Below are 72089 nucleotides of genomic sequence, written 5' to 3'. Positions count from 1 at the left end.
GAAAATGACAGTATTAGATTAGCTTTGCAAGTTCATTTGGTATGAAAGTTTCTTATGATGAAGATTTGATTTTTAATTTACATAGAACAAAAAATGTCTTATTTTGTTTATGCCTGTTGTATACAGTGGTTGAAGAAGACTAGAAGGAAGGCTCTGTTTGCTTCTTGGGAGAAAATTAAAGTAGGTGAACTTTTACTTTATTCAAGTACTTTTTTTTAGAGAGTTTATTCAAATACTTTAAGCACATGAAACACAATTTTTGAGTTTATTGAAACTGGTTTTGTTTCTTAATTTAGACAATTCTTTTTTGTTTTTAAATTGGGTGTGTGTGTAATGTTATGTTTCTAGTGTAAGAATTAAAACATCACACATAGTAATGAAATTAAGATATAGGTATTGATCTCTCTTTTTTTATATCTTTATTGTTGGCATAACGGGCACGATGGATATCTGAGATTTGTGTAACTCCTACATCAACAATACATTTCTAATAAATAATTAACACCTTGTAATTGGTTTTCATAATCATTTACAAACAAAACAAATAGAAACTGACATTCACTTGATATAGTATGGATTTAGAATCTTACATTTTATGTCTTTTCACTTGTACACATTTAATTTAATAAGGTTAGCTATAATATAATAATTGCATGAACTGCATGTCATGATATCTAGATCGTCATTTAACTTTTGGGTCACTTACTCAGTTTTAACATACAATTACTAAAAGAAATGGCATGTTATATATTTTATTAATTCAATCAATTTCCATACAGAATAAATATTTAATTATCATTAAAAATATATATAAATACATACAAAACATCACAACCACAGGTTTTACCAGATTTTTCAAAAAGAAATATAAAAGGCCATAACAAAATTTAATCTTAATCAATAACCTCAAAACAGTTAAAACTCACAATTTATATTTATACCTATTTAATTAATAATAAACAATGCACACTACTCATATACAAATACACTGCATATAAATCATCGTATGACATCACAACAATAAAATTTTGGATTGGGATTCTCTCAAGTTCGTTTTGAATTTGAGGGGTCATGTTTACTATTTACACCGTTCATTATAAAATGAACGGTGTAAATAAAAAAAGTACAATTTTAATTAAATTAATCTACACCGTTTATTTTGTAATGAAGAGTGTAGATCGTGATCATTACCCCCCTCAAGTTCAAATGAACTTAGAGCCAATCTTAAAATATCCTAACAAAAAATCACCATGCACACACAATCCCCCAACTGTCAAATGACATTATTACATTGATTCTTGTAATGTTGGCAAAAACAGATTTCAATGCATACATTACGATGATTATGAGGTGAGAATATCTTATAATTTTACTTACTTATTTAGAAGAATTCATTTTGGGTTTATTTCTTATCATTTTCCAACTTATTACAGCTAAAAAAGTTCCAAATTATTGGATAATGAAGATCATGTGTTGAAGGAGATCGACCTTTCAAACTACTATCATAAATTTTTAAAGATGACAAATACAACAACAATTTTTTTTTGTCGTCTTCAAATGGCAAAAAATAATAGCGCGAAGTATACACTCAGAACAAAATTAATGTTTTCGTCAACAAATAAACAAGAAGGATTGAAGCTACTTAAACAATCAACATCAACTGCAAATCTACAATCGCTATATACTGTTGGAATTTAATTGAATTTGAAAAATAAATGAAAAAGTGCCTTGTTAGTGAATATGATAATATGAAGAGTTTTGTGGTTGTCCCACATTGTTTAGGAGAACTGAAATTATTGAATTTATATACTTGTAATTCTCATATGGGTTTGGACCCCAAGGGGTACCCAATTTTGTGAACGGGGTAAGAGTTAAATCCTTCCCGATCTACCACGCGCGCCGTCTGTCCGACATGGCCTGGATTGGGTGGTTGGTTGGTTGGTTCGGTCAGCACTTTATTTTTTAGATACATAATTATTTACTTAATTACGTAACAGTTTTGTTTTCAAATAAAACATATCCCTTCACTTTCTCAAAACGTTTTGACTGTTGCAGTCTTTGGTTTATTAACAAAACGTTTCAGTATTTATTTTCTATTTATTTCCCTCCTAACAGCTCTTTTCTAATGCCTATAAATATTGTTTTTGTTTTGTTTGAAAAATACAGAAAATAAGAGCAATATAATAGAAAGTGTTTACGAAGCTATTATCGCAATGCAGCGGTAATAGTATTTTCCGGCTGTTTTATCATAGGGGCGCCGCGTAATCAGTCAGTTTTGCACCACCGAACTGTGCCGCGAAACGTCTAAAAGAGAGCGACCTAATCCGCGACTCAGCCTCATTAAAAATTCCAACAACTATTTCAACATATATTTATGCCATAGCCATGTCGCTTGGATCCTCATACAAAAGAGTCAACATATTCAAAATGATATTTGAGAATACTACAAAAAAAATCAAGCTTCCGAGACACTCTTCGTCAACTAATTAAGTATAAACAACTGCGCCATGTACGTTTAGCCATCAAATGCCAAAGCAGAGAAGATGGCCATTGGGATAAAAATTGCATGGCAGTAGACAGTGAAAAACAATTCGATTTAACATATATTTTATGTGCTTTAGATGTTGAAATTATGAAGCTGTAAACAGGAATAAAGTAAGATTTTGCATGTATCCCTTCGGTCCAAATAAAACAAATATAACAATATTCAACTTTAATTTGGGCTAAGATTTTAATTTGCATGGCAAAGCTAAAAAGTACTCTTTTACAAAAATTAAAGTGGTTAGTATAAAATAAATTTATAAAATAAGTAATGTGATTCTGTCAATCTTTTAATTCACCATTTTGTTACTTTTCAATGGTCAAGTGCAAAAAATTAATTAAATTCAAATGTTCATTAGTCCACCAATTTAACGTTTTGAGTGTAATGAAACACAAACAAAAAACAAATAAATTTGTTATAACAAATATTAAAAAAAGGCCAAAAATACTTTATCTACTATAAAATAATTACAATAATATAAACACATCAAATAATATTATAATTTTTTTAAAAAAAAAATTCAACCTGCGCAACGCGCGGACATCGACTTAATATTAATTAATTCTTATAAAATTTTATAATGATGTAGGCAATGGATAAATTTTTGATAAAAAAGACCACGATCCTCAATTTGGGAGTCTTCTGGTACTATAGTTGTAGATAATTTAAGAACAAGAGTAGAATTTAATGTCGATGATATCATTTACGACCCCGGTGAACATAAATCTATTTATTCATACGATCCTATATTAGAGATCAAGTTTGTATAGGGTATTTGTTAAAAGGTCCTTGTCAACTTAAGTGACATAATTTTCTTAAAAGACAATTTGGAGAAAAGAAAAGAAGCTTTAAGGAATATTGGTTCATTAATTGGTTGGAATACAGTGTATCCGAAGATAGTGCATATTGTTTGTGGTGTTATCTTTTCAAACGAAGTTATGAATCACAGTCAGGTGAAGAAGCTTTTGTATCAAATAGTTTCATCAATTGGAAAAATATTAAGGTTGTCTTCAAAACTCATATTGATGCTACTAATAGTTGTCATAATGTGGCTAGAAGAAAGTGCGAAGATTTGCAAACTCAACGTCAAAGTGTGTTATATTGGCTATCTAATCAAAAACTTGAATTTTCAGAATCTTATCGCATTAGATTGACTGTGACATTGATATGTGTCTGCTATCTTTCACGTCTAGGATTGGCTTTTCGTGGCAATGACGAGTCATTTGATTCAGAAAATAAAGATAATTTTCTTGAAACTGTTGATTTTGTTGCATCTTTAAATGAATAATTTGCAAAATATGTGGGATTTCAAGCTCCTGAAAACAATCAAATTACATCTTTGAATATACAAAAAGATATGGTAAATGCTTGTGCTTCATTAATAACAGATGCAATTATTAAAGATATTGGTGATTCTTTTTATGCTTTTTTAGTTGATGACTCTCGGGATAGTTCAATACAAAAACAAATGGTTGTGGTTCTACGATATGTAGGCAAAGATGGACTAGTTATCGAGCGATTTATAGGGATTAAACATGTGAGTGGCACTTGTGCTAAATCCTAGAAAGTGCTATCGATGAACTATTTTCTGAGCATAATTTATTCATATATAAATTGAGACAAGGATATGATGGGGCAACTAACATGAGCGGTTAGTTCAATGGATTAAAGCCTATAATTTTGGAAAAAAAAATCCATCAGCTTTTTTGTGCATTGCTTTGCTCACCAACTCCAGTTAGTTATTGTTGTTGTTTTGAAGAACAACCTATGAGTTAATTTTTTTAATTAAACATCTACTATTGCTAATATTATTGTAGCTTCTTACAAAAGATCTAATGCTCTTAAGTATCAACATCATCAAAGGACACTTCAGAGGTTAGAAAAGGGAGAGATTTGTACTGGAACAGGTCAAAATCAAGAAACTAGTCTCTGATGCCCGTGTGACACATGTTGGGGTTCATACCGCGGTACAATCATCCGACTCTTGGATATGTTTTTTGCGGTGTTAGATGTTCTTGAAACTATAAAAGTGGAAGGTAGTGATGGGGTACAAAGATGCATGGCTGGAAGTATGATATAAAAGATGGTGGAGTACGAGTTTGAGTTTACAATGCATTTGATGAAAAAGATTATGAGAATCATAAATGAGTCATCACAAGCCTTGCAAAAAATAGATCAAGACATTGCTATGGGTCTAGTTAGAGCAGTTAAACACCGACTGAATACTTTGAGAATGTATGAATGGGATGAGTTCTTGAATGAAATTGATATTTTTTGTGTGAGGTTTAACATAATTATGCCTAATATGGAAGATTTTATTCCTACGCGTACTCGTCTGAAATCAGGTGAGCTCCGAATGACATACCTTCATCATTTTCACTTTGACGTGTTTTGTGCAATAATGTATTTAGTTTCAAACGAAATGAATAGTCGTTTGCTGGAATCAAATTAAAAACTGCTTTTATGCATATCATGTCTAAATCCAAAGAACTCATTTAAGGCTTTTGACCATGTTAAGTTACTTAAACTTGCTTAACTATGTTCATCAGATTTTTCCACTGCTGATATTATCATTCTTGGAGATCAAATTCAAACTTATATTTTTGACGTTAAAAATGCAAGCGATTTTTACGATCTTCAGGATATTGATGGTCTTGCTAAAATAATGGTTAAGATCGGAAAAGATCGTTTATCCCTTTGGTTTATCTACTTATTCGGTTGGCATTGACATTGTCGGTTGCGACTGCAACAGTCGAGATGGTATTTTTAACTATGAATATCATCAAAACAGATTTGTGGAATAAGATGGCAAATCAATTCATGAATGATTGTTTGATATGTTATACATAAAAAAAATCTTTAAGAGTACTGACGATGAAAATATCTTACAACGGTTTCAGAAGATGAAGACTCGTAGATACAATTGCCTCTTATTAAAAAGCGACGATTTCGTAATGTTTTTTTTACTATCGATGATTTCGTAATATTTGTGGTAAGATTTTTAATTTTATCACATTAAATTATGCTTTGCCTTAATTTAAGGTATGGCTTCATCACTAACGTTAGGTACCAAATTAAGCAGTTTAGTTTTGTTCATAATGCATGCACGTGTGAAGTTTACGTTGGGAAGCACAAGAACAAGTTCCACGCTGCATGCCTGTTTAAGTGGTTCTAGTTGTTTTTTAAGATGGTGTAGTGTAGAAAAGTGTTAGGCATCATAATTTAATTAAAACAACAAGCTCTTACTCTGTTTTTGTACAAACAAGAACAAGAATCTTTCTTTGATGAAACAATGAGATTTGATGATTTTCTTTATAACAAGAAAACGAAGACGATGATAGGATTTCATTTTAGTTCTATCAAGATGGTAACCATGGTGTTGCAGCAGTTGGGTATGAAAGAAGTGACTATGGATTGTGAAAATTTTATAGAGTTTTTTGAGAGAGAAATATGGCTTTAAAGAGAGATAAAAAAGAAAATTTTAATAAAGTAAAAAATATAAAATTTAAGCTTTGTCAGCATGTGTTTAATACAACCATTTGAGTTTCGTTTTTTTTAGCTTCACGACTGATTAGGAAAATCTATTTTAAACAAATTAGGTTAAAGACATGAAGATTTAGAGTTGGAAAAGCAGACAATCTCTTTTAAACCAATTTTTATATATGATGGTTCTGCGAATGGTAGGATCTTCTCTTGTCAACCTGAGATCACGAACACAGGTTAGAATGAGTCGGACGTTTGTGTCCGACCACACTCCGATGCCTAAGTCAGATACCTTGCAAGGTTCAAAGATAAATGACGCAGTTTAAAGAGAATGAATTAGGGTTTACCTTTGGTCTTCGGTCTATTTATATAGAATCCTCTCTTAGTAATCGACTCAAGGTCATCTTCTTGTGATTGTGTTTAATTCGGACTCATGCTGGAAAATAGGGATTAGGTCAATCCCAATCTTTCCGGATTCCAAAGATCATATCAGTTAGGATCTGCGTCTACTGACTAATGACAGCTGTTTGGTATCTGCTGTCTACCGTACTTATTTGACTATATGTACTGGGGTCAACTGCGTATCCATCATTAGCCCCTCCCCTCTCTATTCCGTAGCGCAATCATTTATGGTTGTTTGAAACACTACCCGGATAACTTAAATGCAGGGTAACCTTAGTTATGAAGTAGTTATCCTATTTTCATGCCGCGTGGCCCACTATTTGAAATTTCAAAAATTTGAAAATCAAAATCAAATAATACCCGTCCTTTCCGTTTCTTACGCTCTCTCCCTTCTCCACGTGTTCTTTCTTACCTTCCCTTATAACTGCTTCTCTTTCTTCTTTCTCCCATTACTTCTTTCATTCTAGCAAGTTTCTGTTTTCTCCCTTCTTTCTTGCAAATTTCTACTTTCTTCTTTCTTTCTTGGCGATCGTCCCCTCCATTTTTACCAGGTATTTTCTTTCTCCTTTTTATTTTTATTTTCCTCGCATCATGACTCGCACCCGTTCTAGTGTTGCCACTCCTTCTTCTGGGACCACTGTAGATTACCGTAGGGATTTAGTTGAGTTTACCTCTAAGATTGATGACGGTATGCTTCCTGGTATACGCGAGACATACGACATTCCTTTTGATTACACTTTGCATTCCTGTGATCCATCCTTTAGTGCTAACTATCACCCTGACGCCCATCGTATTGTCGTTTACAAAGAACAGTTTCGAGGTGGTCTTCGTTTTCCTCTCACTCCTTTCCTTCATGATTTCTTTCTTACCCACAAAATACCTCTAGGACAAATTCATCCAAATGCTATCCGGTTGTTGTGTGCGTTTGCTGAACTGGTTCATCATAAAGATCTTATTCCCACCTTAGGTTTAGTGGCCGAAGTGTTCAATGTTTCCCGGTGAGCCAACGAGTTTTACCTTTATCTTCCTTTTGTTCGTGGCAAGCGTCTGCTTGCTGGTCTTCCTAAACTCAATAAGGGTTGGCAAAACTTGTTCTTCTGTGTTGGTCATGAAAATGCATTTGCTTCCTTTCCCCTTGTTTGGTTGGACAAACCTTTAAAAATTTCTGTTACTAAACCTCCGAAGAAGGATCTGCTTCTTCTGGAACAGCTTATTGGTGCTGCGCGCATCAAATGTTTCAATGCTCCTGACCTTGTTAACAATTACTTGGCCCGCTTGTTTCCTGAGTACGCTCCCCTTGTGGATGATTCTGGTGGATCCCCAGATCCTAGTGCGGGTAGCCAATCTCTTTCTCACGAACCTACCGAATCTGCGTCACTTATGGATCTAAGTTCTTCTGAAAAGGGTATGCTAATCTCTCATTTTTTGTAATTTTTGTTATATGTATTGATCTGCTTTTGCTGTGTTTCCAGAAATGAACTATCTAGATGACATCAAGATTGTTGTGGAGGAGTTGCCTGGTGTAACGCCTTCTGCGTCTGCTCTTGCTTCTTCTACTCCCACTGCGTCTGGGGGCTCTCAAACAATGGCTGCGTCGCGGTCTGCGCTGAACAAACCTCCTATGAAGAAAGGGGATTCTTTCTCCAGAAAGGTGCCTGAGCCCTCTACTCGGTTGAAACAGGCGTCTGCAAAACGCCGGAAGCTTGACCTGGATTTGTGTCCTGATCCTCGCGCCTGGATTGAAGAGCACCTTGGTTCTGCGTCCATTCATGACGCGGATGTGTCTGGTCTGTACTCCCAGTTCCTTCAGTTGAATGGAGATATGGATACGTGGAGGCAGGTACCCGTTGATGACATTTTTGATAAGTTTGATGCTTCCTTCCTGCATGTAAGTATTTCTTTCGTTAATTTCTTATTCTTCTTCTTACTTTGCTTGTTCTGCTATCGTGACTTATCTATTATTTATTTAGGTGGTTCAAGGTGTCTCCCTTCTGCGTCAGCAGAAGGATCACTTGGTGGAAAAGTATGAACAAGAGCTTGCATCTCTGCGAAAGTCTACGCAGGCGGAGACGCAGAAGCTGAAAAACTCTCTCCAAGCGGCTGTTGACAAAGGCAAGATCTTGGAGCGAAAAGTTGATGATCGTGACGCTTCTCTTTTGGAGGTGCAACAGGTTCGCGATAGGTTGCTGTCTGAGCAAAAAGAGAATAGAAAAGATGTGAATGCCTATATTTCTGGCTGTTTAACCGACTTCTGTGCTACTGCTGTCGGGGTGGTTCGTCAAGACTATCCTGACTACGACATTGGGAAGTTCTTAGCTATTGATCTCCGTGCCTTGGGCCAGCGCGTCATGGCGAAGACAGCTGCTAAGAAGAAGCTGTCTGTAGATGCTTCTACGGAGAAAAGGGTTGCTTCTGCGCCTCTAACACCGCGTTCAGCGTCTGGGGCTACATCGACTTCTGATGATGGATTGGCGTTTGACAAGCCTCCACTTTCTGAGACTGCGGCCCTTAAGAGCGCAGATGATGTTGAAAAGGAGGTTACCGAAGAGCTTCCTACAGCTAATTCTTCTATTCTGGTTGAGCGTCCTTCTGATACTATTTCTGAAGATACCCTTGGCGAGGATGCTGTTCCAGAGAAAGTGCTGTCTGCTGGAGAGGAAGATGTTCCTGTTACAGAGACTGCGCCTTCTGCGGAGGAAGTGGTGTAGGCTGTGAAGCCCTTCTTTTATATACTTATTCTTTTAAGCTAGCTTTCTTTTGTAATTGCCTTTTGGACAAAAACTTCTTAGTTCTTTCTTTTGTTTGGGGTACTTACGTTTTATTTGAACTGGCCCACTATTTTTAGAACTGTTATTCTTCGTAATTACTGATGCAATTTAAGTTTAAAGGGAAAATAACAGATGCCATGCTTTATTAAAATTTTAGAATGATAGCAAATACATCTACTGGAAATACTTCTTCATGTCATTAATATTCCATGTTCGGGGGAGAATCTGCCCTTCTAGGTGAGCGATTTTGTAAGCCCCTTTTCCTACTACCTCTACGACTCGAAATGGTCCATCCCAATTGGCTCCTAGTTTGCCAACTCCTGCTGCTCCTTTACCAATTTCTGCCTTCCGGCAAATCTCCTACTATGAAGCTTCTTCCTTTTACCTTGGCGTTGTGGTATTTATCCATCTGCCTCCGGTACGCTACAGCTTTTACAGCTGTCTGGTGTCTTCTTTCTTCCAAAAGATCCAGACATAATCGCATGGATTCTTCATTCTTTTCTTCGTCAAAAACTTGAACTCTTAGTGAAGGCATGCCGATTTCTACTGGTAATATAGCTTCTGTGCCATACACCAGACTGAAGGGAGTTTCTCCGGTGGCCTTTCTAGGTGTGGTGCGGTACGCCCAGATGACTTTGTACAGTTCATCAATCCATCTCCCCTTCAGATCATCGAGTCTCTTCTTTATTCCTGTGAGGATAGTTCTGTTGGTGACTTCTGTAAGTCCATTCGTCTGCGGGTGGGCTACTGAGGTGAACTTCAGCTTTATGTTCAACCCTTCACAGTATGCTCTGAACTTGCGGCAATCGAATTGCTTTCCGTTGTCAGTGACTAAGGAATGTGGTATGCCAAACCTGTCTATTTATATTAGCAACAAGCCAAATTTATACAAGTATATGATAAAAAATATAAAATGTTTTACCTTCCCATGACTTCTCTTGATAGCCAAGTTTGGATCTTCTCAGTAGTGATCGTCTTCATTGGCTCTACCTCCACCCATTTGGTGAAGTGATCTACGGCTACCACGATGAACTTTACTTGTCCCCGCGCTGGGGGGAAGGGTCCCAGTATATCTACGCCCCAAGTCATGAATGGCCATCGACTACCGATGGGGTGTTGCTCAGATGCGGGTGTTCGTATCACTGCGCCGAACTTCGGACACTTATCACATTTAAGTACTAGGTCTTCTGCATCCTTCTTCATTGATAACCAGTAGAATCCTTGTAAAGATGCTTTCCTAACCAGGGCTGCTGACGCCTCATGGGCTCCGCAGATCCCCTCATGGATTTCCTGCAGAACGTATAGACCCTCCGTCTTGGTCAGGCATCGAGACCATGGGTGCGTAGCTGATGCCCTGTAGAGTACTTGTAATACCCCAAAATAATTAATTATCTAATTGGACCACGTGTCCAGTTTAGACTCGCCAGAGTGGCGATATCAGAAAAATTTCAGGGAAATTAAAATAAATGAAATTTTAAGTAGGTCGGTTTTGGGAAATTAATTATGCGGAAATCAAGGTTATATTTCAATTCTAAAGTTAGAATTGGAATTAAAAGGAAAAGTGACGAGAAAAGCGCAAAATAAGTACAGGGACCAAAGTGGTAATTTAGCCACTTTGTGTCGAAAATGGAAATTTGTAGGTTTTGACGAAAAAGTTTTAATATCGAGTTTCACATTATTTATTGGATATAGATAATACGTGTACGAAAGAAAAGTTTAAACGATTTAGTTATGGACTAAATCGTACGAAAGAAAAGTTTAAAGGATAATAAATAACAAATGAAGAAATTAAGGGTTAAAGTAATAATTTAACCAAATCATATATATTAAAAGAATTATGAAAGAAGAGTAATCAAAGGAAGGAAGAAAGCTCCAGAAGCAAAAAAACGAGCGATACCGTCGTTTCTTCGCCGTTTCGCCGTTCGGCGTCCGTTTCGGACGATTTTTGCGGAAAACTCTTCGGAATTGAAAGCTCTATCAATCCTAACCTCTATTTCAAGGTAATATTTCAATATTTGATGTTAAATTCGAAGGATAGAGGGCTGTTTTGCATAGAAAATTTCGTTCGAATCGTACGGTTAGGAATCGAGTTGTTTTTGACTTTTTGGGTTGTAAAATGATAGGATAAGTTGTTAAATGAAGTGGGTATGTATTGGTGTGAGATTAGGGAGTTTTAGAGCCCCGGAAATGGTCCGGAAGCGCTGGAAAAACGCTGCACACGTCGGTGCACGACGTGCTGCACTTCAGCACGTCGTGCTGGTGCGCGACGTGCGCCATTAGGGTGCACGACGTGCACCACAGGGGTGCACGACGTGCACCAGTGAAGGGCACGTCGTGCCCTTCATGAAAAATGAAGGGCACGATGTGCCAAGTTGGCACAACGTGCCCCACTTCGACGCCGACCTCCGTGGGACTTCCGGGAGCAAAAATGAGCCTCCGATAGCTTGATTTAAGTGTGAAACTCAGTTAAGTGTGTGGAAATGGATGTAAAACATTATAGAAATGAATGTTAATGTGATAAGTAAGAATTCAGTTAAGAAAGTTATATAATTCCCGAGTACAAGGAATAGTACTCGATAAGTCGTAAGTACGACTAAGGATCATCGAGTTTTCAAGCAAACTAGAAGTGGAATCCAATCAACTTAAACTTAGAACTTAAAAGTATTATAAATATAAACATGAAATCCACGTCTAACTATTAGATGTTTTATCAGACACCTCAGCGAACAGTGGGGTCAGCAGAAGTGGATTAGTACGAGCATATCATCATATCGACTTCATTATAGAGTGGATAGCGGTTTCTGTGAGTTGCACTTTACTTTCGTGTATTATATATATAAAGTCATTTTATATAGATATGTATACTGTTTTTACGCATCGCATGTTAGATGATTTGATTAAATATTATATGTTTCTATCAAATGTATATACGAGAACTAGTATGCGATCCGAAGAAACTAGCTACCTATTGGGTGTCAATAGGCTGTGTGATCACCAGTATTGAGTCAGTCTAGTGTGTTTGCATTTGAGAAATGATTGGATATGTATGATATGATATGAATTTGATACGAGAGTGAACTCGGCTACGGTGTAGCCTGGAAGTCCCCGTATCTAGTGGGCTGGGCCCACCAGTGAGTTGGACTCACAACTTGAGATTTATGATTGGGTTGAACGATATATGATTATTCGAGAGATGTGTCGCATGCTAGGATATTAGTTTCGTACGGATCAAATACCTGTTTATATGTTTTATATTATTATTTTATTGAGATGCGATGCTATGTTTTTATAATAATACCGTTAGTAAATGCAAACTCACTCAGTATTTTCCCAAATATTGACCCCTCACCTTTGATGTTTTCAGGTACTTAGTATGTGGACCTAGCTAGAGGCCAATTTTAAAGTCCAGAAGTCAGCTGTGTATGTGTAGTATCTGACTTCTGTGAATGCTGTAGTAGTGGTCCCGCGTTGATAGAGTCGTAGCCTAGACACCAGTACACATTGAGTGTACATATTACTTGCTGTCCAGTTTCTATGTTTTTTTAGGCTACGTGTTTTATATGTTGTGCACGGCACTAGGTGCCAGTGATATGTTGGATACACTAACTGATGTATATAGTACCGCGAGGCCAGTTCGTACGAGGTACGGTAACTAGAGCCCGCGAGGATAATAGAACAGTTAGTGTAAATGTTTGTGTATACATGTTATGTATACTTGCTTCTGTTGCTTTATGTTATTTGTTTATTATTTGCGAAAAATTAATAGTGATTTAAGGCTTGCTACGGGTTTCGGAGCTACCACTCCCGTTTCCTAGCGCCGGTTGCGGCTCAATATTTTGGGTCGTGACAATGTTGGTATCAGAGCAGTTGGTCCAGTTACCACTGCAAGTTTATTTCAATGTTTGTTTGAGAGCAGTTTGGTCTAGTTACCACTGCTAGTTTGTTTTGGATGTCTGTCTGAATTGTGAAACTCTGTCAGTAAGTAAACCTAGGAACTACTGCAGCAAGAGAGTCAAACCTTAGTTGTTTGCATTTGATTGATATGTGCATTATTAGTAAGTTCCATAAAGCGCGCGAACCGAGATGGTTAAATGAAGAAGTGATGAATATCTGTGTATATGAGCGGATAAGGCAACTAAGTGTTTATTACTTGTGTAAGGGGTATTCAGTGATTACGTGTTTGCGAATTACGTACAGATTGATTGAATGTTAAATGTTTATAGCACTTTATAAGTTGATATGGAAGTTAAGAGAGGAAAAAGGGGCTCAGATGGTCAGTGACGGGTTTTTGACATTTTTGTGTCTCATAGTATGGCTGCCAATCGATCGGAGTATGGCTGCCAATCGATCTGCCAAAGTACAATATAGAAGTTAGTTTTTATGAAATATAACTTTTGAAACTGAAATTAAATTTTTAAAAATTCACTCACATCTGAATAGCGCATCTCATCAAGTGCTAATCTCATGGCCGCCAAGTTTTGTCTAGGAACGTCCTGAAAATTGAGGTGACCTGCCCATCTGCGTAAGTCAAATATTTTAAATTGTTAGTAGTTACAACAGTTAACATGTGTAATAAACTTAACTGAAATAATTTTTTTTAATAATAATTATATACCTGTCCCCCAACGGTAAGTGCTGCTGGATGAGACCGCCTCTCAACCTCGGCCTCAACGGCCTGAGTCGCTCGAATGCCCACAGCTACAGTAGCCAAATGGCCCCCCCAATGTTCTTTCTGTGCTCTGAAATCAAAGTGGACAAGCACATCTCGTGATATAGATGTGCGAGAGTCGCCGATCCCCAGCTGTAGGTCCGCACTCTAGTCAAGTCTTCCAGTAACGGGAGGATCCTCAGTCCAATCTTACCGCTGTTCAAATCCGGGAAACACAAGGACCATATGACAATCAAAAGATAGGCTCTAACGGCCCAGTCGACCTGCTCCTGTCCACCTGGTGCGAGCACATTTTCAAAATTTTGAAATTCCGTTTTTAACCAGGACACTTTCACCTGTCCGGCATTATCCGTACGGGTCGGCTTGTACCGTCTCCCAAGAAGGGGGATGGTGATACTGTTCCAGTCAGACACTGTAGGACCGGTGATATGTCTTCCATATTCAGCAGCAATGAGTATGTCTTCCATATTCTCCACTTCGGTCTCGTAGTGATCGTGTTCTCCTTCTTCCTCACTGTCCCTCTTCGACTCACTAGAAGCAGATATATGCAGTTGATCAATAGAAATATCTTCAACAACCGCCTTGCGGTACTCCACGTACAACTCTAAAAATCTTAGTGCTGGCATGCGACATGCCTCGGTCTGAATAGCACATACATGTGGGTCGCCCTGGACATCCATCAAGGAATAGGAATATATTTGTTCCCCTTGAAAATGAGGAACCCGAAAATATATCTTACTGATCTCCACCGGGCCCACAGCACTGGTTATTGCCGATCCACAAATATCAATCAACTGTTGGAAATTTATTCTTCCAGTCAACGGCACTTGCACATAACTACCCCCAAAATATTCTACTCCGCGGGGAGAGTTTACAATACTACCGTCAAACCGTATCACAAACGACAAATCGATTGTCGTCATTGCTACAAGCATTTGTCATGAATAAATGTTACTCTTATTTCTAAAATTAATTTCTAATATTCACAGGTTACTCATTAAAAATTATAAAGACTATTCTATCTTATTTTTTTAAAAAATAAAAATTAATTTCTAATAAATGTTACTCTGATTTTTAAAATAAAATTCTAATATTCACAGGCTACTCATCAAAAAATTAATAACTACATTATATACTAACAATTATGTCATATTTTTCTTAACAATTAATAACTTTATAAAAAACTTACTCTAAATTTCAAAACACAAATTCTAGACAAATTGTATACGACATTGCTATGATATATTTTCAAATACTAATTTCTAATTTCTACACTATATTAAAAATTATATCAATTTCTAAAATATAATACTTAACAAGATTCCTATGAATTTTTTTAAACTAAATAAATATTTAAAATAATGTAAATTTTTAAAATTTCTATAACTTCTAACAATTACTAAACTATAATATTTTTTTTAAAATATATTTAATCTAATTCTAACATTTTCTAATCTATAATAAACTCTAACATTTTTTAATTTCAATATTTTCAAAAATAAAGTAAAACTAAATGAATTAAAAATAAATTACGGACTAACCTCTTGTAGACCTCGTAAAATAGCAGACCGAAAAATAATATGTAGCTCCAGAAAAATATCCGATAAGCTCCACAAAATAAACTCCGTCGCTTCAACCAATTCCGGAAAAATCACTCCGTCAAACTCTACTAAAATTTACTAATTTTTTTTTAACGAGATAACCACTAAAATTTAATTACAATTCTAAATTTGTTTTTCTCTATCTTCTAACTTATTTTTTTTCCTCTCTACAATTTTTTCTCTCTTTGTTTGAATAGGTGAGTGCTGAAGCACTCACCTATTTAAAGCAAAGCAGCCCGCCATATGAGATGGCGGGCTGCTTTGCCCACGTGATTCCCTGCAACAGCAGGGAATCGTTTGACTGACCAGCTGGTCGGTCAAATGATTCCCTGCTGTTGCAGGGAATCAGTCACCAGCCCGCCATATGAGATGGCGGGCTGGTGCTAATTACGGTGATTAAGATAATCACCGCAATTAGCTACCAGCCCGCCATCTCATATGGCGGACTGGTGCTAAAAAAACAGCAGCCCGCTATCTCAGATAGCGGGCTGGGGGTAGGAGGCACAAAATCAGAATTTTTGTGTCTATGAGACACAAAAATGTCAAAAATCCCATTAGGAATTGTTTCTTTTTAGCATGTCTGGGCAAAATGGAGCTCAACTACATGCTGTAGAGAAAGAGGAGGAAGCGCCTCCTATATATCAGAATGGATTTCATAACGAAGTAGGCGGACCATTTGAAGTCCACCAGAATGGATTCCACATAGACATTGGGAGATCATCTGAGATATATCATAATGGTTTCATGTCAGTATCAGAAATTGGTAGTTCTTCTAGGGTTAGAGGTAGAACTCACTTGCTTGAAATGGAGTACAGTGAAGAAAGTGAGGAGAATCCTGAGGAGGACTTAGAAGAAGAAGAATTGTTAGACGGGTCAGACGTTGAGGAGTACCGAAGTGAACATTTCTGGTCCAATGTGCGGAGGTACCGCAATTTGAGAGAAGATGGAGGGCTAGTATATGGCCAGGCACAAGTGGTTTTGAATCAGGTTAGGAAGCAAATGCGCTCCTTTTCTAGAGGAATACTACCAGTGGGACTATAATCCTCTGACTTTCTGCGCATAGATGAAAGAGTTCCAGACCTTAATGAAGATAATAGGACAATTAACCGTAGATACGTTAGGGGTTTGGGACTCGAGTTTGATGAGCTATATGAGTATGTTCACGAGCACTTTGGGACGCTCACTATGATGGCCCGTAAGATCGAGGCTGACCACGAGTGGGATGGCAATCCTGTTCGACCCTACTTTTTCAGACGTGCGTTCTATCCAGATTATACTAGTCGATCCTCTGGTATTAGGACTAACCCCCACTCCGTGCATAGAGGCGGAGGCAACTCCAGTAGAAGAGTTAAGGGTCGACACACTGGTATAGTTATTAGGGAACCTAGCGTTCCACATCAGGCACCCACATGTATAAATGATTAGTATGCTTTGAGTATTTGTGTTTATATGTTGCATTGTTGTGTATATGTTTACTGCATGGCATGACAGAGCATAGCAATTAAGGATGTACCTATAGGATAATACCTCAGATAGGTAGGGCCTATAGGAAGCGATATTGACAAACACGTGCTTAAGAAATGAATATATAAACATAATTTACAAAAACAATAATATAATAAACGATAAATAATACATTTATCGCGAATGTAATTCCTGTATTACGTTCTAGAAGTTGTGAAGAAAGAGATGGGTTACCAACAGGGAATCGATGTGAAACATCGGTACCTGCGTTTGTATAGGACATGGTACAGAGTGTTAAAGAAGTGGTTGTGGTGATTACAGCAGTAGAAAATGTTGAATTAAATTAAGTTATCGGAGATATGGAGAAAGAATTGATGTGATAGGAGAATAGTCAGGAAAATGACAGAAGGTGACAGCAATACAAAAATTTAAAATATACCCAATAAGTATAAAGAAAGCTGTTGATAGTCGCAGAGTGTACAATCTAGAGTAACTTACGATTTTATGAAAAAATTTAAGATTTTTCAAAATACAATTGTGCTCAGACATCGCATATGACATTGCATAATCATGATAAGAATGCATAAGAAAATAATTTTCGAAATGTAGATCATGCATCATATCTTTATAATAATACAGAAAAATGCGATTTTGAGCAACTCTTTGGTGATGAGAGGTGTCATCACTCTGAGCTACAATTGTACTAATGATTTCAAACGATTTTATGAAAAGTGATTTAAAAGAGCTGGCCAGCCAAAGAATGTTTTGAAATCTTTTGTTCGATAAGTGAACTCAGATGTGAAACTCTGCGACGAATAATAAAAGATTCTTAATAAATAAGAATAAAATTGTAAAAGAAACTCCAATAATAGAACAAAGCCATGTTAACGATTAATTGCAACAAAGCTAGTAAAGCTAAAGGAGAATGTGAATAAAGAGTTATCGCCAGAGAGCATACGCAGTTAAGATGCGATGCGCTGACAATATTTAAGGATACAATATTTATCCTTATGATGGAATAAAGGATGAAATAACAGAAAGTCATGTTAGATGAAAGAAACGTACGAGTACGCAAGGATGAAGAATATAATGAATATCATTATGTTGAGATAATTAGTACTGCGATCGAGTCATATCGGAAGAGAGAAATTAAAAGTATAAAAGACGATAATATGAATGATGAACATCAAGTGATATTTTAAGGATATATAACCTTATCAATATCAGTGTTTGAAGATACAGAAGTAGAAGGAGAAGGAATACGAAACGACGAAGAAGATAATCTTGTAAGACATGAAAGTTTGAAATTAGATAGGCCAAAAGATAAGTGATGCTAATTGACTAATATTAAGTGAAGTCACTAATATCAGCATTAAAAGTTACAAGTTGTGTTAACAAAAAGGAGAAGAGTTAAGTTATGAAACTCTAGTATAAGGAGAAAAGCACACGTATAGGTATACGTGTCAGTAAATGTAAGAATGGTGGATAATACGAAAGAACGTATAATGAGGAAAAACTTATACACCCTTGAATTTGGTAAGATGATTAGAGAAATGAAAAGTTCTAGAGATATGTCAGAAGGATTATTAGAATAGAACAGCAATAGCAGAGCTATTATAAACGGAGGAAAGACGTAATGAATATAACAAGTAAAAGACAAGACGAAAGTCGGTATTAGTATAAAGAGATTAAGTTATTTAAAAGACAATTAGAACCATGTTATAAGTGCTAAAGAAACATAAGGAGTATAGGACAACAAAATCAAAGTTATTCCCTAAATTTGGGAGTTATAAATAAGATAATACTAGGAAGAGTGAGAATAAGGTCGTGGAATCACTCGAAAATAATAAGCAGAAGTGTAAGATGAAAGAGAAAGTTGTTTTTACAATGAGAAGGAATGACGATAAAGAAAGAAGATAAGATATCAAAGATTTATTGAATCAGCTAAAGCCTAAAGGTAAGAATGAAGTTAAACGAAAGCTAGTCAGTGACAAAGATTCTTAAGGAAGTTAAATGTTAAAGGAACATATAAGATTTTTATGAGATTACCAGGAATAAGGAATTGTGACGTAAAGGAAAGACATTTTTGACTGATAAGTCAATAAGGGACTCGAGATGATCTTCAAGGATCATATAAAGAAAGATAAAGGAGATAATAATACAGATAGTATTGGTTAACGAAGGTAGCTGTACAAGTTACATGATTCGGGTTAATGTGAAGTGGAGCATTTATAGTAATGGTGAACGGATGAAGGATCATGACTAACAAAACGACACGAGACTCACGATAGCTAAAAAGAGCAAAGGAAAGAGAAATTAAAGATAGTAAAAAGATGTATCAGACTCAACTGCGTTGAGAAACGGTGAATATCAGAGACAAAGTATAACCCCAAAAGGAATTGACTGACACAGGAACTAAGTGTCAGAAATGACAAAAAGGAAAGCAAGAAATGAAAACAATAGTTTAAGAAAGGAAAGTATAGATGGTGGATCACAGCAAGAACTATAACAATAGATTTGGGATTATAAAGATAAATTCTCATCGAAGTATGAATAAAGTGAATACGCCACCAAGAATGAGAATCACATATCGCTGACTGTTTACGCATAAAAGAGGCGAACAACAATACGATGAATAATACAGAGGAGATGATGGATCGAGAAGAAATTAATTAAATACTTAATACTGACAACAAAAAGGAAAAATCCCGACCAGATAGTAATGATGCAAGAATTACGACATCAAGGATGCGTCTAAAGCTACACTACCTTAGAAAGACAATGGGCGGAATAAAAGTAACAATGAGAAGATTTTCAACTACGCAGCAGCGAGAAGCTACTATGAGTAAGATAGTCAATCGATTAACAATAAGTATGAAGGCACCGCTGTAAATGAAGAGTTAAGAATTAAGGTAAAAGAAAAAGATACGACTAACGCGTAGTAATGAACGTCAAGGAAGGTATAAGAACAATTGTAAGGTCCCAACAACTTTTATGAAAATTCGAGGACGAATTTTTATAAGGGGGGAAGAATGTAATACCCCAAAATAATTAATTATCTAATTGGACCACGTGTCCAGTTTAGACTCGCCAGAGTGGCGATATCAGAAAAATTTCAGGGAAATTAAAATAAATGAAATTTTAAGTAGGTCGGTTTTGGGAAATTAATTATGCGGAAATCAAGGTTATATTTCAATTCTAAAGTTAGAATTGGAATTAAAAGGAAAAGTGACGAGAAAAGCGCAAAATAAGTACAGGGACCAAAGTGGTAATTTAGCCACTTTGTGTCGAAAATGGAAATTTGTAGGTTTTGACGAAAAAGTTTTAATATCGAGTTTCGTATTATTTATTGGATATAGATAATACGTGTACGTTAAAATTAAAGTGTTAAACGATTTAGCTATGGACTAAATCGTACGAAAGAAAAGTTTAAAGGATAATAAATAACAAATGAAAAAATTAAGGGTTAAAGTAATAATTTAACCAAATCATATATATTAAAAGAATTATGAATGAAGAGTAATCAAAGGAAGGAAGAAAGCTCCAGAAGCAAAAAAACGAGTGATACCGTCGTTTCTTCGCCGTTTCGCCGTTCGGCGTCCGTTTCGGACGATTTTTGCGGCAAACTCTTCGGAATTGAAAGCTCTATCAATCCTAACCTCTATTTCAAGGTAATATTTCAAGATTTGATGTTAAATTCGAAGGATAGAGGGCTGTTTTGTATAGAAAATTTCGTTCGAATCGTACGGTTAGGAATCGAGTTGTTTTGACGTTTTTGGGTTGTAAAATGATAGGATAAATTGTTAAATGAAGTGGGTATGTATTGGTGTGAGTTTAGGGAGTTTTAGAGCCCCGGAAATGGTCCGGAAGCGCTGGAAAAACGCTGCACACGTCGGTGCACGACGTGCTGCACTTCAGCACGTCGTGCTGGTGCGCGACGTGCGCCATTAGGGTGCACGACGTGCACCAGTGAAGGGCACGTCGTGCCCTTCATGAAAAATGAAGGGCACGATGTGCCAAGCTGGCACAACGTGCCCCACTTCGACGCCGACCTCCGTGGGACTTCCGGGAGCGAAAATGAGCCTCCGATAGCTTGATTTAAGTGTGAAACTCAGTTAAGTGTCTGGAAATGGATGTAAAACATTATAGAAATGAATGTTAATATGATAAGTAAGAATTCAGTTAAGAAAGTTATATAATTCCCGAGTACAAGGAATAGTACTCGATAAGTCGTAAGTACGACTGAGGATCATCGAGTTTTCAAGCAAACTAGAAGTGGAATCCAATCAACTTAAACTTAGAACTTAAAAGTATTATAAATATAAACATGAAATCCACGTCTAACTATTAGATGTTTTATCAGACACCTCAGCGAACAGTGGGGTCAGCAGAAGTGGATTAGTACGAGCATATCATCATATCGACTTCATTATAGAGTGGATAGCGGTTTCTGTGAGTTGCACTTTACTTTCGTGTATTATATATATAAAGTCATTTTATATAGATATGTATACTGTTTTTACGCATCGCATGTTAGATGATTTGATTAAATATTATATGTTTCTATCAAATGTATATACGAGAACTAGTATGCGATCCGAAGAAACTAGCTACCTATTGGGTGTCAATAGGCTGTGTGATCACCAGTATTGAGTCAGTCTAGTGTGTTTGCATTTGAGAAATGATTGGATATGTATGATATGATATGAATTTGATACGAGAGTGAACTCGGCTACGGTGTAGCCTGGAAGTCCCCGTATCTAGTGGGCTGGGCCCACCAGTGAGTTGGACTCACAACTTGAGATTTATGATTGGGTTGAACGATATATGATTATTCGAGAGATGTGTCGCATGCTAGGATATTAGTTTCGTACGGATCAAATACCTGTTTATATGTTTTATATTATTATTTTATTGAGATGCGATGCTATGTTTTTATAATAATACCGTTAGTAAATGCAAACTCACTCAGTATTTTCCCAAATACTGACCCCTCACCTTTGATGTTTTCAGGTACTTAGTATGTGGACCTAGCTAGAGACCAATTTTGAAGTCCAGAAGTCAGTTGTGTATGTGTAGTATCTGACTTCTGTGAATGCTGTAGTAGTGGTCCCGCGTTGACAGAGTCGTAGCCTAGACAACAGTACACATTGAGTGTACATATTACTTGCTGTCCAGTTTCTATGTTTTTGTAGGCTACGTGTTTTATATGTTGTGCACGGCACTAGGTGCCAGTGATATGTTGGATACACTAACTGATGTATATAGTACCGCGAGGCCAGTTCGTACGAGGTACGGTAACTAGAGCCCGCGAGGATAATAGAACAGTTAGTGTAAATGTTTGTGTATACATGTTATGTATACTTGCTTCTGTTGCTTTATGTTATTTGTTTATTATTTGCGAAAAATTAATAGTGATTTAAGGATTGCTACGGGTTCCGGAGCTACCACTCCCGTTCCCTAGCGCCGGTTGCGGCTCAATATTTTGGGTCGTGACAGTACTCCTTCTAGGACTGAGTACGACGCTGACTGTCGAACTACCTTTGCGGCTTCAGCTGTTTGCTCTGGTAGAATGCCTTCTGTTAGGTATGCCAGTAGTTTCTGCATCCAGGTGTCTACCTCTTCTATAGGTAACACTTCCTTCTCCGTATCTACGGAAGAAGTCGAACGCGCCTCTGTCATTTTCATCTCCATGAAACGCTGGTTCTTTACGGCTGCTGCTTTGGCGATTGCATCCGCGGCTGCGTTCTCTTCTCTGGGTATGGGGCAGATTTCCCATTCTCCTCCAAATCTCTCTATGTCATTCAAGAGTTCTTTTGCTTTTTCCATATATTTTGCCATCTTTGCCTCTTTTGCTTGGAACTGTCCTCCTATTTGTCCTGTGACTAACTGGGAATCGCTATGGACTCGTAGGACTTCGGTTTTCATTGCTTTCGCAATTGACAGTCCTGTTATGAGAGCTTCGTATTCTGCAGTACTATTAGTTTATTGCGATAAATGGTATGTATATTTAAATGATAGATTGATATCATACCTGCCATGTTATTGGTTGCTTTAAACGTCAAGTGTACTGCATACTCGATTGTTATTCCCATTGGTCCTTCCAAGACAACACCTGCTCCCGCTCCGAGGTCATTGGATGCTCCATCTACGTAGAGATTCCAAGTAACTGCTTCTCTGGGTTCTTCAGTGTCTGGTTTCTCCGTCATCTCTACCACAAAGTCTGCGAGTGCTTGCGCCTTCAATGTTTTCCTCGGCTCATATCGTATATCATGTTCCCCCAACTGGACGGACCAGCTAACCATCCTTCCCGACGTTTCTGGCCTCTGCAATGCCTTCCTCAGAGGTTGGTTAGTGTGTATGATGACCGTATGCCCTTGAAAATATGGTCTTAACTTCTTCGCTGCTACTACCACCATTAATGCCAACTTGTCAATTGTCGGGTAATTTAACTCTGCGCCTTTCAACGTTCTGCTGGAGTAGTAAATGGGCAGCTGCTCTTCTTCTTCCTCTCTTACTAGTACCGACGCGATCGTTTCTTTACCTGCTGATAGGTACAAGTACAGAATTTCTCCTGCCTTTGGGCGACTGAGTAACGGTGGGCTGGTCAAAAAGACTTTTAATTCTTCGAAAGCTTTCTGACATTCCTCATTCCATTCAAACTTTTTCATGTTGCGCAGTTGCTTGAAAAAGGGGAGACATCTCTTTGCAGACGAAGAAGCAAATCGCCCCAACGCTGTCACCCTTCCGTTTAGTTTTTGGACTTCTCTGATGCTTCGCGGTGCTACCATGTCTAGGATGGCTTGAATCTTTTCTGGGTTTGCCTCTATGCCTCTCTGACTCACTAAGTACCCCAGGAACTTCCCGGCTTTAATGCCGAACGCGCACTTCTCCGGATTTAGCTTCATGTTAAATTTGTTCAGTACCGCAAAGGTTTCTTCCAGGTCCTTGGCGTGCTCTTCAGGTGTACTGCTTTTTATGTTCAAGTCGTCCACATAGACCTCTATGTTCCTTCCCAGTTGATCCTTAAACATGAAGTTCACCAGTCGTTGGTACGTTGCTCCAGCGTTTTTCAGCCCAAATGGCATGACGTTGTAACAATACGTTCCCAAGTCGGTAGTGAAAGCTGTCTTCACCTGATCTTCTTCGTTCATTGGTATCTGATGATAACCCTGTTTAGGGTCTGCGAGACTATACAGCTGGTAGCAAGCTGTTGAATCTACCAGCTGATCGATATTCGGCAGCGGATAGCTGTCCTTTGGGCATGCTTTGTTTAAATCCGTGAAATCTACGCACATGCGATATCCTCCATTTGCTTTTTTCACCAAGACGACGTTAGCAACCCATTCCGGGTACATCACCTCCCTTATGAACTTGGCTGCCTCCAACTTCCTGACCTCTTCCTCTATGACCTTCCTACGATCTTCTGCGAACCGTCTCTTTTTCTGTACTACTGGTTTGGCGTCTTTATAAACAGTCAACTTATGGGATGCTATCGGTGGGTCTATTCCCACTACTTCTGAGGCATCTGCGACAAAGGTGTCTCCATTCTTCTGCAATACACTTTTGATCTCTACAGCCACAGCCTCTGGTATTTCTGTCCCGATCATCACTACTTTCTTCTGGGTGATCTGGAATTCCATCATGTTGCCTACTGGGGCATTCCTATCTCCTTCTTCTTCTTCTGGATCCTCAGGGAATGCCTCAATGTTCAGACTTTTGCCTTTTTCTTCAGTGATCAAGTTGCATTATCGTGCGGCTAACTGGCTCCCTTCTACGGTTACTATCCCTTCTTCGTCCGGAATTTTAAGTGTCAGCCATCTGATGCTGGTCACTGCGCCACACTGGTACAGGAAAGGCCTTCCCAAAATGGCGTTGTATGCCAAAGGGATATCCACTACATTAAAAACTGCTGTCATGGTCTTCAGTGGCCCTTCTTCTGCTTCTCCCAGAATTATCTCCAGCTCTACCATCCCTTCCGGTCTGATAGGCTTTCCTCCTAAGCCAACCAACGGCACGGAAACCTGTCTGAGATCCGTTACCGATCCCCTTATCCCCCTAAAGACTTGCAAGGTAAGGAGGTTAATTGCGCTTCCTTCGTTCACCAGGATCCTCATTACTCTAAAATTGTTAATCAATGCTTTGATTACTAGCGCGTCGTTGTGCGGTTCCTGCACATGCCTCCCATCTTCTGGTCCAAAGGTGACTAACGGCAGCTCCTCTGCGGATGCTCTAGTGCTTATCGAGTACACGCCCTTACGTATCTTCTTCTTCTGTGCCTTTGAATATGGTTCCCCCCCTTCTATCATGTTGATCACGCCCATGGGTTCTTTGAATCTTTTGTTTGCCTCTTCTTTTTCCACATGTTCTGGTTTCCTTTTTTCTGCACTTCCTTCTGTGCGTACAAACTTCTTCAATACTCCTGACTGGATCAGCTGTTCTATCTCCCGTTTCAAGTCCCAGCATCTATCTGTGTCGTGGCCATATCCTTCATGGAATCTGCAATACTTGGTCTTGTCTCTCTCTTTGTCTGGGTGTAGCTTTCTGGGTGCATTGTACATGACTCTATTGTTCTTCATCCAGCTGAATATTTCCACTGGTGCTCTATTCAAAGGTGTGAAGTCAAATGGCTTGTTTCCTCTTCCGAATCTCTGCGTTCTGTCGTCTCCTCCTCTACTGCGGTATCTCTCTGGTTTGTCTTCCTCATATTATTTTGTCAGCGTTCTTCTTGCCTCATCCAGTTCTACGTACTTATGTGCTATTGCCATCAATTCTTGGAAAGTAGAAAGTTTTTTCATTAAGATCTTATCTCTCAGTCGTTCGAACCTTGTTCCCATCTTCATGGCGTCTATGGCTGTATCATGGTTTAGGTGCTCTATCTGGACTGCTTCTTTATTGAATCTCTCCACGAAGTTCTTCAACGTCTCGCCTTCACCCTGTCGGCACTTCCGTAGATCACTTGAGTTCTTCTGCAGCGAGATGTTTGTGCGGAAATGCCCTTTGAATGCCGTTGCCAGTTCTGCAAACGTTCCGATGGTATTGGACTTCAGTCCGAGGTACCATTTCTGCGCTGATCCCTTGAGGGTGGCCGGGAATACTCTGCACAGCATCGGATCTGAAACATCTTGAAGCAACATTATCGTTTTGAATTTTGAGATATGGCTTTTTGGGTCTCCGGTCCCATCAAAGGGCTCAAACGTTGGTAGTTTGAAACGAGAAGAGAATTTCACGTCTAATACCTCCCTTTTCAGTGGTGAAAAATCGTCTCCTCCTTCATCGTCTTCGTAGCTATCCTTCTGGTACTTTCTCATTGCATGCTTAATCTTCTCATCCAGAGTGTTCTTTTCTCCAACGGCTTTTCTTCTGTTTGAAGAGTGGCTTTCTGCGTCTCGTTCCTTCCGTCTACCTCCTCCTTCTTCCTTCTCCAGGTCTACGTATTCTCTCTACTTCTTCGCGACTTCTTCATCCCTTGCTTTTTCGCCTTGCTGTGCGTCGTCCCCTCCTTTTTCCTTTCCCACGTCTCCTGGGAGTGGTGCAGTGAGAACACGTCGGGGGGCCGTTTCTTTATCTTTCCGTGCGTCTTTGTCTCGCCCTCTTGGGATTGGTTCCGACTGTTGCCTTCTCTGAGCTGGTGCTTTATCTGCCTCTACAGTCTTCTCCTTCGCGATTCCAATCAGCCTATCTTGGAAGTCGTTAAAGCTCTTCATCACCGCCTTATGGTAGAGCAGTGGTAGCTGGGCTCCTGGTGGTACATATGGTGGAATGTATCCAGCTGTTGCCGCTGTGACGGTTCCTTCTACGTCTAGGGACGGAAAAGGAATTGGTGCGGTGGGTCTTTGATATCCCTGGTGATACCGGCTACCCCATGGGGTATACGTCTGCGGCCAACTTGCCGCGTTTTGATTATACAGGGGCGATGGATAATACATGTTCTGCGGTGTATAATAATTCCAAGGAGGAAATACCTGATTAGTTCCGGGTAGTTGCGCTCCTCTGCCCATCAATCCTGCTGTTGATCCGGGTATGAAACCGGTGGTGTGATGCCCGCACTTGCGGCTCCAGTCCCCCCTGGGATTCCTGAGCTTGTCCTCAAAGGACCCGTCGTTCCCGCAGTTCCCGCCGGAGGTGGGAGAAGGGGAAAGACTATTCCGTCTGTTCTTGATAGTAGAGTTGGATTGCGGCCTCCGGCCATCTCTCTATCTCTGACTCCGACTCCAGGTGGTGGTGGTTCATCATGGTTGTCCATGAGTTTGTTTCAGTTCGTAGAACCAAAATTGATTGATTTTTAGGAAAGAACAATCGTTTCCCATAGACGGCGCCAAATGATGGTTCTGCGAATGGTATGATCTTCTCTTGTCAACCTGAGATCACGAACACAGGTTAGAATGAGTCGGACGTTTGTGTCCGACCACACTCCGATGCCTAAGTCAGATACCTTGCAAGGTTCAAAGATAAATGACGTAGTTTAAAGAGAATGAATTAGGGTTTACCTTTGGTCTTCGGTCTATTTATATAGAATCCTCTCTTAGTAATCGACTCAAGGTCATCTTCTTGTGATTGTGTTTAATTCGGACTCATGCTGGAAAATAGGGATTAGGTCAATCCCAATCTTTCCGGATTCCAAAGATCATATCAGTTAGGATCTGCGTCTACTGACTAATGACAGCTGTTTGGTATCTGCTGTCTACCGTACTTATTTGACTATATGTACTGGGGTCAACTGCGTATCCATTAATATAATTGAAGGGTTCTTTAATTCTTTTCAATTTTTCCAAACTCTTAAATCCACATCATTTATATTTAATTTAATTTGTGTCTATGTATCAGTTCATAAATCCACTTAAACAACCTTTCTTATGGCCAAAGGAATAAAACCGGTTAAAAGCACCGATTTATAATTCTTTAACAATTTCACATACCGGTTTGATATAAATTTTAATTTAAACACTATATTATTATTTTTAAAAAAGTTCAAACACCAAAAGTATATTAATCCCAATCAACTTCACACCTCTGGGTGGCCACCAGCCATTAACCCATACCTATTAATCCCGCCAAAATAAACCCCCTAACGCCCAAGCAAACAGAATTTTCATTACTAAGCAATCAAATCATTTGTTTTCTCGGAAAATAATTTCCTCTGCTTGTGTCACTGAGCTCTGTTTGGCAAACCAGAAAATTAAAAATGAAAGAGAAGAACAAAACAATTATCGAAGACGAAGCAGAAATTTACGAAGGCGTTAGAGCTCAATTCCCTTTCACTTTTGGCAAACAATCCAAATCCCAAACCCCTCTCGAACTCCTCCACAATTCCACCCGCCGTCCCACCACCGCCTCCGCCTCCGCCGCAAACCCCGAAAACAAATCTAATTCCTTCCCTTCTCTCTCCTCTTCTTCTAAATCCTGGATTGATTCTGTCCGCACTTCCAAAAACCCTAACCCTAATTCTTCAATTTCCAGCTCAAACGTCATTATTGGACCTCCTCGTCCCCCGCGTGCTATTTCCGATGATGATGATGATGATGATGACGATGATGAGGGTGAGGTTATGGTTGGGCCTCCGCCGCCGCCTCCTCCTTCTACTTCATCCGCCGCTGTTGATGATGATAATGACGATGACGGTGCTATGATTGGGCCGCCGCGTCCGCCGCCGAATCAAGATTCTGATGAGGAGGAGGATGAAGTTGAAGAGGCGAATCAGTTTCGGATTCCTATAAGTAATGAGATTGTGCTTAAGGGACATACTAAGGTATAATTTTTTAAATTTTTTTTTTCAAATTATTGAGTTTTATTTAAGTAGTGGTGATGGTATTGTGTATTAATTTTCAGATTATATCAACTATCGCTGTTGATCACACTGGGTCTAGAGTTCTTTCGGGTAGTTATGACTATACAGTGCGAATGTATGATTTTCAAGGCATGAGTTCCCGTCTCCAGTCGTTTAGACAGATTGAACCATCTGAAGGTCATCAAGTTCGTAGTTTAAGTTGGAGCCCAACTGCTGACAGGTTTTTGTGCGTCACCGGTTCTGCCCAAGCTAAAGTATGTTTTCTCTCCTTCTTGATGATGAATGATTTGCTTGGAAGTAAATAAAAAAAGCTCACTTTTTGTATTTTCAGATATATGACCGTGATGGACTCACATTAGGTGAATTTGTGAAAGGGGACATGTACATTCGTGATTTGAAGAATACTAAAGGTCATATTTCTGGGTTGACTTGTGGAGAGTGGCATCCTAGGACTAAGGAGACTGTATTAACATCATCAGAGGATGGATCGTTGCGTATATGGGATGTAAATGATTTCAAAAGTCAAAAGCAGGTCCTTTTTAATCACTTACCATTTTTTATGTGAATTAAATTTGTGCCTCTGTGGTGGATTGATGCCCTTCTTTGTCTGGAAATGAAGTGCATAAATGCATCTACTGTCCTTACAGAATTTGATGAAACTAATTCAGTTGCTGACTGTTGAGTGTTCATAACTTTCTGAAAGTAATTAGGAAAGGGAATAAAGAATATTAAATTTGGTGTTTCATCTCAAAAGATGGGTTTTTAAAATGGCTTATTTTTCCACGCGCATGTACTGATAACTCAGATTCAACAAGAGAAGTAACTTTCCGTTAGGTAAGGGGATACACTGTACATCTGGCCCTCCTCAAAGCCTATAATGTAGTAAGCATGATGTATTCCTTTGCTTAGATTATAGATAGCAGGATATATCTGTATGTTTAAACCAATCTTGATGCATCTGGAAGTGTTATTTTACTGAGAAATAGGGACCTGTAAGCTAAGTGTTTTGTATTTGTTGTCTATGTAGGTCATTAAGCCAAAGCTTGCTAGGCCTGGAAGAATTCCAGTTACCACATGTGCTTGGGATCGTGATGGAAAATGCATAGCTGGTGGCATTGGAGATGGTTCTATACAGGTTCATGCTTCTATTATCTTGAAAGCTTTGGACTGCTTATTATTAAAAACTAGGACAGAATCATTAATGTTTTCTCCTAGTCGATGGAATTTTGCATCAATCTGGCAGATTGCTATCGTTTCTGCACAGAAACTTCTTGCACCATGCTTATTGATTGCTTTTTATTTAATGTTTATTCCTAACTTTTACTTAATATATCTTCACAGATATGGAACCTTAAGCCAGGATGGGGAAGCAGGCCAGATGTGCAAGTTGAGAAAGCTCATTCTGAAGAAATCACTGGTCTAAAATTTTCTAGTGATGGACATACGCTACTTTCGAGAAGCTTTGATGGCTCACTGAAGGTACTGATGAAACACATTTTGGAGCCTTTTATAGTTAATCTTCGTAAATAAATATTATATTTGTTCTGTATTATTGTATTTCTTCTCTTTTAACATAAATTTAATGTGTTAGGTTTGGGATTTGCGAAAAATGAAGGACCCTCTTCAGGCTTTTGGGGACCTTCCTAATAATTATGCTCAAACAAATGTTTCCTTCAGTCCTGATGAGCAGCTTTTCTTGACGGGAACGTCTATTGAACGAGACAGCACGACCGGAGGTTTGTTGTGCTTTTATGATCGGGTAAAACTCGAACTTGTTTCCAGAGTTGGTATCTCCCCGACTGGTAGTGTTGTGCAGTGCGCTTGGCATCCAAAATTGAATCAGGTAAGAGATCTTTCTGTATTGAATCTAACATCTATTGGTGGTTTTGTGGTACACTAGAACAATGTAATGTTAGACTATTCCTGTGAGCACTTTTTATTTGTGTATGAGCTAATTTATTCACCTGTATTTCTTTGATTTTGCACATATGAGAGGCATATGCTATTTTACTTTATTTAGATATCTGTTTTCTAACGAAAGAAATAAGGTGTAACAACTAAATCTGTTTTTTTTGTTCTATTTTTTTGCAATAAGATCTTTGCAACAACTGGAGATAAAAGTCAAGGTGGAACACACATATTATACGATCCATCTATTAGTGAGAAGGGAGCTCTTGTCTGTGTTGCACGCGCGCCCCGTAAAAAATCTGTGGATGATTTTGAGGTGCAGCCTGTCATTCATAATCCTCATGCACTACCCTTATTTAGAGATCAGCCAAGCCGTAAGCGTCAGCGGGAGAAAATGTTGAATGATCCTTTCAAGTCCCACAAGCCTGAACTTCCAATGACGGGACCAGGTTTTGGCGGAAGAGTTGGTGTAAGTAAAGGAAGCTTGTTGACCCAGTATCTACTCAAGGTAATGTTTTTGGTATTTTTGTTCTCTTCGTCTTTATGCATTTTACTCTTAAATTGGATATTTTTCCGGTATAGAACACTCATGTCTAAAAAACGATTTGGACCCCCAATCCTATCTAGTAAAATGGAAGAATTGTAAATCTCATATTGTAAAAGCTTGTTGAAGAAACTTATACGTGCTCTGTTTCATTACAACAGCAAGGCGGAATGATTAAGGAGACATGGATGGACGAAGACCCAAGAGAAGCCATATTGAAGTTTGCTGATGTTGCAGCAAAAGATCCCAAGTACATTGCTCCAGCATATGCACAAACGCAGCCTGAAACGATTTTAGCAGATTCAGATTCAGAGGATGAAGAGAAATGATGTATTTGCGATAATGTGTTTATTTGCTGCCTGCTTCCTGGTAATGAATCATATGGCGGTTTTGCAGCGGGTGAGCTTAAATCTCTTTTTTAGTTATAAATTAGTGAAAATATACTGAGACTTCTGTTGTTTATGCTGCTTCATTATCAAGCAATCGCTATTAGCTCAATTTTCCTTTGCACGATATATTGTAGGTGACTCCACACTCCAGATCTTTGTTGTATATCACGCTGAATTAAGTTCAGGGCCAGTAGAAAGCATTGAAAAACTGAGCTGAAGGCGTCGTCATAGTACATTTCGGATAATTTCTTTGGCTTTTCTCCAAGTTCGAATGTCGGTGACAAATGTTGGCATGCATGTCAAAATTTTACATGGGACGACGGTTATAGTCATCTAATTTAAGTATGTTATTGCTACTGGCTGCTAATTGAACTCACTATAGGTTGTAATTTAAAGCTGTATATCATGCCATTCTGACTGATAGTTGCTTCGTCATGCATATGAGTGCCGGTTGTTTCGTCATGCTCTTTTTGTTATAACTAAGCGTATGTTTGGTTCATATAATAAAACGTGCTATTCTCTCTCTTTTGTTTAGAGAAATACTTGCTTCATTCAACCATAGAATATTAATTTCATTTAGTTACTATTTCATAAACTAAAATAAGAAAAAAATATTTTATATGAAATAGCTATTATATTTTTGATTTATTTTATGAATCATACAGTCTAAATGTCTTGGACAAAATTTTATTAAAATTGTTGGTTTAATTCCACTTACAAGCCAAAAAATGAATTTGAAAGAATTCTGATTTTTATATAGAGTTTTTCTTTAAATAACGTATAAAAATAACTCTAAAAGTTTATCCAAAATTTCACTTGTTTCTTTTTTATATTTTTTAGGTTTATTCCTTTAATAAAAACAAGCAAATAAATTAACGGGAACATCCATTTCTGTTAACTTATCTGATGTGGAATTTTTTTCCCGCTACAAGACTCCAACGTGGCAATGTATGCTACTAAAAAGGTACAAAAAGAACCCTAGTGACTAGTGTAATCCTAGTCTCATTTTGACCTTAATGTTTTTCGATTAAAAAGGTACAAAAATGATCCTAGTGACTAGTGTAATCCTAGTTTCATTTTGACATTAATGTTTTTCGAGTTAGATATCTTCGTTAACAAATATAAAGTGTCATCAATTTAAGGACTTATGTACATACAAAATTTTGATTTAGTAAAAAATAATAATATAATAATTTTTTTATACTACTGTATTTTTACTAAATCGTGATTTTATTTTATGTACACAAATAAATAACTAAAAATCAACTCGACCAACTCTTTAATTTAAATAAACTTATAATTCACTCGTTAAAATAAAAAACTTATTTTATGTACATTAGAGTTTTTTTTTACCTTTTCATTAAAATACATTGCCACGTTGGAATCTTGCAGCAGGAAAAATGTGTTAGGTTAATATCCTTCATGTTTATTGTAAACTTTGGCTTTATTGGTTATTTAATCTATCTCTGTTAAAAAAAAATTGTTCAATTCCAAAAATATTGATGGAGTCTGCCTTCTAATCCTGTAATTAGACCTGCAAAATAGGGTAGAAGCTAACCGGACGGTGGTTGTCCGATTAACTTTCCGATGCTAAAGTCAGTTTAGAGCTTTGAGTAGCGTTTTGAGTATATGAATGTAATTATGTGTTTAGGCATACCTCATGCTCTTTTTATAATAGATGATTGCATACCTAGTAGAGTTGTAGTAAGAAAGTGAATCCTACTTAGTAGGGTTTGACCCTGATTATGAGTAATATTTCGTATTCAGACATGAGTCCTATTAAGGAACGTCTTCCTAAATAGTCTCGTCTTCTTAAGTTAGAGTTTATCTTTTTAAATTGGACTTTGTATCCAAATAGGTAAGATACTCGAGAATATTTAGTAGATCTGGTAATCCGTCCGCATCACAGGGTCGGCGCACTTTGTCTAGGTCCTCGGGGATTTGTCATTATTCCTGTCGGATAGGTCGTGGTGGATACTATGAATTCAGCCACTTTTTTCGTGTTTGGCCCTTCGGGCAGAACTCCAGTATCATTTGAAAATGGATCTACTATGACTCGACTCTATTATAGTTAAAATAGGATTCAACATTCATCATATATATATCCCAAAAAACAACTTTTAAAGTTGTTCAGGTGGTTAAAAAAGAAGATTATGTACCATTATTTTTTTTAAAGAAAAGAAATATACGAGTCCAAATTGAGATTGGAAAAATATAAAAGAGGAAAATTAGATTTTAGGTCAACATTAGGGTTCTTTTGTACAATGTTTTAAAACCGGACCGGACCGTCCGATCGGACCGGTTAAACCGCAAGTTTGCCAATGTTCCAGTCTAAAATTATGAAAAACCGGTTGTTTTAGTTGGACCGTATTGGACCGGTTGAACCGGATTAAACCGCTAAAAAACCGGATGTTGAATCGAATTGGACCGGTAAAAATCAATGAAACGAATTTTTTTTAAATTTTTTTAAATTTATTAAACCGATTGAACCGATTATTAAACCAGTACAACCAGTTGAACCAATCATTAAACCAGTACAGCCGGTTGAACCGGAAACCGATGGCCTCACCGGTCGGCCACCGGTTCGGTTTTTAAAACACTGCTTTTGTACCTATTTCTTTCCTTTATATAAGAATTAAAAATCAAAATAACACAAACAGTTCGATTCCTCATGTCCAAATAAAAATTACAAGTATATAGTCTTCTTCTTCCCCTTTCACTTCAATTTTAGGTTTTACAAAGATTTATACTTTGCTATTATTCTCCATTGCCACACTTCAATTGCAGTTATATTTGCGACTGGAACTTCCCGGGGTTCTGATATTCTCAGCGGAGACGGCCAAGAAAACCCTAAATTCCAAACCCTAACTTCAGAGCTGATCATACGAGAGTAACAAAGTTTCCGTTAATTCAAACATGGAGGACGACGACTATGAGGAATACGTCCCAGTGGCAAAACGTCGGGCATTAGAGGCGCAAAAGATTCTTCAAAGAAAGGGAAAAGCCTCTACTTTAGAAGATGAACTCGATAAATCAAATCTCGCCGAAGCAAAACCTAGCCTCCTCGTCAAGGCTTCCCAACTCAAGCGCGACCAACCTGAGATTACCCCGACCGAGCAAATTGTGCAGCAAGAGAAGGAGATGATCGAGCATTTATCAGACAAGAAAACCCTAATGTCAGTTCGTGAACTAGCTAAGGGAATCACGTACTCCGAACCGCTATTGACCGGGTGGAAGCCGCCTCTTATGATTAGACGAATGTCGAAAAAGCAGTGTGATGCAATTCGGAAACAGTGGCATATCATAGTTGATGGGGATGAAGTTCCTCCACCGATTAAGAATTTTAAGGATATGAGGTTTCCTGAGCCTATTTTGAAGATGCTTAAAGCGAAAGGGATTGTGCAGCCTACTCCTATTCAAGTGCAGGGTCTTCCTGCTATCTTAACAGGACGTGATATGATTGGTATTGCTTTTACGGGTTCTGGGAAGACGCTTGTTTTTGTGCTTCCTATGATTATGACTGCTTTACAGGAGGAAATGATGATGCCCATTGCGCCTGGAGAAGGTCCCTTTGCGTTGATTATTTGCCCGTCTAGAGAACTTGCTAGACAGACTTATGAAGTGGTGGAGGAGTTTTTGGGTCCTATGAAAGAAGCTGGCTATCCGGAGTTGAGGCCATTGCTTTGCATTGGTGGAGTCGATATGAGGTCGCAGTTGGAGATTGTGAAGAAGGGTGTCCATATTGTTGTTGCTACGCCCGGGAGGTTGAAGGACATGCTAGCAAAGAAGAAAATGAATCTCGATAACTGCAGGTAACTACTATTACTTTATATCATTATCAATTAATACTATGCTTGTGGATAAGCTCTTTTGATTGCCATGATTCTGTTTTTGTGTTCTCTTAGTGAAACATACTTAAGATGCTGCATCTGTTTTTTCAGCATTGAATTTTATATTCTAATCAAGTTTCGTGTCATTTATACAATTTTGAGTTTCTGGTCTCTTGTTCACATGTCCAATGGCCAGTCCTTGTCTTAGATATGTGATGGGAATATGGGATGATAAACATGTTGGAATAAACTATTTAACAAAAAATGTTGGAATAAACTAGTAATCTACTTTAGCCAGTGGTGGGCAGCAACAGTTTGTTATTCATTGATGGATGTAAATTTTCATGACCCTTTTATTCATAAATAAGGGAGGGAAAGTCTCAATTACCTACTGGACTATGAATTTATCTAGTCGGTTGTGATTTTTTTGCCAGATAACTTCTTCAGTATTACAGGCTTACATATATCCCCGTAATTTTACTTTATATAGTTAATATTTTGAATTTATCATAGCAGTATTGTAATTTCCTGTTCTTTGATATAAATGCAAATTGATATGATATTGAAAGGTTCTGCATGAGTTGTTTGATTGTTTGCATCAGAAATATCTGTTGTTTCCTTCAATGATATTTTCATATTTGTTTTGCATTTAGTTTTGTGATACTGTTACTGGCTTACTGCTATGGTCTCATCAAATTCCAATGCTTTGTTCCCATTCTTGACACACACTTCTCTACCTTTTTACTCTTAGAAGTCGTCTCATTTTATGCCATTGCACCAGAGGACAAGAAAAGTTATTGATGTTGTTGTTCTTTCTCTTCTTCAGGTATTTGACATTGGATGAGGCAGATAGACTGGTAGATTTAGGGTTTGAGGATGACATAAGGGAAGTCTTTGATCACTTCAAATCTCAAAGGCAAACACTTCTATTCTCTGCTACTATGCCCACAAAAATACAGAACTTTGCCAGAAGTGCTCTGGTAAAGCCTGTCACTGTTAACGTTGGAAGAGCAGGAGCTGCAAACCTCGATGTCATTCAGGAGGTTGAGTATGTAAAACAGGAAGCTAAAATAGTTTATCTCCTGGAGTGCCTACAGAAGACACCACCTCCTGTTCTGATTTTTTGTGAGAACAAGGCTGATGTGGATGACATTCATGAATATCTCCTCCTAAAGGGAGTTGAGGCTGTGGCTATTCATGGAGGCAAAGATCAAGAAGAGAGAGAATATGCAATATCGTCCTTCAAAGCAAGCAAGAAAGATGTTCTGGTTGCCACTGATGTTGCCTCAAAGGGTCTGGATTTTCCTGACATTCAACATGTGATAAACTATGATATGCCCGCAGAAATTGAAAACTATGTTCACAGGATTGGAAGAACCGGAAGGTGTGGTAAGACAGGAATTGCAACAACCTTCATTAACAAAAACCAAACGGAGACCACACTCCTTGATTTGAAGCATCTACTGCAAGAAGCAAAACAGAGGATACCTCCTGTTTTGGCGGAGCTAGATGATCCAATGGAAGATGGAGACACGATAACTAATGCAAGTGGAGTTAAGGGCTGTGCCTATTGTGGTGGGCTTGGTCATCGCATCCGTGATTGCCCCAAGTTGGAGCATCAGAGATCGCAGCAACTTGCTAACTCTAGAAGGGATTATTTTGGTTCTGGAGGATATAGGGGAGAAATCTGATATAGTTACAGCTTCTTCAGCTGATCTGGTTTGCAGGATTTTATTTTTGTTTTCTGTCAAACATCTTTAATGGCATTGTCAAATGAAAAATGCCGATATTATTGTATAGCAGAATGACAAAGTAATCTTGGTTTACATCTATTGGAAAATCAGTTTTTGCGAATAGTTTCCTTTCAATCAAGCAATTGTTTCTTTTCATTAGCATATCTGCCTTTCATGTAGAGCTTCAATTACGAGCAGTAAGAAAATCAGACATGCCCTGTTTCTGGTTGGTAAGAAATATTACTAGGTCTGATAATGATCGTTAATGAAATGATCATAAGGAACTCAAAAAGGTCAAGTTCTAGCTAATTTTGAATCGTTATGATTAATTTTTTTCTTTTTGTTTACTTCATCAACGTTTCATTACATCAGGTAAATTATACGGAAAATGCTATTTAACCCACCATTTTGTACCTCCTTCATTGTCCCTCTTTAAGTGGCAGCATTTAATTCGTCTAATTCCCTTCCAAAAGTGCATTTCTCAAAAAACAACTTTTAATGCATCCACTAGTTTGTTGTCACGTCAGGTGGATTAAAGAAGGTGGGTTAAAAAGAAGGGTTATATAGCATTATTCAAATTATATATGGAAAATGAACAGAAATTGAGTGTATACAATATTATATTTATGCATGGTGACATAAAAGATTTCATGTTAGTTGTTAGAAGTTCAATCATTATAGTATTAGTTTATTGCATGTTTTTAAGGAGCAAACTTCCCAGACCTAAACACAGCTTTAATAAATTTATCCCTAAGCATAGTTGTCAAGTCGAGACTCATATCGAAAAATCTAAATGTTTGATTAGTGAATTGAAAAATCGGGAATTGAATCGAATTCTAAGATTCAGTTTATATGTTTAATAGTATTTATAAAGATGTATACTCACATAATTTTTTTATGAAATTTCAAATATTGCTAAAACGTGCATTATATGACTATTTAACATAACAAAAAGTCTTAACGGAAAATTAGAGTATTGTTAGTAGAAGTGCTTAACAAATTAACTATTGTTTAGCTTAAAATAAAATTATTAAATTGAAAATAACATTAAAAGATCTAAAATAATAGTCTAGGTAATAGTAAGTTTCTGCTCTGCAGAATAGTCCCCCCTCTGTGATAGAGAATTCCGATGGATTTGGCTTCTCTTTGTCAATCACTATCTCTATCTGATGATGAAGATATCGTGGCTTGTGACCTAGGAGAGAAGGCGAGAAGTGCTGGTGAAAGCAAGATTGCCCATTCATTGATTGGGAAGGTGCTATCAACAAAGAAAATTAATAGAGAAGGCTTTATCTCTAGGATTAATTTTCTGTGGAAGACGAAGACACCAAATGGCAGTAGAAAATGTTGGTGTTAATTTGTTTATCTTTCATTTTGGGTCGATTGAGGATAGACAGCGGGTGCTTTGTGGAGGCCCTTGGAGACATCAGGAACATCTCATTGTGCTGGAAATTCCTACAGGACTTGGAGATTACACCAGCATGAAATTTGATACTAGTTCCTTTTGGGTTCAGATACATAACCTCCCATTAATGTGTCTGAACAGAGAAGCAGGCTTGTCGTTAGGGAGTAAAATAGGCCAGGTAGAGGAGGTAGACCCAGGGGCAACTGGTGATTGCCTGGGAAAGTACATTCGGGTGAAGGTGAAGATTGATATCACCAAACCTTTGAAAAGAGGGTTGAAAGTCAAGGTTGATGAGATGGGAACTGTTATAATAGCCTTGTTAAGGTACGAAAGACTTCCTGAGTTATGCCTTAATTGTGGGATCATTGGTCATCCGTTGGTCGAGTGTGCAGTCAAGAGAGGAGTGGATTGCACTACCTACAAATACAATGATCTTATTAGAGCTGGGCAAGTGCAAGGAGTGGGGAGTAGGGGGAAACGTATGCGGGGCCATTCGGAGAGTAAGGATACTGCGGTGGCCAAGCAGTATGACAAACAACCGCCATGGAAGGAAGCGCAGAAGGAAGAAGGTGGTGACGGTTATGGAAAGGGAGATATCAGTGGCGAGATTCAGGGGAAATCAAATATTTCCCTACATTTATCGATGGATAAGGAAAATGCGTTGAAAAAAATTCAAAAATTTCAAATAAAAGATTCTAGTGGAGGAAATCAGGGGGGAATGGAGTTGACTGAGGTGGATGTGAATGAGGAAACAGATAGCAAAGATATTAGTGGGCTAAGGATTGCCAAAGGAGTCAAGAAAGGCGATTATGGGCTGTCTGGGCCCAAACTGAAAAAAAAGATTGGGATTAATAAGCCCACGTTGAAGGCCTCTTCTTCTTTTTCAAGGAAAAGCCAGCTGAAGGGGAAGAGGCAAACTTTACCTTTACTTGACATTTCTAATTTGGTTGAGTTTGGGTGTGGCAATCTGAAGGGCAATGAAGCAAATGTAGTGGGAGGGTCTATTCAAATTGATGCATTATCTCTTCAACGGGACTATGCTTCTGGTGAGAATGAGGCTGTTGATTATCCGGCGGAACCTGTGGATCAGGTTCGCCGATCACAATGAGTATCTTATGCTGGAATGTTCAGGGGTTGGGCTCCCCCCGAACATTCAAAAACCTTATTGATCATGTCAATAAGTTTAAGCCTAGCATTGTTTTCTTGATGGAGACGAGGATGACGGCTAAAGAGATAGAGAAAGTTAGAAGGAAATTTAATATGGAGGGGTGTTTTGGGGTTGATTGTGAAGGGAGGAGTGGAGGTCTAGGGTTGTTATGGAGTGACCCAGGTTCTATTTCTGTTCTTAGTTCTTCAATTCATCATATTGATTGTTCGGTGGATGGAGGGAATAATGCGAGATGGCGTTTTACTGGTTTCTATGGAAACCCAGTGCAATCGTTACGAATTCATTCATGGACTCTACTGAGAAGGCTTAGTACGATGTGGATGGGGCCGTGGATTTGCGGAGGGGATTTCAACGAAATTCTTGTGAACGAAGAGAAGAGTGGTGGTGGTATGAGGCCTGATTTCTTGATGAGAAACTTTAGGGAAGCCTTGGAGGATTGTGGTCTAGCTGATGTTGAAAGGAAGGTTCATGAGTTTACGTGGTGGGGAAATAGAGTGAATGGCGTTATTCGTGAAAGATTGGACCGTTTTGTTGTTAATGAAGATTGGCAAAGGAACTTCCCCAATTCTGTGGTCCAGAAGCTTGACCTGAGTGGTTCGGATCATAGACCTATTGTGTTATGTTATGATAAGCATAATATGGTATGGGGCAGTAGGAGAGGACAGAACTCGAGATTTCATTTCGAAGAAGCGTGGACAGTAAACGGAGATTTCAATGGGGTGGTATCTGATGCTTGGCATGGGAATGGAGTGTCGAGTGAGATGGGTAATGTACCGGCGAAATTAAAGAGCTGTGCGAAAGTGTTCCAATCCTGGGGGAAAATGCATGGGAGATTCTTGAAGCATGATATTGATAGAAAGAAAAAGGAACTCATGGTGCTGCTCAAGGATCCAAATCCTAATGTCTCCATGGATGTTGTTAGAAGAATAGAGAAGCAGCTTGAGGAATTACAGCTGCAGGAAGAGTTAAGATGGAAGTAGAGATCTAGAGTGGAGTGGCTTGCTTCAGGGGACAGTAACACGCGGTTTTTCCATATGAAAGCCTCTAAAAGAAGAGCCAGAAACAGGATTAGAGGGTTAAAAAATGATGCAGGTATGTTAAGGGAGAACCCTGTGGAAGTGGAAGCTATTATCCAAGAGTACTTCAGTACTATTTTCAAATCCTCTAGTCCTTCTGAGGAGGATGTTGAAAAGGTTACAAGACATGTTACCTCTTCCTTAAATGCAGAGGATAACGATATGTTGTGCAAAAAGTTCACTGGAAGGGAGGTGCTGGAAGCTTTGAAAGAGATGCCTGCCACTAAAGCTCCGGGGAAGGATGGGTACCCAGCGCTTTTTTTCCAAAAATACTGGAATATAGTAGGTAGAGAGGTTACTGAGGTATGTTTAAGATTCTTGAATGATAATATCCCTATTAACTGTATCAATGAGACCATCATTGCGTTGATACCGAAAGTTAAGGTTGCTGATTGTATGAATCATTTTCGACCCATTAGCCTTTGTAATGTGTTGTATAAGATTGTGTCTAAGTGTTTAGCTAATAGACTTAGAGGTGTGTTGGATAAGGTGATTGATAGTGCGCAGAGTGCGTTTGTCCCGGGTAGATTAATAACGGATAATGCATTAATTGGCTTTGAATGTATCCATGTTATTAAACAATCTACAAAGAAGAATTTTGGTCCCCTAGCGCTAAAGTTAGATATGTCTAAAGCCTACGATCGAGTAGAATGGGGTTTTGTTGAGAAAATGATGAGAAAGATGGGTTTTGCTGAAACTTGGATTGCTAAAATTTCGAACTGCATTTCTTCTACCACTTTTTCTTTCATTCTGAATGGTGGTGTTAAAGGAAATATAGTTCCAGGAAGAGGTCTCAGACAAGGAGACCCCTTGTCCCCCTATTTGTTTCTGATTTGTGGACAGGGTCTTTCTAGTCTTATTAATGATGCTGTGGCTACTAATAAAATTCATGGGATTGAGTTTGGTGTTAACTGTCAGGTCTCGCACCTTTTCTTCGCGGATGATAGCCTCCTTTTTGCCAGAGCTTCTGAAGATGAATGCAGGGTCATCAGAGACATCCTTACTACATATGGGAAAGCTTCTGGGCAGCTTATAAACTTTGATAAGTCTGCGTTGTCTTTCGGGAAGGGGACTGATCAGAGAACTAAGGAGAAGATCCAGCAGATTTTGCAGATTCAAGTGGTGAGATGTCACGAAAAATACTTGGGTCTTCCCTCTTCTATTGGCAAAAGCAAAGGTGAGAGTTTTAAGTCCATCAGAGAGAGGATTTGGGTTAAGCTTCAAAGCTGGAAAGGTAACCTTTTCTCTAGTGGAGGTAAGGAAGTAATGCTTAAAGCTGTTATTCAAGCTATTCCTACGTATTTTATGAATTGTTTTCGCCTGCCTTTGAATTTAATTGCTGATATTGAGAGGTTGTGTAATAGATTCTGGTGGGGTAGTTATGAAGGGAGTAGGAAAATTCATTGGGCTAAGTGGAAGACTTTATGTGTGCCTAAATGTTTTGGTGGGATGGGTTTCAAAGATATTGAATGTTTTAATAAAAGTCTTCTTGCTAAACAAGGGTGGAGAATTTTAACTGATACGCAGAGCCTTGTTGCTAGAATGTTTAAGTTTAGATATTTCAAAAATGAAACTTTTTTGACTGCTAAGTGCCCGAGAAATGCGTCGTATACATGGAAAAGTATAGTCTGGGCTAGGGAGATTTTGGAAGCTGGCTTAAGATTGAGGATTGGAAACGGGTTCTCTGTCCGTATTTATCAGGATAGGTGGATTCCGAGAGAGAGTACTTTCAAGGTGATTGGGGATCAGATGTTGGGTAGAAATGCCCTAGTGAGCAATTTGATAGGTGTTGATGGTCAGTGGAATGTGGAATTGCTTAATCTTGTTTTCTCTGAGGAGGATTGCCAGATTATCCGAGCTATCCCCTTGCCTATTTCTGATCAGCCTGATATTGTTCGATGGCACTATGACACTAGAGGGAATTACAGTGTGAGGAGTGGCTACAGGGTGGCGTGGGAGAGGAAGAGCATTCCTTCTTGCTCGAATAATGAGAGGAATATTAAATGGTGGAAGAGTCTTTGGAAGCTTGCTATCCCTTCGAAGGTGAGAATCTTCTTATGGAAATGTTTCCAAAACTGGATTCCTGTTAGAGATAACTTGCAAAGAAGAGGTATGGATATTGATACTAGCTGTCCTAGATGTGATAATAGGGTGGAGTCAAGTATCCATACGCTGTGGTTCTGCCCTAAAGCAAAGAATGTGTGGAGTAACTGGGTCATGACTGGGACTTTACATCCTCATAAAAACTGGACCATCCAGGATTTGATGACCCGTGCTTTTGATGTACTTGAGAAGGGCGACTTTTTGATTTTCGGGGTCATATTATGGTGCATCTGGAATGACAGAAATTCATGGCTTTTTGGTACAGGCAGTAAACCTGCAGATAAGATTATAGAGTGGGCAGTGAGATATATAGAGGACTTTCAGAAGGCTCAGAAGGGTGGACAAAACTTGATGAGAAGCAGGGTACCTTCTGCAATTAGAGAGACAGATAAACGGTGGGTGCCGCCTGGCAGAGGTGTTTATTGCATTAATGCTGATGCAGGTTTTAATGTCAAACAACAAAAGTTCAGCACTGGGGTGGTTATCAGAGACTGTGAAGGGAAGGTGTAAGCTGTTGGATGTAAGCGTTATAATACTAAGATGGAGGTGAGGGATGGTGAAGCTCAGGCTATTCGGGATGGTATTGTTTTAGCACTTGAAGAGGGTCTTATTCCTTTTGAAGTCAAATCTGACTCAAAAGTGGCAATAGATAACTTCAACAACACAAAGGAGGTGCTACGTAACGATATTAATCTGATAGTTAGTGATTGTAAAAGTCTTATTAGTGAAGGCTGGTGTAAAGGTTTCTTTTATACCAACAGAAATGCTAACTCTGTTGCGCATGCCTTGGCTAAGAAAGCCTTATCTGAGATTAGTTGTTGGTTAATTTGGAGGGGGTCTGTCCCTGCCGATATTGCTCCTATTGTTGTGGCTGACACTACAGCTGTTGATTAATGAAATTGATCCTTTTCCTTAAAAAAAATAATAATAGTCTAGGTAGCCATCATTCTGAAATTCAAGGCTGTCATCATTTTCATCGATATCCTTATCTTCCACCGTAGCTAAGTCGCTTTCAAATTCTTTTTATCTTATTATGCTCTTTTTTTCATCTTTTATTTATACTTGGTTGTACTGTTATTTGTTCTTTTATTCTTTTATTCTTTCTTACTTTTTGTTTTTGTTTTATGAATCGGGTGAATCACACGATTCACCTGTTCATTACGATTCACTATAGATTCAGTAGATTTGTCTCATATACGGTTTGATTTGCGATTTACTCAAATATTCAAATCTATTTGGGGTGAATTGTATCGAATTGTACGATTTTGATAACAGTGTCCCTAAGTATTAATCCTGATAACATACTTGAACATTAATGTTTTTCTAGATGTTTTTTTTTCAAAGATGGTAATCGACTTTTTCGAATCTCAATTGTTAGTTGTTATTTACGGAGGCGTGATTTGAATCCACAAACTCTTGATGCACTTAGAGATGTCTTAACCATCCAAACTAGGCCCACATTTGCGGTTATTTCTGATAGAACACAAACATAGAAATCTTCTTTAATGGTCTTGATCATTCCTTATTGACCCCTTGATTGCTGTAATATCTTTGTGTATAATTATTTGAGAAATTTGCACAAAATACTTTTTTTAAATTTATTTGTTCTCATTATTTCAATTCTAAAATTTTATATTTTTTGATACAGGTCGATCTTAAAGGGTCGCCCGTACTGTTTTTCCTGCACAAGTAACAAATATAAGCTCAAAGGACCTCAGGCTTGCTCAGCCTGAAAGCCACTCCGATGCTTAAGTCAGAGAGGGTTTTTTGGTAGGTAAATGAGTGTAAGAGTATTTAAGTCTGATTTGTGCTTACCCTTCTCAGCATTCGGTGGCTTCCTTTTATAATGAGTTTAAGGCGGTTGTTATCTGGGAAATCGTGGGTTTGTCCCACGATTATTGATAATGGTGAAGGCACGTTCCCGATTATCCCGGGTAGTGGGTCTCAGGGAACGGAGTGGATGAGGTCGCCTAAATGGCAGACCTGGATAAGTCCGCCCGAGACAGACATGGGCGATACTCGTACTGTCGCTGGGCGATGGGAGGTTTGGAGACCCGTTGGGCGAGCATAGCATTCGTTAGGCGATGCTTGGAGTTTTGATATTATTAGGGCGGTATCAGATGTCCCCCCCTGTAATCTTGCTAAGTCAAAGACTTGAAGCGCCAAATTTCAAAATTCGAATTTCCGAAATTTTCGAAATGATTTGAATTCCAAACGTTTCCTTCAACGGTTACGAATTTGAAGCGTTTTCTGACTATAAAAGAACGCGACTTTTGGTTTTTCATTGATTATTTCGAGGAGTTTCCTGCTGTCAGGCATTCGAGTGTCTAACTTGGCGTATAAAAGAGGTACTTATTCTTTAATTTAAAATCTTTTACTCTTGATTTTTCTTTCTGATTCTCTACTTCTGTTGATTTATTTCTCCAGCCAGGCTTTCTTCGAGTTACATAGCACCAGACTTTCTCTTTTGATCAGTAAGTGGCTTAGCTATTTTTCTTTGTCTTCTTGTTTCCTTCTTCTTGTTTGCTTTCAGATAGTATATTTTTAGGATGTCTACATTAAAGGTTTCTGTGTCCTCCCCTTCTTCTTCCTCTTCTTCTGAGAGTTCTGCCAGTGACCCAACTTACCCTGTTCCTCTTGCTACCCTCGTTGAGTTGTCATCTGACGAGGAAGGGTTGTCTCAAAAGGTGATCCCTGATAGTGAGGAGGGTGTTGATGACAGAGAGCCAGAGGGCGAGGCTCCCCTTGAGGATGCTGGTGAAGATGAGGCCGGAGACGGTGGACTGGGTGATGACGAAGGAGATGAGGAGGATTTTGTTTTTAAGAGACGTAAAGTCTCCTCTGGGACATCTTCTAGTAAGAAAAAACCTTTGTCTGAGTGGACCATCAGTCTGGGTCAAGAAGCCCTTGTATGGATTAGGGCGAGGTACGAAATTCCTCCCTTCATTGGCCTTCGGATTCCATCTGAGGGTTCGGCTGTTAGCCAGGTCTTAAAGGATGATGAACAGTTGCTTTTTGTTGAAGATTTTGAGGCGGGTTTAAGGCTACCACTCGATCTCTTCACCCAAAAAGTGTTCGATAATTTTAAGATCCCCTTAGGTCAACTCCATCCTAACGCCCACCGTCACTTGACATGAGTTTTTATTCGTGGACTCCAACTGAAGAGACAGGTGGGCTACGAGATTGTTAGGGCGATCTATTCTTTGGGGAGGAAGAAAAGCGATGAGTTCTTCTACTTGCAACCCGGAAGATCTCCCTTCACTGGCCTTCCCAATTCTTTGAAGCGGTGGAAAGGTTCCTTTGTCATCGCCAAGAAGGAAGGGGGTTGGGGTTCCATTCCGAATGTTTTTGTGGAAGGGCCCCTAAAGTTGGAAAAGGCGAACCTGAGCGAGGTTGATAAAGAGACGTTGCGTCTGCTTCGAGGTGGCGCTAAGGTGCACGTAGTGAATCTGATAGATTCCTACTTTGGCTGGGACCAAAGTGTTGCCTCCAGGAGAAATAAGAGAGTGCAGGGTGGAAAAAGGGGGAAGAGGAAGAAGAGTGAGGATAGGAGGGAGACATCGCCTAATAATGGAGACGAGTTCCCTGACATGGGCGAACCACTTCTTTCTTCCCCTCTTAATATTTCTTCTATGCCTCTTAGTCCTTCTGGTACCTTGTTTGTACCATGAAGCTTTTATTTCCTTTAATTTTTGTGAAGCGTTTTCTGAATTTTGTTTACTTTGACTTTTCAGTGCCGAACTTCAAGGAACTTCAGCAGAAGGTCATGGAGGATAGGAAAGCTCGCCGGGAGGCTCGAGAGAGGGAGGCCCTTCCCCAAGCTATTCCCAAGCCGATTTCTGAGGCTAAGAAGGCGCCTGCCGAGAAAGGAGGCGATGTTCCTTCCTCGGCTGGAGGCAAACCACCTTCTTCTCAGAAGGGTGATGAATCTGCTCCCACTCCTAGGGTGGTGCTGCCAGGCTTCCAGATAAAGGAACCTGTCACAAGCCCTCCTCCTCCTGCTGTTCCCTCTTACACCGGGAAGGGGAAGGATAAGATGGAGGTTCCTGCGAAGGAGAAGCATTCCAGGTCCCTTCCTTTGGCTCCCCAAACTGCCCCGGCTGCTTCGACCGGCAGCAAAAGGCGAGCTCCTTCTTCAGGGGGCGAAGATGCTGAGGGGGAAGGACCCTCTATGAAAAGGCCCAAGAGGGATGTAATGGTGACTCAGGTCGACCTGCTCCTTCAGAAGTATGGGGTTGATGCTACTGTGCGTTGTCCTGCCGTTGCCCACGACATCTTCCGGGGTTCCTGCTGCCCTTCGGATGTTGATTACTATTTGAAGATGCCGGACAACGTACTGATGGACGATTGTTTCTCTAACCTGGCAAAGGTGATTATTTTCTAACTTTATCATTTTGCCTTTTTCCTCCTGTTATGGTTATTTTCTAACTCAGTTTTATTTTATGTTTAGGTTGCCTATGCCATCCGTCAATACCGCTCCAACCGTCTTAACGACGAAGAGATGCAGGTGAAGATAAAGACGGAGTACAAGCTGCTGAAGGGAAAGTATGACTCCCTCCGCAGCGAACATGGCGGGTGCACTCAGAAACTGGACTCTCTTCGTGCTGATGTGGATAGGTTATCCAGAGAGAGGGAGAGTGCTGTGAAGCAGCAGCGTGTGCTATCTGAGGAGGTCGCCCGCCTTAAGAAGGAAAATAAAAGTCTGGCGGCAGAGGTGGTGTTGAAAAGTACTGATTATGACGATCTCAAGAAGGAGTTCGACACCACCGTCACGGCCCTTAACGAAAAAGTCTCTGTTGCTGAGAAGAGGCTTTATTTGAAGCGGGGCAGGCTGATTCGTGAGAAGGAGAGGCGTCGCCGTAACACCGCCCAGCTAGCCAATGATCTGACTGACTTCACTGAAGCCATCGTGGGTACCTATTTGGAGCGTCATCCTGATGGGGACGTTGAATTCTTATATGGCTTTCCCGAGGGGGTTAACAGTGAGAGTGAGCCAGATTCTCCCCAAGACTTGTTTGTCTCTATCAAGCCTGAGAAGGGTGAGAATGCTGCTGAGGTTGCCGAACAGTCTGTCCCAGCGGCCAGTGATTCTGTCAAGGTTGGCGAGGGGCCACATGTACCTGGTTTGGGGGGTAGTCCTGAGGAGAAGGACTTCGGCTTGCTTATATCTTCGGAGCGGCCTTTTGCTGCTCTGGACTTATTGGATCGGCCTTCTGATCTGGAGTCTATCCTTCCAGGGTCCGATCCTCTTAGTCTTGCCGATGTCCCTTCTCCCACCCGTTCTGGCAACATTCATGTTGATGCTTCTTCTTCAGCCAGGCGGGGTTCGCAGGAGGGGCTATCTGTCCCAAATATTTTGGAGGGGAACAAAGAGGCTGCCCCGGAGAAGGTTGAGCCAGAGATCAAGCTTTAGATTCCTCTTTCTCCCTTTAGTTTTTGTATAGGAAGAATTTTCCTTTCTTTTTTTTTTTTATTTTGTCCTTGTAATTTTTTCGGAGGGCGTATTTTACCCTCTTTTAATATATATATATTTCTTTATTCTGCTCTTTTTGCATTTTTATTGGGCGATGTTTGCTTAGATCGCATGTATTTATTGTTTCCTTTGTGGGGATGAACTCGTCAGTTCCCCCTTTTTTGGAAATATTTTGGTTAAACAATAATTCTTAGTGATAAGATAATATCTGTGAAATTTCCTTGTCCAAGCAAGGGTAAATTAATATATACTTTGTAGAACTGTGAATACAATACTGTGATCGAAACAATCACTTGAAGGAATTAAAATGTAGTACTGTGATGAAATATCACTTGGAGGAATTTGAAATACAATGCTGTGATGGAATATCACTTGGAGGAATTTAAATGCATACATACTAAATGACTAATCATGCTGAGAGGTGAAGCACTGTTGCTAAATTTTCCTTAAGTTGTTGGCGTTCCATGCTCTGGGTATGGTTATTCCCATGGAGTTGGTGAGTTTGAATGTTCCTTCTTTAATGACCTTGCTGATGGTGTAAGGTCCTTCCCAATTTGGTTGCAGCTTTCCGGTCCCTGCTGCTCCCTTCATAACTTCGGTCTTTCTCATGACGAGGTCGCCTAATTCGAACTTTCTTTTTTTTTCACATGGCTGTTGAAATGTCTTGCCATTTTCTGTCTGTAGGCTTCCATCCTGATATCTGATCTGTTGATCTTTTCGTCCAAGAGGTCCAGATTGTTCCTGAGCTCTGCTTCATTTTCAACTAAGTTTAGTTGGTTGTCTTCTGTCCTTGGCGTGGGTGCGCCGATCTCTACAGGAATTACAGCCTCCGTTCCATAGGCTAGGGCGAATGGAGTTTCGCCCGTTGATTCTCTAGGGGTGGTACGGTAGTTCCATAGGACGCTGTAGAGTTCTTCTACCCATCTTCCTTTGCACTCGTCTAGTCTTCTTTTTAGTCCGGCCAGTAGGATTCTGTTAGCCACTTCGGTTTGCCCATTTGATTGTGGATGGTAGACCGAAGTGAACCTTAGGTCGATCTGATACTCGGCACAAAACTTTCTAAATCCTGCTGAGTCGAACTGCTTTCCGTTGTCTGTGATCAGCACCTTCGGTATTCCAAACCTGCACAAGATAGATCTAAAGAAAAAGTTAGTTATGCGTTGTTGGGTGATTTTTGCCAGTGGTTCTGCCTCTATCCACTTGGTGAAGTGGTCGATTGCCACTACCAGGAACTTCCGTTGTCCTGTGGCCAAAGGGAGAGGTCCCAGGATGTCCATACCCCACTGGGCGAACGGCCATGCACTGCCGATGGGTTTCATTTCTGAAGCTTGCTTTCTCGGTACCAAGGCATGTTGCTGGCAAGGCCAGCATCCCCTTACTAGCGTTGTAGCTTGTTCTTTCATCGTGGGCCAATAATAGCCTTGTAGCAGTGCTTTCCTGACCAGTGTTGATGCTCCGTCATGTGCTCCGCAGGTCCCCTCATGTAATTCTTTCATGATGTACTCTCCTTCTTCTTTGTTCACACATCTTAGCCAGGGATGGGTGAATGAACGTTTGTACAGCTGGCCGTTGTATATTCCGAACTTTGATGATAGTACCACTATTCTTTTGGCTTCCTTCTTATCCTCGGGGAGTATTCCATTAGCCAGGTATGCTGTGAGGGGGGTCATCCAGGTTTCTTCCTCTTCTACCATCAGTACTTCGCCTTCTTTGATTTCTCCTTGGAAGCTAGGCTGTCGTTTAATTTCATGAGGGATATTTCTCATCGAATCGTAATTCTTTGTTGCCGCCCACTTTGCCAATTCGTCGGATCTTCCATTCATTGCTCTGGGTATTTGCTGTAACGACCAGGATCGCCCATTATCGGCAAAGAAGGTTTTGGCTTGCTTGGCGTATTTCTTCAATGTAGCTTCCTTTACTTCGAAGTTCCCTGAGACTTGGTTCACGACCAGTTGTGAATCACTGTAGATCTGGACTTCGGAGATATTGAGCTCTTCGCATAATTGCAACCCTGTTATCAGCGCCTCATATTCCGCAACATTGTTGGAAGCTGGAAATTCGAGTCTTGCTGAGTATTCCATTTGGATTCTTCCTGGTCCTTTGAGCACGACTCCGATGCCCGCTCCTTCTCCGCAAACTGCTCCATCGACGTGTATCTCCCAGGGAGTCGTTTTGTCCTCCATGGGTTCTTTGAATGTTAATTCTGCGAAGAAGTCGGCTAGTGCTTGAGCTTTCAGTGCTTTTCGGGCTTCATAGATAACGCCCAGGCTTCCTATTTTGACGGCCCATTCCGCTATGCGTCCACTTGTCTCTGCCTTCTGGAGGATTTTTCGTAATGGTTGGTCGGTTCGTACGATGACTTGGTGTCCTTCGAAGTAATGTCGGAGCTTGATGGTGGCGGTGTATACGCACAGCGCCAGCTTTTCCAACTTCGGGTATCTCAGCTCCGCATCTCTGAGTACTTTGCTAATGTAGTAGATCGGGTATTGTTCTCCTCCTTTTTCTGATACCAATACTCCTGCTATTGTTTCGTCAGAGCAAGAGATGTATAAATATAACACATCGCCCAGATCTGGTCTCGCCAAAAGTGGGGGCGAGGATAGGAAGTTTTTCAATTCCTCAAACGCCTGCTGGCATTCTGCTGTCCATGTGAAGTTCTTGATCTGTTTCAGGGTTTTGAAGAAAGGCAGACATCGTTTTGCCGAGCAGGACATGAACCGACCTAGAGCCGTGATCCGGCCGTTGAGCTTCTGGACTTCATGTATGCTCCGTGGCGGTGTCATTTTTAAGACCGCTTCGATTTTATCTGGGTTAGCCTCAATACTCCGCTGAGAGACCATGTATCCCAAGAACTTGCCTGCCGGTACTCCGAATACGCACTTTTCCGGATTGAGTTTTAGCTGGTATCTCTTTAGCGTCTCTAGGACTATCTTCACATCTGTTGGGTGGTCTTCAGCTCGGATGCTTTTGATGATCATGTCATCCACATAAACTTCCATGTGTTTTCCTATCTGATCTCTGAATATTGAGTTCACCAGCCGCTGATATGTGGCTCCTGCGTTCTTCAGACCGAAGGGCATCATCTTGTAACAAAATAATCCCTGGTCCGTTATGAAGGCCGTCTTCTCCTGGTCCTCAGGTGCCATGGGTATCTGATGATATCCCGCCTTGGCATCTAGGAATGTATAGAGGGCGTGACCTGCTGTGGAGTCTACTAACTGATCAATGTGTGGAAGCGGGAAACTATCTTTGGGACATGCTTTATTCAGATCTGTGAAGTCCACACACATTCGGTAAGTGCCATTGGACTTTTTTACCATCACCACATTTGCTACCCACTTGGGGTAATAGGCGTCTTTGATCACGTTTGCTGCTTTTAACCGAGCGACCTCTTCTGCGATGGCGAGTTGTTTTTCGGGCGAGTGCCTTCTCTTCTTCTGTATTACTGCCTTCGCGTCGGTCGCTATGTTTAACCGATGACATATGACGTCCGGGTCTACTCCGATCAATTCGCCTATTGTCCAGGCAAAGGAGTCTCCAAGCGATCTGAGGTTTTCTGCCAGAGATCGTTTGATTTCTTCTTCTAGCTCATCTCCAATTTCTATCTCCTTTCCTGGGGATAATTCGATTTTCGCGGTTCGCCCATAATGCTCCGCCCTTTCCTTCTTCTCTGGAGGTTCCATTGTTAGTACTGGCAAGGTTATATGTACTTTCCTGAGAGCTGTAAAGTATGCTTCTCTGGCTGACTTTTGGCATCCTCTGACTTCGGCATCGCCTTCTCTGGTTGGGATTTTCATTAGTAGGTACCTCATGCAAATGGATGCGCACGTATCGTGCAAAAGTGGCCTTCCGAGAATTGCGTTGTATGCAAAGTCCATATTGACCACCATGAATTCTGCTCGGATTTCTTTGTAGATCTCTCCATCCCCCAGTTGGATGTTTATCTCCAGTGATCCTTCCACCTGTACAGATTTGCCTCCTAGTCCCACCAGTGGAGTAGAGACATGTGTCAAATTTTCTTTCTTGAGTCCAATTCTGCCGAACACCTCCATTGTGATCATGTTTACCGAACTTCCCGTGTCCACAAGCATCCGAGATACTTCGAAATTGTTGAGTCGCCCCTTGACAACTAGGGCGTCCTCATGGGGGACTGATAAGCCATGACTATCGCCCTCCGAAAAAGATACGCTTCTGAATTTCTTAGCATTTGGTGCACCTGGGCTAACTGAGTAGACTGTTCTTGCAGCTTTCTTTCTTGTAGTATTGCTGTCTCCTCCGGTCGATCCGCCCATTATTACGTTAACCACGCCTGCTGGCTCTGGTCTGGGTCTTCTGGCGGTTTCTTCTTTCCGCTCTTTCTTTCTTTCTGACTCCGTCTCTTTGGCTTCGGTGTCCCTTTTTACGAACTGGGAAAGGGATCCCCTTTCTATCAGCTTCTCTATCTCCTCCTTCAGGTGCCAGCATTCATCTGTGGTGTGGCCGTTGTCTTTGTGAAATTCACAGTATTTGCTGTTGTCTCTTTTGCTGGCTGATGCAGCGTTCATCTTCCTCGGCCATCTGACCTTCTCTCGGCTGTCTTTTACCCAAAACAGTACGTTGGTTCTGGTCGTGTTCAGGGGCGTATATCGCCTATCTTCGTCTTTTTTTCTTTTATTTCTGAAATGGTCGTTGCCTTTTTCTCCGAACCTCTTTCCTGTGGGCGATCTGTCCCCATTTCTTCTTTCTGCAAACGTTCGTTCTTCTACCCGTCCGAGGCGATTCTCTATCTCTCTCTGGCCATCATCCACTCTGATCTGCGTATGTGCGATGGTCATCAGTGTGGTAAATGATTTTGGTGATTTAGCCAACAATTCCTTTCGTAGGTCGGAGTTGGTAGTTCCATTGAGTAATGCTGTGTAGGCGATCTCCTGGCTCAGGTCTTCTATCTGCATCGCCTCCTTATTGAATCTTTCTACATACTTCCTGAGTGTCTCTCCTTCCCATTGCATGATGGCCAGCAGGTCTGTGGACAGCTTCTTTTGAGGGATGCATGCTACGAATCTAGCCTGGAAAAGTCCTGAGAATTGTTTGAACGTCAGCACTGATCCTGGCTTTAAACTCTGGTACCATTCCTGCGCCAGACCTTTTAAGGTAGTAGGAAAAAGTTTGCATAGTACGTGATCTAAGTTTGTCTGAACATTGATCACCGCTTGGAATTTGTGAATGTGGCTCTTGGGACAGCCTATTCCATCGTATGATTCCAAATTTGGAGGGTATCTGAACTTTGTAGGGAACTCGTGAGAGATGATGAAATCTGCAAGTGGTGAGTCACTTCGAAGAGAGATGTCTACGTCTTCACATCTTATTCCAAGCCTGCTCATGACTTGGCGGACTTTTTCCTCCAGATGCTCTTCTCCGCCTTTGAGGGTGTGTTGTTCATCCATCCAACGTTCTTCGTCTGGAATTACTATGGGGGCGTTTTGTTTCTTTGCTGAATTTTCCGGGGCACCTTCCTCTCGCATCGGTTCTTTTCCCTTGTCCATGGTCGACGTTGACTTCTGTACTGGTGATTTCGCTGATCCCTGCTCTGGCGACTTTAACGAGATACTCTGTTTGATGTCTTTGAGTAGACTGGTGATTTCTAGGAAAGCCTTGAACATTGCTTGGTTGTTGATTGGCTCTTCCTCAGGTGCTATGGCTATCGGAGGTATCGTCTGTCTTATCGCCAGGGGGTCGCTGGTTTCTCCTTCTTCGCTGGTTGGGGGGAACAGATTTAGGGCCGGTGGTTCTGTTTCCCTGTCTTCTCTGTTGGTAGCTGGTAGAGTGTTATCTCGTAGGGGATCCATTCTTGAAAAAGCAAATTCTGAAAAAGTATCTAAAAGGAACGACGAAACTGATAAGTTCCACGTTCACCGCACCAAATGATACAGGTCGATCTTAAAGGGTCGCCCGTACTGTTTTTCCTGCACAAGTAACAAATATAAGCTCAAAGGACCTCAGGCTTGCTCAGCCTGAAAGCCACTCCGATGCTTAAGTCAGAGAGGGTTTTTTGGTAGGTAAATGAGTGTAAGAGTATTTAAGTCTGATTTGTGCTTACCCTTCTCAGCATTCGGTGGCTTCCTTTTATAATGAGTTTAAGGCGGTTGTTATCTGGGAAATTGTGGGTTTGTCCCACGATTATTGATAATGGTGAAGGCACGTTCCCGATTATCCCGGGTAGTGGATCTCAGGGAACGGAGTGGATGAGGTCGCCTAAATGGCAGACCTGGATAAGTCCGCCCGAGACAGACATGGGCGATACTCGTACTGTCGCTGGGCGATGGGAGGTTTGGAGACCCGTTGGGCGAGCATAGCATTCGTTAGGCGATGCTTGGAGTTCTGATATTATTAGGGCGGTATCATTTTTACTCTTTTTTTCTATTATTTTTAGTTGTACTCTCAATTAGCAAAATAATTTATCTGCATTTTTACTCTCCTTCTTTTAAACACATGCACATCTTATTTGTTTCTTTTTTTCTCTCTACTCTTTTTCTTTTGTCTTTTTTTTTCTCTCTTTTTTCTCTTTCCTCCTTTTTTTCTTCGTCTATTTCTTTTCTTTTTCTCTACAACTTTTTCTTTCTCTCTCTCTTCTTCCTCCATTTCCTTCTTCTTTTTCTTTTTCTTCTTCATCTTCTTTTCATTTTCTCTGCAACTATTTTTTTCCTTTTTCTTTTTCTTTTTCTTTTTTCCACATTATATACCTGAATTCTAAATCAAAGAAATTTGAATAAAAAATCAGTAAAAGAGTTTTACTTAAATGAGAAATCTTGTAATTGTGAAAGAGTTCAACAGATAATATGATGGATACTAGATGAGAAACTTCTTCTTCTTCTTCTTCTTTTCTTTGTATGAATTGTAGTATCGTTTTCAGGAATTTTTTTCAACTTTTTTTGAAAAAATCGTCATTTTCTTCATTAATGATGTTTTGACTAGGTTTTCAAACGTTTTTAATTAATTTTAGAAATTGTTTGAAACTGTTTTTTCGAAACTGTTTTATACTGTTCGAATTTTTTTGTAAACGGTTTGAAACTGTTTTATACTGTTCGAAACTGTTTGAAACTGTTATATTTGGACTGTTTAAAAGTGTTTCTTAGAAACTGTTTTATACTGTTTGGGCCCTTTGTAAACGGTTTGAAACTGTATGAAACTGTTATCTTTTAGACTGTTTGAAAGTGTTTTTTCGAAACTGTTTTAGACTGTTTGAGACCTTTGTAAACGGTTTGAAACTGTATTTTAGACTGTTTCAAAGTGTTTTTTTAGAAACTGTTTTAGACTGTTTGAGACCTTTGTAAACGGTGTGAAATTGTTTTATACTGTTCGAAATCTTTGTAAACGGTTTGAAACTGTTTTTTTGAACAGTTTGAAACTGTTATTTTTAGAGTGGTTGAAAGTGTTTTTTAGAAACTGTTTTAGTTTGTTTGAGACCTTTGTAAACTGTTTGAAACTGCATTTGAAACTACACTTGAAATCGTTTGAAACCGCTTTTAATAGATTTTTAATGAGAACAAATAAACTAATAATTTATAGTTTTCTTTATTTTTGGAGAAAGTTCTAATCGTTGAATTTGAATTCGAAGTGAAATTTGAAACGATTTGATTACGAATTAAAAATTCGAGCGGATCAGAAACTAAATTTGAAACTCACAATAATTTTTTTAAAAATAATGATAAAATTAGAGAAATCAATTTGTTTAATTGTTATTAGCTGAAGATTTTAAATTGAATTGCTGAAGTGTTAGTTATTTTTCTTTAAATGAAAAGAAGAAGAAGAAGAAGAAGAAGAAGAAGAAGAAGAAGAAGAAGAAAAAGTTGTAAAGTATAAATGGAGTATAAAAATAAAGAGGAGAGTAAAAAAGTAAATATCTGACACGTTAGGGTAGATAAATCAAGTTGAGATTTTGAGTGCAATAAATGCTAATATTTTACCTATTTAAGTATTCTCCTAATTATCCCTAATTATTTTCCTTTCATACATATTTTGTTTGTGGCTCCTTGATTAGTGGGATTGTTTCTCCCTTAAGGTGTATTTATATCGTAATTATACTCAATCAATAAATACACAATTCTCAGAATTCTATATTGTATCAGAGCTTCCCTCTGCTGAATAGAGAAAAATTCTGACCTAGCCACATCAGTTTTCTTTTCCTCACCAAATACAATTCATCATGGAAACACCATCCAATAACACTCATAAATCTGCCACATCTTCAATTTCAGCAGTGATGGCTCAAGGAAACACCATCCCAACCAATGAGAATTTGATATCTCTCAATGCCTTATCTCAAATCTCATTCAAACTTGCTGAGAATGGTGAAAACTATGCATCATGGAAGTCCCAGATGATCAATCCTTTCTTCGGTTATGGACTCTTTGAATTTGTTGATGGCTCTCGATCCTCCCCCTTACAAACAGATCCAAACTTTCTCTTCTGGAATCGTCAAGATCGTCTTGTGCTTCTGGGCATTCAAGCCACTGTTCATAGCACAATTGGTCCAACAATAAACAATTGCACCACATCTGCTGATGCTTGGCATAAGCTAGAAACCAGTTATGCAAATTGCTCCAACACTCGGATGCTCTCCCTCATGACATCCCTAATGACCAACAAAAAAAGGCAAATCTTTTGCTACCTACATGAGTAGAGTTAAAAGCCTTGTTGATGATCTAGCTCTCATCGGTCATCCACTAAATGATGCTCAAATCATGTCCTACACCCTCAACGGTTTGGGCAATGCCTTTAAAGAACTGACAGCAACAGTTCGTATTCGAGATACTTCCATCTTCTTTGAGGACCTCTACGACAAATTACTCGATGAAGAACTAATTCCGTCTAGTGGTGAGCCGAAGGAAGAAGATGTTCCAATCACCGCACAATTCACCCAAAGAGATTCAGTTCCAGAGGCTACGCCGACAGAAATCGTGGTGGCTACAATAACACTTTCGCTGCCTCAAACAACCATGTTCATGGCTACTCTTCTCCATCTGGTCACATTTATAGCAATCCTCGACGCTCCTCTTACAGACGAGGTACGTATCATTTTAATCCTCAATCTAACTCTTCACCCTGGTATACAAACTCTTATCAGGGAAATCAAAACCAAAATCGTATTGTCTTTCAACTATGCGACACGCCAGGCCACAGTGCAAAATATTGTCGATCTCGCGGCTAACCTTCCTCCAACTACTCTCAATCACTATCAAATATAGATGAAGGAGAATCCAGCCGCACGACCAACAACAACAGTTGGGTCCTTGATTCAGGCGCAACACACCATATCAGCTCGGACCTCCAAAATCTCTCAACGCACTCAAATTATGTTGGCAACGAAGATGTGGTCGTTGGAAATGGTAATGGTATAAGTATCTCTCATGTTGGTTTGTCTACTATCAACTCTCAAACTAACTCATTTAGATTAAGTAATATGTTGTGTACTCCTTTAATTAAGAAAAATCTAATCTCTGTCTCCCAATTTTGCAAACATAACAACACTTCTATTGAATTCTTTCCTAACCATTTTCTTGTGAAGGATCTGACTACGGGGACATTCTTGGCGAAAGGCCGGAGTAGGCGCAACCTCTATGAATGTCCATCCTTGTGCTCTCCTACCAGAATATTCGCCGTTCCACCTTCTACTTGTGTTGCGCTTTCATCTCGTCTTTGGCACCAACGTTTGGGTCATCCATCACTATCAACTCAAAATAAAATCCTAGCTAGCAATAAAATTGTAACTTCAAACTCTCATAGTGACAGTGTGGTGTGTGACTCTTATCTATGTAACAAAAGTCACAAATTAGCTTTTAAAACCTCATCCATTAGATGTGATAAACCACTTGAAGTTATTTATTCAGATGTTTGGGGTCCTGCCCCTATTAGTTCTTTTGAAATTTTTCGGTATTATGTTATCTTCATTGATTATTTCTCTAAATATGTATGGTTATATCCTCTTAAGCTCAAATTTGATGTGAGTAGTATATTTATAAAGTTTAAAGCTCTTGTTGAAAATTTCTTTCGAACTAACATCAAAACTTTGTATACAGATGGCGGTTGCGAATATACTGCACTGTCTCATCTAGTAGCTCATCATGGAATCCAACACCTCACTTCCCCTCCTTACACTCCCGAACATGTTGGGTCTGCTGAACGCAAACATCGTCACATAGTTGAAACCGGTCTAACGCTTCTTCATAATGCTGCTGTTCCTCTTCGTTTTTGGTCACATGCTTTTCAAACCGATGTCTACTTCATAAATTGTATGCCTATCCCCGTACTACATAATGCAAATCCATACCAAAAACTCTTTGGACATATTCCCAACTATACATCTCTTAGAGTCTTTGGCTTCCTATGCTATCCTTGGCTTCGCCCATACAACACACACAAACTCGCACCGCGATCTCGTCCTTATGTATATCTTGGGTTCTCTATTCCTCATCACTCATTCATTTGCATTGACACGAAAACTAACAAAATATTCACTTCTAGACATGTCGTTTTCTTCGAGCACATTTTTCCTTATAAAAATAATGCATATTCAGATTTATGTGATACCAACAGTTCCCTCTTCAAGTTTTTTTTCCACATTTACATGCAGGGACTCGGATACTAATTCACGTAACATCTCTGATTCAGCTTCATTTCGTAGTACACCATCATTGGCGCCGGTACTACTTCCAACCCAATTCCGCACTACTTCACCGCAACTTACTCCTTCATCACCACATGACAAATCCCACTCTGATGCTACGTCCATATGCACATCTGCCACACCTTCCAAGCCATTAGACATAACCCCTATACCATCTGATATACCAAACCATGAAACTACCCAATTTAATGTCAGTCCAACCCCACCACTTCCACAACGTCAAATGATCACTCGTGCCCAAAACAATATGCACAAACCTAAGCTTCCTTTCTCACTTCACACTACAACTTCATCGTTCCCTTCTCAAAACGAGCCTGCCTCCTTCACACAGGCCAACAAACACTCTAAATGGCGTGAAGCCATGCGAGAAGAACTTCGTGCTCTTCAAAACAACAAGACATGGTCCCCAGTTCCCCCATCACCTGCACAAATATAGTTGGCTGTAAATGGGTATATCGGATTAAAAGATTTCGATTGCTCCATCTCTCGTTATAAGGCTCGCCTCGTAGCCAAAGGCTTTCATCAACAACCCGGAGTTGATTTCACTAAAACCTTCATTCTTGTAGTCAAGCCTACAACTATTTGGATAGTTCTTACACTCGCCGTAACTCGTGGATGGACTTTAAATCAATTAGATATTAACAATGCTTTCTTGCAGGGTACTCTCTCTGACAGCATTTTTATGCAACAACCAACTGGATTTGTGAACTCATCCTATCCTACTCATGTATGCAAACTTCACAAAGCTATCTATGGTCTTTTTCAATCTCCGCGTGCCTGGTACAATGAACTTGGCTCTTTCCTAACTGTTAATGGTTTTAAAAATTATCGCAGCGACGCTTCTCTGTTCACATACACATCTGGGTCACATATAATGTACTTGTTTACGTGGAAGATATCATCCTAATTGGAAGACCTCATTCGCAACTTCGTTATTTAGCTGGATGCACATTTTTCTCTTAAAGATCTTGGCCAGCTGAGTTACTTCTTGGGCATTGAAACTCATCGATCAGCTAATGTTATGTTTATATCTCAGCATAAATACATTCATGATATTCTTCATCGTACTAACATGCATGCAGCTAAGGAAATAAACACTCCCCTATCACAATTTGAGACTCTCAAAATTGATGACGGATCTCCTTGGTCACAATCCGACTGAATATCGCCAAGTTCTCGGCTCTCTTCAATATCTGTCACTTACAAGACCGGATATCGGTTTTGTTGTTAATAAACTAGCTCAATTTATGCACAAACCTTCTGCCAATCACTGGAATGCAGTGAAACGTGTGCTCCGTTACTTGAAAGGCACATCATATTATGGAATATTTATCTCTACTCACTCCACGCTCTCCCTCCATGCATTTACAGACGCTGACTGGGTAGGTGATGCCGACACTCGACACTCTACATCAGCCTATGTTGTATTTCTCGGTTCCACTCATGTTAGTTGGAGTTCCAAAAAGAAATCTACCATTGCTCGGTCCTCTACTAAAGCTGAATACTGAGCCATTGCCTCTGCCACCGCCGAGCTCAACTGGATCACAAATCTTCTTCAAGAACTACATATTTCAATTCCTGCTTCACCAATAATCTACTGTGACAACATTGGTGCCACCTATCTCTGCTCAAATCCCGTGTTCCACTCTCGTATGAAGCACATTGCCCTTGACTTTCACTTTGTGCGTAAACATGTTGCTAAGAAATTACTTCGTATCTCTTATGTTCATTCTTCGGATCAACTTGCTGACTCTTTAACTAAACCGCTATCTCGCCAACAATTTCAGCTCCACCGTTCCAAGCTTAACATCCTTCCCGGACCCTTGCGCTTGCGGGGGCATGATAGAACACAAACATAGCAATCTTCCTTAATGGTCTTGATCATTCCTTATTGACCCCTTGATTGCTGTAATATCTTTGTGTATAATTATTTTCCTTTCATACATATTTTGTTTCCATTGTAGCTCCTTGATTAGTGGGATTGTTTCTCCCTTAAGGGTGTATTTATATTGTAATTCTACTCAATCAATAAACAAATAATTCTCAGAATTTTATAATTTCTTTATCATTATAGACTTCTATACATATGTGCATCTTGCCCCACCTATATTGAAGGTCTAGTGCTATTGATTTATCTATTGTGGGTATAGAGTCAGGATGTTCCCTTGAGCCTTCATTTGTGAAGGCTTGAATAAGTTTCTTCTTTCCTGTCATTCTTTGTTGTTAGTGACTCAACTCAATCACATCCTTTAATTCGATTTATCTATCATGATCTATCAATCTCATGTCTGGTCTTTGTTTAACAGAATTGCAGATGTAATAATCTTTGAACAATTGAGAATTGTTAATAATTAAGCAAACATGTCTGTTAATGACAACTTTCCAAGTCTGAAGTGCTCTTCAATTTTTTCCCTCTTTTATGACTCTTGCCTGCAAAGGTACATTTAAAATATACCTTGCAAAAGTTACATGCGTAGGGACTTGTCACCTGAAGGGTCATAACTTAGCAGCAGATAGAACCAAGGAATTGTGCAATAGTTTGAATTTTACATGCATCTGTTTGACTACGTTTACTGTGAAGGGGTTGCCTCATAGTTCCTAAATATATGGAAAGCTACTATAGATTTAAGTATTTAGACTGGAATAATGAGTAATGTTAATGCGGATTCTGATTCTTGTTCTTTGGTCCTACCTCAAACTTAATGCAGAATTCCTGATAATAGTCTTAGTGGATTACCCTCTGATCCAGGCATGAACTTAGTGTACACAATCCTTGAATCCCGAATTGTTAGGTGTTGCGCCTGTAAGTATGGATTGTTTTCTTTTGAGTAACTCGCCGAATTGAATTTTCGATTCAGTTGCTATTTTCTTGACAATTCTGTAGGTTTTGCTCTTGCTACTATGGAGACAAACTGAAACACTCCTATTGCTTTGAATTGATTTAGATAATTTTTTAAGACGGGGCCCTAGTCGTTGACAATATTCACAAATCAATGCGTTAAATCTCAATGCACCGAAGAATCAAGATGCAAACTTAATAAGACTTTTTTTGCTGAATATTTTTGCTCTTGTTATGTTTTGCAGGAAAGATTATGCTGGCAGTGAATATAACAATCAGCTAAATTCTGAAATTAAGTATACATGTATTAGAGATCTGGAGAAATATATGGTTGGGGACGCCAAGCGAAGTGATATGGAGGGGTTTCAACGAGTTATTTGAGCGCGTTTAGATCCATAACCATCCTTTTATGATTGGGAAAAGTTGAAAATTGTTAAAAAAGGGGAAAATAATTCCGTAATTACGCGTGTCTACAAGTAATTTGGGACAACACTTAATTAATTCTCTAAATAACAGTTTGCACTTATTTTCTCATATTTTTTTTCAACCAACACATATTTCTCAAAAACACAAATTAACCGGAATTCTGAAAAATAAAAATTCTCAAACTCAAAAAATAATTCTCAGATCAAGCAACAAAGATCAACGATGGAAAAATTCACTGGGATTTTTCGCCAAAGCTTTCAAACTGAGGGACAGGGATAATAACGGGGTGGTCTCGTATACCCATTTAGAATCGCTGTTCACCCGTTTGGGAGCGAACCCGCCTACCCAGGAGGATGTGGCTACCATGTTGAGTGAGGTTGATCACGACGACGATGGGTGCATAGGCGTGGAGGCTTTGATGAGTCGGATCGGGTCGGTTTGTGACCCGGCTGGAGATGATGATAAGCTGAGAGTGGCTTTTGAGTTTTTTGATACATATCATGACGGGAAGATAACGGCAGAGAAGCTTATTAGTGTTTATTAAGGAATTGGTGATGAGAATTGTGAGTTAGATGACTGTGGGTGAATGATTGTTGAGATAGATAAAAATGGAGATGGGTTTGTTGGGTAATTGATTCTGACCATCATTGAACTTTCGAATTTTTTCATTTCAGTCACTAAACTATTTTTTTTTTCATTTTGATCACCGAACTTTCATTTTTTTTCATTTTGGTATTTCAGGCCAAAAATGCTTAGGTGGCATCCGGAATTTGACATGTGACAACCGTATTTTACAAGTTTTATTTTAAAAATTTATCATACATACATAATTTCACTTTGAAAATGAATTTTTAGATCAAATAATGCATAAATGGCAAATTTTCAGGTAAAAAAAAATTAATTCCGGCTGCCAGCTAAGCATTTTTTGCCAGAAAATACCAAAATGAAAAAAAATAAAAGTTCAGTGATCAAAATGAAAAGAAAAATAGTTTAGTGACTGAAATGAAAAAACTCGAAAGTTCAGTGATCTTCAGGATCAATTACCCTGGGTTTGTTAGTGGATTTAGTATTGCACTTCAACTATTTGTTAAAATGCCTATGTGAAACAATAACAAAAATTGTCTTTGCTAAAATCCAATGTTTGGTATAATTGTTGCAGACTCTAATCTAAAATTACTAATCCACTATTTTTATTTTGCATACACTGACTTTGACTTTAACTAGAGTGTGTAGGAAATAACAATAGAAATTCTATAAGTTCCAAAATTTAGTATAATTGTTGGAGGCTTTTGTTGGGTTTTTTCGGTTCATAACGCAGCGGAATTTCAAAAATTTATCTAAAAACCCAAACCAAGATCCATGTAATTCGAATTAACAGAATAAGTACTTACTTGTATGTCGAATTCAACAGCAATGTAGGAAGGAAGGAGGTGGTTCACTTTGGTGATACCTGGCCTCGGATCAGAAACGCCTCCAAAAGAACGCGTCCTCTACGAGTATCCACACGAACAGACCTTAACCAAAACTAGTGCTTGTGTGCTAGCACTATTGCTTCACAAGCAATTTCAAATTTTAGTGATTTAGTGAATAATGAATTTCGTGATTCTCAAACCAATTGCTTAATGTGTATTTATAGTGATACAACAACACTAGGGTTTGAGACAAATTCGAATTTCAATCTCATTGCAATTCTACAAGTTTATGTTTATCAAAAACTCCTTTTTGATAATCATCCATATATATATTAATTACTATATTTATTATCTTTCAAAAATAATAAATTAAGGAAAACACTGATTCTTAAATTTCGAATTAATATATATATATATATATATATATATATATATATATATATATATATATATATAATAATTAATCACTTAATCACATTGGGCTTTGTACAACCCATAACTGTTTTGGGCCTGTTCTTAGTGTGCGACCCTGTAGGTTCATATAATGTTGGCAGTAGGCTCGAAATCCCTATTTCAGCCCACAAGTCATAAGTGGCCTCTAGCAAGACATTATGACTACCCAAGTTATACGAATATCGATAATCTGATTTAACCATTTACAATAATATTTTAATCTCTTTATCTCTCGATATCCAGATTGAATATAAGGCATAGTTCTGTCATCCTTCTAATATTCAATCATTAGTTTCTTGACTCTAAGTAGACTGAAAATGATAACTCCTTATCAATTAGCACGGCCATGCATTTCCTTCAGTCTATCTTCTTCAAGGGGCCCATAGATATCTTACTCAAATAAATAAGGGACAAATTCCTTCTCAGTCACTCACATTTCTCACATAGTTACTTTCATATCCAATGACAATCTATTCCATTATCTTGTTAAAGATAATGTTAGACTGTATCAAAATATGAAATAGCTATGTAGAAATTCATGATGATTTCAAGGTCAAAAGATTATACTAATAGAACTGTAATGAGAATTACTTATGACAGTGATCTATGTAGCATTCTCACAGTGGGTCATCCAGTGCCTTATTTCTTAAATAGCACCTATGATTTGACTTAATATCTCATATACATGATTAGTAAAACATAATCATCAGTCAACATCATACTAGTCTCAATGTTCTATTAAGACTAGGGATATATGGTATATAATTCTTTTATTAAACCTAAGGGTTCTACTATCAAGTCACATACTTGATGACCTTAGAAAGAATTAACCATTCAAGTCTTTAATTATTAATATAAAATGATAAAACTACCAATCAATAAATAACAAAATGATAAAGTCAAAACATGGTCAAACATGATTGACCTAGTGCATATCACTAACAACTTTTGCAAAAACGGTTGACGCTAAGCTTAAATTTCTATACAACTACTATCATTTTGCATACACCTACTCTGGTAGGCAAGTTTCATCGAACACCAATCAAAGTAATTGTGAGTTTATTAACAGAACTCAGTATTTGGTAATATTTTATGTATATCTTGAATATACTTCATATTTTTGAAAAGTTTCTGGTGTTAGTGTGATTGTATATTTTTTATATATTATCTATATACCAGCATAAGTATATTAATGTGAAACTCATTAAATGTTTGTTCAAATAACACGGCCTTTTAGTATACTAAATATATATTTTATGTCTACCAATTAAATAATTTATATATTCTGATTTTATACTTTTGATAGTAACTTGTGTATTACCTTTTGTATGTTGTTTTTGCATAAAATTAGAACCTGTAAATTTTTTTACATATTTTTTGTATAATTTTACTATAACAAATGTATATTTTATGAATTCTAAATTTATGCATCTGATATAACTTAAGTAATATTGTTTGTATACTTTCTGTATTTTAGTATAGAAAATTAAGACCTGTTAAAAACAAAAGTACAAATTTCATAACAAAATATAATATGTTTTACATAAAAAGAACAGTTAAATATTTTAACAACAAAACATAAACAAATATTCAGAAAGATGGTAACCACAATGTTCCTAGGAAATTAATAATCTAGATTACACTGTGAGCTTTAGTAGTTTTTTTGCTTTGAAATATTCCTTCTAGTTAACCTTTTAATAACTTCTTTTCCGCTTTCTATCTTGTCAGTATTTTACATCATTCTATATGAGTAATTATGTATACTTTATGTATACCGTGAGTATGTAATTTATGTATATTTTATGTATATTTTATGTATACCATAAACTAAAGCTAATAGAAAAAAGAGTAGAGGGATATTGGCGGATAATAAACTCTCTGGGTCATTAAGGTTACCTTGAATTACAAAATAATCACTAAACTTCATTTTGTTACAAAACAGTCACTGAACTATACCTTTTGTTACAAAGAGGTGTCATTCATATAAAACGCAATGTTTTTGCTTACGTGGCAAGCCAAAATTACAAAAAGGGACATAGTTCAGTGACCTTTTTGTAATAAAAAGTATAATTCAATGACTGTTTTGCAATTTATGAAAAGTTTAGTGTTCTTTTTGTAACAATATTAGCTTGAAAATGGTGCGTTTTATATGAGTGATACCCCTTTATAGCAAAAGGTATAGTTTAGTAACCATTTTTTAATAAAATAAAGTTTGGTGATCATTTTGTAATTTGAGGTAACCCTAGTGACCTAGGGAGTTTAATATCCGGATATTGGCATAACATCTACAATTGGATTTAGAGGAGTAAAGTTATTGTTGTGGGTGTGTAAAAAAACATGGCTGCTTCGTTGTAATCAACCTTCCATTTCCTTTTTAACCTCGCAATTGACAAATCCTTACACCAATTACTTTCCATCATTACTGTCCCATTCAAATTGAAAATAAAATAGAAGAATCAAATGTTACTAAAGGTGACAAACTGAAAATTAAAAAGAATAATCAAACTGAAAATTGAAAATCAAATAAAACATAAATGTATTAATGTTTTAAAATCATACTAAATTTGTTTCAAAATCATACTAAATATGTTTTTATTAAGAAATAACAAAATTCAAGAAATTAAATTAATGAGAAATTCATAAGAAAAAACAAGGCTTAATACATAGTTTGACCCCTGAACTTGTACCCTTTTACCCATCTAACCTCTAAACTTAACGTCTCACCTATCGAACCTCTGAACTTGTTAAATAATCCGATTTAACCCCTAAACTTGATAAATACGTAAATATTGAACCCCTTCGTGCCACCTGTCACTTGAAACATTCTAGAAGAAATTGTGTACGGAGGGGTTCAATGTTTACGTTTTTATCAAGTTCATGGGTCAAATCGGATTATTTAACAAATTCAGAGGTTCGATAGGTGAGACGTTAAGTTTAGAGGTTAGATGGGTAAAAGGGTACAAGTTCAGGGGTCAAACTATGTATTCAGCCGAAAAAACAAACCAAAAAACTGAACTAAAAGTGTGTTCAATTAATTATATGGAGAATCTCGCATAGTCTATAAATAAAAAACAATCATGACTCCTTTTCCTCTGCTCCAGCACACCTTCGGCCTTAGTCATCTCCATCATCTCCCATCGTCTTTGAGCATTTAAAAGAAATACGTACTGACGATAATGTCCAAAATGCGATGATGTGATTAGAAAGGAGAAGAATAAAAATGAGTAGAATACATATAGGGGCAAGGAAGAAGGTGATGGCTATTTTACGCTCTATTTTGGTAATGTGGCTATAACACATGACATTGAGTAAGATAGGGAAAATATTTGAGAAAATTAGATGTACCACTTGAAAATTGAAAATAATTACATTCAGCACTTGATAGTTGTTTTTATTGGGATCAACACTTTTTTAATGAGGAAATTAAACTGAGTATGTATTTTTGGAAAATATTACCAAAATTTCGTGCTCTTTTTATTTTTGCATAAAACAGATATTCACATTTCTGGTTATCTTTTCTATTTTCTCACTCAATTTCACTTTCAGCCTATGTATTTCTCTAGCCAAATCTACCGCTGGTATCGTCCTCCAATCTGCTGCCAAATGCGTTGTAATACCCCGTGTTTTCAAACATGATTTTTCAGTTTGGTTATCCGTTACAAATTGGTTATTTTCTTGCATTCGTTGTTATTTTGCATTTCAACATTTTTCTTGTTATGTTTCGAACTTGATTCTGAATAATTATATGTTAGAAGTAACACTTGTGATACCTTGGTTGTGTCTTTTTGAGTGTCTTATATATGTCCCATGATATCGTATGTGTTTGATGTTGATTCGATTTATTTTCGGGTATATATCAAAACAGCATTCGCATGTTTTCCAGAACTGCCCTGTTTTAGTAAAACGTTGATATCTCCCAATTGAAATACCGGATAAGACCCATTTTTTAATATGTTGTTCATAAGAGTATATTCTAGCACGTGTTAAATTTTCACGTTTTTTGGATGCTTCTAACTCTCAAAATAATAATTAAACCGTGGCTTTTATCAAAGCCCATGTAAAGCCCACATAAGTCTATAAATAGACCCTTATTTTCATGTGAGCAGCCCCATTTTCTTTTCCACAAACTCTAAAACGAATATCTTCATAGAAAATACACATTTCCTTTGTTCTAACAAGTCTGGATGCGATTCATTACGCTAAGAACTTGATTTTTCATCATACTCGCAAGATCTACGCGATTTCTACGTTGTGTTCTTCGTTGGTGGCTTGTAGATCCAATTGATTTCGGTCCAGACCTTTGAACCTTGGGTTAATACATCAATTATAATCTTGTTCATCATTCTTAGGTAATGTTTTTACTCCTAATTGATTTATGGATTCGTTGTTGTGTAATTTTGCCTAGAAATGCATAATATAGAATTTTGATGGATTGAATTGTTGTTATTGATATGCTATGTTTAAGCTATTGATCTTATATGATTAAATGATGGGTTATACATATATAATCTGATGTTATAAGTTTTGGAAAGAGTTTGGCATGATTCAATAACGAATTGGTGTAATTAAATAATGATTAGGCGATTTCTAGACTTGTGCGAATTGGATTCGTTTAATGAATTATGTAAATGGTTGAATCCAAATTGATTGATTATTATGTTTTCTTATATCAATAGCTACTGATATAAAAAGTTTTTATTTGTAAATGAGAATCGAAATTGGTTTGGTTTGTAAAAATTCTACGATTTGCGAAAATGGCGATTTTAAGGAAATTGAACGTTACGAATACAATATGGTTTTCAAATTCTATACCTACTGATATAATATATTCTAAGTGATGTTTTAAAGGTTTTAAATCAGTAGTAACATACTTTGTTTCATCGATTGTTGGTTTTGAATCGTTTGGCTAGTTTAGGCAATTTTCGGCAAAATTGCCATACTTGATTATTTGAGTACTTTGGCTTAATTTTGATTTAAAACAAGTTATTAAAGGCTGGAAAATATGTTTTGACAATGATTTGAACTTATAAAAGATGTTAGTTTATCATGGATTGTCTTGATAATCGATGATTGTCTTGGCATTTGAGTTGTGGATATTCTTACAGGATTTTAAGGCTATTTTAAATATATACATCAGATTTGAGTTTAGTTAATTTAAAATGATTGAAATCATGTTTAGTTACACTTAAGGTGTTTTATTTGAGATGTATGAACTCCGGGTGAAAGTGGCCAAGTGTTGGCAATATTGTTGTATTTTGTTGTTATGGCTTTGACTTGTGTAGGGTTAAGCTTATAGTGAGTTCTTTGTTTTCAAATACATTGGTTTGATTTTAAAGGATTTAACTTTGGATTTTACTCTGGCTGGGTCGGGTTAGAGTTGTGTCGTCCGACATGTTGTGTTAAGCATATAGTTGATATATGGCTAACATATTACTCTGGGATTTCTTGGATATTGAAAGGTGTTTGAATTATATTACTCTGGATTGTTTTTAAAACGAGAACTCACCTAAGCTTAACTAGTTATTGTATTAGTTGGATATGTAATGTACTTTGGCTTTGGGCTTACTGTGTTTTGAATGTTGTTCTTTGGTTGTGTTAAGATACTAGTCCTATGTGGTGTCTAGCGATCTTAGAGTTAGGGGTTGTTCGGATTTTAACTTATATATTGTTTTAGACCCGTCGATTGCTCGTGCTTCGGAGTCTACGCAGAGTTAGCTGTTTGCCAAGATTCAGGTGAATAGCAAGCAGTGAGTTTGTAGTGCTATTTACCGCTTTATTAAGTACCGCAATTTAATTTAGTATTATAAATGCTTTTGAACTGTTTTAAGAAATTATGGATCTGGATTGAAACGAGCTACTCGATAGGCTTGTATCGAGATTGTGTGCACCGGTAAGTATTCTGGGATCGGCAGACAAATGTCTTGCTTACGCTGGTATATGACGAGGATATGATCCCGTCCACTCTGGGTTTATCAGTATGCTATGGCATACTTACGCTGGGATCATTTCAATACTGCTTTCCATAATCATACTATATTAGTATAAACTTTTTTGATTTAAGGGTTTTAAACTTAATAAATGTAAATAGTATTACGAACTCATCTCAGTATATCAGACCCCGTTGTTTTCCCAAATTTTCCAGGTTTATGATTTGAAAGCTTGTCCACTCTGATTCTTTTGATTCCTCGGAGGTTTTATGTTACTTAAACTAGTTACTGTTTTCGAACTCTTAGACCGCAGTAGAACTAGTTTATATATTACTTTGGTTATTGCACATTAGGATTGTCGGTTTGTCCGATTGTTTATTACTGGCATGTTTACTCTGGATTATTTTATTATTATATTTAAGGCAATGCTGTTGAGCATTTCAGATATTAAGTTATTTATATTAGAACTGTGATATAAATTGCTAGATTTAGGTTGGAGTCTCGGTTGCCCCCGAGCAGTGTTCTGCAGGTATATATGTTTGATTGTTTTCCGCAAGACTTGCTACGGGTTTTGGTACGACCATACCCATACCCTAGCTCCGGTCACGATTCATGAAATTGGGTCGTGACAAAGTTGGTATCAGAGGTTTAGTTTCGAACTAAGGCCAAATATTTGCATGTTATGTGTTTATCGCTTTGAGGCATGTTAAGTGTTTTTGTCGTGTCATAGGTTCTACTGCGGAATTAGGATTCAAGTCTTGTCTTTTGAAACGTCATCTTTTATTTTTAAAACTTTCTACCTTCACCTATAGGAATGTCGAGTGTCGGTCTTATGTGTTACTGATGCTTTACTTTAGAATGTTTATTGCTTATACATTGGGCGATCTGTTGGCTGTTGTGCCATATATAAGATATACTTTGGGTGATTTTTGGTTTGCTGTTGTGCCTTATATGGTGTTTACTTTGGGTGATGCTTTGTTGGCTGTTGTGCCATATATGATGTTTACTTTGAGTGATTAGTTGTTGGCTTTTATGCCTTGGATGATTTTGATTATATTTGGGTTGCTTTCACCTCGTTGGTGAGTATATTTGTTCTGGATGTGTTTGTTGGGTGCTAAATAGGTTGGCACGTACTATGATACATTAGGCGTTGGCCTTATGTGGTTTTTAAAGGATTTTTAAATCTTTAAGCATGTGTTGTGGCTACACGTTGGTTTTATTGAGAAAATTATTTTGATTTGATTTGTGTTTTGACACGAGAATCGAAAGAGAAGTCTGGTTTTAAAAACATGTGTGTGTGATTTTTAATTACTTTTCAAGTAAAAAAAAAAATTTTCGTATCTCAGAATCTTACGTTTGTCTTAGTGTTGACAAACGATTGTTTACAAAATAATATTATTTATGAGTCTTTCCCACCGTATTGAAAATTTAATATTTTTGGCAGTTATTTTACCATGTTGTGGTATGTCGACGTTTGAAGCGTCGTTTGGTCATATGTTTGGTAATTATGTTTGGATTGCTTAGGTGCTTACAGAATGATTATTTGAGATTAAAGATTTTCTCACTTAAATTTTTGAGATGATTTTTGATACTTGGGTTGCTTGATCTCTTATTTTTAAAAGACAGTATTTTTATTAAAATGTTTTCCGGATTTACAATTGTTTTGGATACGTTTTATAAAAGGTTATTTCGGGTTTGACTTGGGTCACCCAAATTTGGAAGTTGAGTTTGGTAGTTGTAATGACTCGGTTAACTCGATGATTTTATGGATTAAGATACACTTAAAATTTTAATTGATTGGTTTATAGAAGGAAGTTTTCCGGAAATCAATTTGTTTTAAACCGTGGGGCTCAGTTAGACTTGAAACCTTTTGTGAGTGATTTTATATTTCAGAATGAATTTTAATACGTACTCTTGATCGATGATTTATTACATGTTGATATTTTTTTAACGATTCTGAGTATGCTGTGGCATGTTTTATTTTAAGATTTGAGATCTCATTAGGTTATATGGGTTTTGTATA

The 72089-nt window shown here is 38.4% G+C and overlaps 4 protein-coding genes and 1 long non-coding RNA gene across 6 annotated transcripts; 2 read left to right on the top strand and 3 right to left on the bottom strand.

Annotated features, from left to right (window-relative positions):
- Window positions 1–13519: 13519 nt before the first annotated feature.
- On the bottom strand, window positions 13520–14287 carry LOC126657334 (uncharacterized). The gene is made up of 3 exons (XR_007633294.2): window positions 13811–14287; window positions 13626–13713; window positions 13520–13544 (listed from the first exon to the last, which is right to left on the bottom strand). It is a non-coding gene; the product is annotated as an uncharacterized LOC126657334 (long non-coding RNA).
- A 10390-nt stretch (window positions 14288–24677) lies between these two features.
- On the bottom strand, window positions 24678–25490 carry LOC126657176 (uncharacterized). The gene has a single exon (XM_050351826.1). It carries the CDS (start codon window positions 25488–25490, stop codon window positions 24678–24680), a length of 813 nt encoding a protein of 270 aa, XP_050207783.1.
- Window positions 25491–27955: 2465 nt separating this feature from the next.
- Window positions 27956–32081, top strand: LOC126656207 (uncharacterized). Its single transcript, XM_050350722.2, has 9 exons — window positions 27956–28678; window positions 28759–28971; window positions 29049–29249; window positions 29745–29852; window positions 30059–30196; window positions 30309–30560; window positions 30813–31133; window positions 31331–31568; window positions 31693–32081. The coding sequence occupies exons 1-8, from the start codon at window positions 28115–28117 to the stop codon at window positions 31496–31498; spliced, it is 1965 nt and encodes a 654-aa protein (XP_050206679.1). The 5' UTR covers window positions 27956–28114; the 3' UTR covers window positions 31499–31568; window positions 31693–32081.
- A 2134-nt stretch (window positions 32082–34215) lies between these two features.
- LOC126655958 (DEAD-box ATP-dependent RNA helicase 35) lies at window positions 34216–62193 on the top strand. 2 transcript variants are annotated; one of them, XM_050350374.2, is made up of 3 exons: window positions 34216–35370; window positions 36215–37107; window positions 62094–62193. In XM_050350374.2, the coding sequence occupies exons 1-2, from the start codon at window positions 34475–34477 to the stop codon at window positions 37077–37079; spliced, it is 1761 nt and encodes a 586-aa protein (XP_050206331.1). In that variant the 5' UTR covers window positions 34216–34474; the 3' UTR covers window positions 37080–37107; window positions 62094–62193. The 2 variants fall into 2 exon arrangements, with proteins under 2 accessions (XP_050206331.1, XP_050206330.1); XM_050350373.2 differs by lacking the exon at window positions 62094–62193 and having other exon boundaries at window positions 36215–37242.
- On the bottom strand, window positions 48967–53868 carry LOC126657175 (uncharacterized). Its single transcript, XM_050351824.1, has 2 exons — window positions 49537–53868; window positions 48967–49425 (listed from the first exon to the last, which is right to left on the bottom strand). The coding sequence occupies exons 1-2, from the start codon at window positions 53866–53868 to the stop codon at window positions 48967–48969; spliced, it is 4791 nt and encodes a 1596-aa protein (XP_050207781.1).
- Window positions 62194–72089: the final 9896 nt, after the last annotated feature.

The sequence above is a fragment of the Mercurialis annua genome, linkage group LG7, assembly GCF_937616625.2.
Source record: "Mercurialis annua linkage group LG7, ddMerAnnu1.2, whole genome shotgun sequence".
Classification (NCBI taxonomy): domain Eukaryota; kingdom Viridiplantae; phylum Streptophyta; class Magnoliopsida; order Malpighiales; family Euphorbiaceae; genus Mercurialis; species Mercurialis annua.
Note: the sequence above shows the minus strand (reverse complement) of the source record. Positions and strands in the feature narration are given on the sequence as shown.

Excerpts from the sequence above, each read along its gene's own strand:
- LOC126657176 (XM_050351826.1), bottom strand. The coding sequence starts at position 25,490 with ATGTACAATGCACCCAGAAAGCTACACCCAGACAAAGAGAGAGACAAG.
- LOC126656207 (XM_050350722.2), top strand. The coding sequence starts at position 28,115 with ATGAAAGAGAAGAACAAAACAATTATCGAAGACGAAGCAGAAATTTAC. Across the intron at positions 29,250-29,744 it reads ATTTCAAAAGTCAAAAGCAG|GTCATTAAGCCAAAGCTTGC; the intron begins GTCCTTTTTAAT and ends TTGTCTATGTAG. Across the intron at positions 31,134-31,330 it reads TGACCCAGTATCTACTCAAG|CAAGGCGGAATGATTAAGGA; the intron begins GTAATGTTTTTG and ends TCATTACAACAG.
- LOC126655958 (XM_050350374.2), top strand. The coding sequence starts at position 34,475 with ATGGAGGACGACGACTATGAGGAATACGTCCCAGTGGCAAAACGTCGG. Across the intron at positions 35,371-36,214 it reads ATGAATCTCGATAACTGCAG|GTATTTGACATTGGATGAGG; the intron begins GTAACTACTATT and ends TCTCTTCTTCAG.
- LOC126657175 (XM_050351824.1), bottom strand. The coding sequence starts at position 53,868 with ATGGACAAGGGAAAAGAACCGATGCGAGAGGAAGGTGCCCCGGAAAAT. Across the intron at positions 49,426-49,536 it reads ACTTCACCAAGTGGATAGAG|TTCGACTCAGCAGGATTTAG; the intron begins GCAGAACCACTG and ends AACGGAAAGCAG.